Genomic DNA, 72,089 nt, shown 5'->3' with positions numbered 1-72,089 from the left:
AAGTGGTCTGGGTGCCAGGTCTCTCTAGTTTTAACCCTGCAGCTGAAAACATAGCAGTTTCAGAGAAACTGCTATGTTTCACTGAGGGTTAATCCAGCCTCTAGTGGCTATCTCATTGACAGCCGCTAGAGGATTTTCTGCGATTCTCACTGTGAAAATCACAGTGAGAAGACGCTGAACGTCCATAGGAAAGAATTGAGTAATGCTTTCCTATGGGCGGTTTGAATGCGCGCGTGGCTCTTGCCACGCATGTGCATTCGGAGCTGAGAGGCGGATGGGGACGGAGAGATCGCCAGCGTTAAGGGAGTCCGGCGCTGGAGAAAGGTAAGTGCTTAAGACACACACACACACACTCTCATGAACAGACGCACACATTTACTGACAGACACACACTCAGTGACAGACGCACACAAACATACTCAGTAACAGACACACACACTAACACACACACTCTAACACTAACACACACACTCACTAACACACTCACTAACACACACACTCACTAACACACACACTCACTAACACTAACACACACTCACTAACACTAACACACACTCACTCACTAACTAACACTAACACACTCACTAACACTAACACACACACTAACACACACTGACTAACACACACACACACACTCACTAACACACACTCACTAACACTAACACACTCACTAACACTAACACACACACTCACTAACACTAACACACATACTCACTAACACTAACACACACACACACACTCACTAACACACTCACTAACACTAACACACTCACTAACACACACACTCACTCACTAACACACTCACTAACACTAACACACACACTAACACACACTGACTAACACACACACACACTCACTAACACACACTCACTAACACACACACTCACTCACTCACTAACACTAACACACTCAAAGTTTTTTTTTTTATTTAATCCCCCCAGCCTCCTTACCTGTGGGAGAGCTGGGGGGATTCCCTGGGGTCCAGTGGTGTTGCTGGCCCTGCTGTCACCCGGCTGGCTGGCGGGCGCGCGAGGGAGCACTGTCCCCTGAGTGCTCCCTCTTCAGCTCCCTCGCGCGCCGCGCACTGATGCCGGAGCCGGAAGATGACGTCATCTTCCGGCTCCGGTTTCAGTGCGGTGCGCGAGGGAGCTGAAGAGGGAGCACCCAGGGGACAGTGCTCCCTCGCGCGCCCGCCAGCCAGCCGGGTGACAGCAGGGCCAGCCTCGGGGGGCCCGGAGGTGGCCGGCTCCTGGGCCCCCCAGCAGAAGAGGCTGGCCCTGTGGGAACATACCGGGGTCGCAGGGCGGCCGGGCCCCCTGGTGGGCCGGGCCCGGTCGCAGCCGCGACCCCTGTATGTACGCCACTGTAGTGAAGTCTCTAATACCTGCCATCTGGAAGCGCACAGACCCACCAACAAAGGAACAATGGTTATTTAAGATCAGGCTGCAGAGGGATTGATGGCCTTGATAATAGGCACCAACAAGAAACACACCAAAATGTGGTACCCCTGGCTGGAATATATAACTAGATGTGGAGAGGCCTGCACAGATGGCAATCTGGCGCTGTGGACCAGTATAGCTGACGAAGGGGATGTGGGGGCTGCGAGCTACCTCTGTGCTACCCTTAAAACCTGTTTCTACTTTCCTTCTACTGTAACTGTCTTCCTGATCAACTCCTAACTATTCCTGACGCAATTTTTATTTTTTCAGTTTAGGGTTAGTCTCTGAAAAATAGCAATGTAAGATAGCTTCCCTTGTACCAAAAGCCAGACTTTCACGCTTCTTTGGAGTGATTTCGATGATCGTTGCCAGAAAGTATCTCACCGCTCACAGAGGTATTAGGGTACAGGCAACCCGGAAGACACACTGGTATAAAAAGTGTTAAGAATTGGGGAAGGGGAGGGCAAAAAAACACGTGTGGAAGGGAGACTTGCATTAATACTGTCCTTTCTGAAGAATAGGGAACTACATGGTCAGACTGAAGAAGATAGCACTCATGAAGCGCCTAAAGTGTGTAAGCAACACTCTTCACAGACTAATATGAATAATATATACTAGCTAGAGAATATATGCATGTCTATATAGATTGATCTTATTTTTGGACGTAATCACAGACAGTGGTGGTGTGATTAGAGATGTATAAACAAAGTGATTTAACTCCTGAACAGCAGACAAATAAGTAGTAAAACTGCACAGGGATGATCTATATACCCAAACTGCTTCATTAAGCTAAAGTTGTTTTGAAGAGTAAATCTTTAACTCCCTCACTACCAAGTAGTTTGCAGAAAACCACCCCCAGAATATGACTATTTTTTGTTTAGGTGTGCCTTGATAGCACATTATTTAATGGAAACATAAATAAAAATTTTATCTAGACAGAAAAACATTTACCAATTCATTATTTTTTTTATTTATAAAATATTTTACCAGGAAAGATACATTGAGATTTCTCTCGTTTTAAAGTATGTCCTGGGTTAATTAATGAGGTAAACACTGGAAAACAGACTTGTAAATAAATACATTTTCTCAATGTGTAACATACTTTTTTGGTAAGATTTACGAGTTGTTATAACAAACTAGGCAACAATGTGCAATGTCAACCAGCAGTGGCTAAGGCCAGTAAGTTATTGTCATGTATAAAAAGGGACATTAATTCTAGGGATGAGAATATTATTTTGCCTCTTTATAAATCACTGGTAAGACCACATCTTGAATATGCTGCGCAATTTTGGGCACCTGTTCTAAACATGGATATTATGGCACTAGAAAATTAATAAAAGTAATCGAAAATGTTAGGTATAAAGACAGGTCAAAAAATGTAAAACTCTTTAGAAAAACAGCGCCTCAGAGGGGATATGATAACATTATACAAATATATCCGGGTCTAATACAAACCAGTGCCTGTAAATCTATTCACAAAAATAACTATACATAGAACATGAAGTCACCTGTTTAGACTGGAAGAAGGGAGATTTAGTCTAAGGCAAAGGAAATGTAATTTTTTACTGTAAGAACAAGTATGGGGAATTCTCTGCCTAAAGAAGTGGTTTTATCAGAGTCTGTACAGATATTTAAACCAGACGTATATACATAATTGAAAAACATAATATTCAAGGATATAATTTTAAAATTGTAGGGGGCGGAGCTTGCCAGCAAGCCTGATCGGACGCCATCTATATCAACTCCCGATAGCCCTGGGCTAATCTTATCAATACCGAATGATAACGACACCATTCGAGAGCAACACACCCCACAAGCGATACAGCACAGGCGCTGGAGCACATACATGCCTTTCTTTCATGCCCAGACGCAGGCAAAACAGAAGCGCCGGTCTGGGGGATACTAAGCAATGGCCCTCTCCGGCTGGGACTTACTACTCGGCGGATCAACGCTCGAAAGTGCAGCAACCACCCCAACCCAGTGCCTGCCTGATGGCGGGACGTCATCCTATGATGCAAATCCTCCCAAGACAAGGGGCTCCTCATGGCTGCAATGCGGGGCAAAACGCCACTCACTTTTGAGGGCGCACAGCTATCAGTATATCAAGACCTAACGAGATGCAATGGTGTAGATCCCTCTGGAATGTCACACTTCAACTGCATACAGCAAGACTGACGTATAGGTGGGGGACACCTCGATCCCTACTAGTGTCCCAAAATGGAACCGAGCACAGAATCCACTCTGCATCGGAGGCACCAAAACTCCTCGCCACATTGGGACTTTCGGCACCTCACCTCAACGCGACTCCTCAGGCATCACAACACAATTGGGACCCGGCAAACACAGTGCCTTTCGTGCCGGCAACGGGAAGAACAGACTCCCTCAACACCTGACTAAGACTGTTGATCATGAAGGCACTTGTACATAGTTACAGTTTACGCTCTGCTCTAGCAGTTTTCCTCTGTTCCACACCTCCCGCACACCTCTGGAAAATCACCCTATGCAACCCAACACATAAGGGCAGTGGGGTGGATAAGACCCTCCCAACACATACCTGAACATAAGGGCCCAGGGACCATGTCCTACCTTAACGCTAGCAAGCAATTCTACTTACCATCCTTTCCCCTCCCCACATTTCACATTATTCAGAGGGGTGACACCAGTCACAATTGTCAGGTGCAGCACCTCCGTGCTACCCCAAGCCATAAGCCTCGCTAAATCACCTGACAACACACTACGCTAGTCTAACCTTCTCCCACCTGAATATCTAAAGTTCCACATGTTATCTTGTGAACGCATTCCCATGTCAGTGAAGTACCTGATCTTGTAACTCCCTTGCACTACAAAAATAAAGAATTTAAAAAAAAAAAAAAAAGTTTCAATTGTAGTGTAATAGCTTTTTGTTCCAAGGACAAAACTGACTGCCAATCTTGGTTCAAGAAGGCATTTTTCCTAGTTTGATGCAAATTTTGAAGTGCTTCAAACTGTTTTTTTTCTTCTTTTAGATCAACAGCAAACAGCAAAAAACAGATGTGAGGAAGGCTAAACTTGGTGGACGATACCTCTGCTCTGAAGATTCAGCAGGACTTGGTTGCTTGGGAGTGCTGGGTGTTAATGCTGTTTTAAGGGGCCCAGTCTGAAATATAAGGTCTGAGGTTAGAAAAAAAAATTAAATAAAACACACTATTATGGGTGGGAAGACATGGGGCTATTGAGGTAATTAATTAGAGATGAAAAACTAAAAGGAGAGAACATTTGGGATAAAAAGATAGGAAGGATCAGATAGGTGAAAGTCATAAACCATGAACATAAGTTTACTAGATTATCAGTGAGAGTAGTATTCCTTTGAATTCCTTTAAAACAGTTAGATCTATGATACATGTAATATTGTGCAGACTATCAGCTATAAATAAAAAAAAAATCTAAAAATAAAAAGATACTGAGGTGTTATTGCACTAACTCATACAGGAATAAGACATGTCCTGTGAAAATGAAGTTCATGTATGTTAAAAAGCACAAATAAAAGTAAAACCACTAATTGGGGCTGCATATGTGATAAAGTGGCTAAACTAAACATCTCAACATACTGCACTTGGAATACTCTGGGTTGCCTATTTTAGAAAATGTTATGCCAAAATGGTTGAAGTGCTATTACCCAGGCTGCACATTCTCTCACAGGCAACATATGCCCAGAAAAGCACTTTGTCAAATTTCCTGGTATGAAGACTGAAGTGGGAAAGCCATATCTTTGACCCTGTAACTTTTCAAAACCCTATAAAACATGTACATGGGGGTACTGTGGTACTCGTGATATATCGCTGATCACAAATGTTTCAGAGCAGTAAAATGTATGACAATAATATCAACAGTGAAATTTCCTTTTTCTGTGAAAAAAAATAAAATTAATATGAACACTACCTTTAGCAAGGGACTGCTAACAAAAAAAGACTGGACGGGGGCGGAGCCAAGCGGCCATGCTGAGCGGTCGCACATGAGAAGAGCTCCGGGCAAAAAGGCTTGCAAACAGCAAAAATTGGGGCAAAAACCTACCAAACAGTCAGTTAGTAGACCTGGAGACGGGAGCTCTAAACTGCAGAGTCAAGCGCCAAGCATCCAGACCGAACACAGCGGCTTCTAACCGGGGATAGACCTGAGGCCTACCAGAGGCCTACTCAGACGAGCGAGGGAGGCGGCCGATCCCTACGCTGTCAGCAGCCACTCACCTGGAGGTCTCCCCGGAACACTCCCTCCCCCCCCCATGCCGGTGAGGGATATCCCGGCAACCAAAGCCTGAGACACAGCGACGAACCTACAGCGGTGACTATCCCACGCAGCCGAAACAGCACATGATGGTCGCCACGTGTAGCCCTCTAAGCAGCACTCCGCTACCCACTCTGGAGGAAAGATTAGATCGCCTGTTCGCTGCCTTTTGGGCCAAAATATGCCACCAAGGAGGCATAGAAGAGGAGACCCCAACGGCAGCAACCCAAGGAGAGGCCGGGCAGGGACCCACAGCTCCCGTCCGGAACAAGGGCAAAGTTAAAAAGGCGGGAAGGAGGAGGCGGATGACCCGACACAAACCGCGACACAGCAGACAACAACCAGCAGCGAGGCGTCCTACCCCCCAGCAGGGAATACTCCTGTGCAGCCATACTACATTCAGGAAGACCAACTCCCGCCATGTGGAGAATCCACATGAGAAACAACAAAGACCCACAGCGAAACACTACCGCACACCAACAGCTCCCCTGAGAACTCCCACCCAAGAGACCGACCTGCCTCGCACACCGACGACCAAAGCGGCTCCCACTCCTGAGCTCCGCGTGGAGAAGCAGGCAGCGGCCAAGATACTGGCGGGTATCAGATGAACGGAGGGGCTGTGCGGAACTCTTCATGGGGCTTCCCTACACCCCGATCCTACTACCCAAAGGAGATATAAAACAAGGAGTCATAACAGATAAGAGACACCTAGCTGTTGTGGAAGTACACCTTATGTTTAGTTTCTACATATTTGTTTCTGCTTCTTTGCCTATGATTTAACCTGACTCTCCTGTCAAGTACTGCAGTATAGGTAATTAGATATAACATGGAGGGTGGTCCTTTACCCAGTGGCCCAGGCTTTAGGGGTAATAATGACAAGCATTCTCTGATCTAACATAAACATGTTTCCCAGCCTAGACACATGGACCTAGCCTGTATACTTGACATTAACCCTCAGATGACTTTATTCTTACCTTGTGTAACACATTTAAAACTATATGGTATGCATCTCTATGTACAGTCAGACACGGGGACTAAGACGGTTAGCTCAGTTCCGTAGGGTGCTGCCTGGGCCTGACCGATACTCACACTGCGACCACTGGGTAACACCGATCTGTGAGCAAAAGCAAATATTCTCTCATGCTCTGATAAAACTCAGGACACTAACCTGTCCACCCATCTGTCTCACAACAAAAAAGAGAAAAGGGCTATATTTTTGTCTAACTACTGAGACATCACTACTTAGCCTATAACACTCTCGCTTTAACAGTCTTGACTAAAATTATAAAATTGTGCATGCAAATTGGTTTACCCCATTGTTCTAAATGTTACTAATTCGCTTGAGGATTGCCATTGGGGTACCTCACGCTTGTATGTTATTCTTAATATGCACTACAAAAATAAAGAATTTAAAAAAAAAAAAAAGACTGGACATACCCCATTTAAATATTCTAGGTTCTCTACTTGTGATTGATATGCTACATTGGGCGTAATTTTCATTCTTGGGCTGCTATACGGTCTCAAAGGCAACATAGGCCCTGCAAACCAATTTGGCAATTTTCAATGTGTAAAAATTTAAATGGACAAGCCCTATATTTGACCCTGTAATGTTCAAAAACACCATAAGACATGTACATGGTGGGTATCTTTGGAAATGTGTTTTATTGCAGTAAAACAGTATTATGACATTCACTGTTAAAATTCCATGCAGAACTTGGAAGATAAAATGTATTATTTCCGTGCACTTTTAGATTTTAGTCATATTAAATGATGTTTCATATATAAATGTTTAATGTGAAATGAAAGCCTTATTTCTTCTGAACATAATGATAAGTGTTGGTGTACTTATTCTGATAACAGATATAGGATACAGGTATAATAGAAATATAGCTCAAATTAAATGTTTTTGTTTTGGTCAGAACTTACAGTTGTCTCCATCCTTAAGTGGGTAAGAAAATAAATTATTAAAATATTTTTCTGTGTAAGCACAGTGGGATTCTTATGACCTTTTATTTGAAGATTACACTATTCATAGATACCCTGTAGATATTCCAAACTGTGACGTAATTGCAGCAAAACACTTTTGATATTTGTCGGATGAGTTTGAAATATTGGTTTCCATTGAGCTATAATTGACGTACAGGTTTCACTACAAATAGCAAAGTGAGTTAACTCTTTACATATAACTGAACTGGTCAACAGGTATTGAAATTAGTGCGAATAATATAAAAAACATTAAAGGTACACTAGGGTCACTAGAACTACTTATTGTAATGGTTCTGGTGTATTTAGTATTTCTCTGCAGTCTTTTAGCACTGTAAACACTGCCTTTTCAGAGAAAAGTGACTAGTAACACCTGTAGTAGCAGTCACTCACACAGCCACTAGAGGTGCTTCCTAGTCCAGTGCTGCACGGTGTGCAGCACAGGTGTTCAACATTTCTACACTCTGCAGGGAAATGCCGAACGCTCCCTATAGAGCTCCCTATTCAATGCATATCTATGAGGAAATGCTGACTGGCACAGTGCGGCATTATGAAGTACATGCGCTTAGCCTCCTTATCCTTTCCTATCAGTTCCAGGCCGTTGATATGTAAATCAGTCAACTTGTCTAGCCACAATGCGCTCCCCAGCCCCAGAGGCTGGCATCCGATTCCACCACAAAGACTGGAGATGGACCAAATATGGCCTCCCATTCCATGCCTGCATATCGAGGAGCCACCAACGAAGCTCTGTCTACCCTTAGAGGTGAGAGGCACTGTCTGGTCATACAAGAGGCCTGAACGCATGTATTGTGCTTTCAACCGTAAAATAGGCCGGTAATATGGAGGTCCAGGGTAGTTAGTCTGAATGAAAGCAGATAGGAGACCCGTGACTCGAACCAGAACACAAAGAGGGATGTGGTCCATTCACAATATTTTCCGAATCTCCTCCTGGATAGTAGAGATCTTCAGAGAGGCAGACGGGAAAGGCAGGAGATTGAGCCAATCTTAAAATCCTGAAACTGATATGACGTGGGTTCCAGCCAGTTCATTGAGATTCACTACAAAACCCAGAGACTCTAGAAAATGTATCACTGGATGGATTTGTTTTCTTCAGGGCCGGGAATAGGTTGCTGAAGAAGCCTCTAATGTCCTGTGAATATACTGCGTTTTTGGAAAAACAATGTCTGGACTTCCTCGCCTATAAGAGTGTACTTTGGAGACACAGAGGGGAAGCAGAGGATGCGGCTGATGTGGGGGCGAAGTAGACTCTGTGATTTAGCCCCATACTGTCTGTAGAATCACAGCGTCTGATGAAACCACTTCCCAATCCTGTAAGAAAAGGGACAACATGCCTGCAGTTAACGTAGTGGAAGAACAATGGAAACGTGAATCCAAGTCCTCAGCCTCTGCCCCGGGTCCTCATGACTTGTCTGCACCTCTGTAGAAGGACAAGGTCCATGATGAGAAAATCAGGAACAATGGAGAGGCTATCAGGGCAGGCATGGGGCTGGAAGTCCAAAATCAACTAGTGGCACAGCCTCTATGCCGACCTAACACCTCAACCTGGAGTAGCGCGTAATACCTGTCTCAGGGAGGGCTGAGCAGGGCCGCCATCAGGGGGTGACAACCATAACGGGTGTAGCGGCGGAACTGCAGCCGGTGCAGTTGCACCGGCGCCCGCACGCTGATGGGGCCCATTGGGTAGCCCATGCACTTAGGGCCACCCGATGGTCCCCATATCTTCAGACTGTGCTGACCTCTCTACTCCCCGACTTTGGAACAGACATCACCATGGGCGTCCGCTGGACTGTGATATGGGTGGCACTTACCCCCCACCTGGATTTTTCAATATGTGCTGGTAGGTATCTTTCGTTTTAGATTGAGAATACACCGCAATACCTGTGCCGGCCAGCAGGTGGCACTGTGTGTGGAGAGAGACAGGGATAGGAAGCTACATCTTATCCCTGCTACTCTCTCCTGACTGATTCCACTGGGGAGCAGCACAGTGTGCAGCCAGCAACTCCCAGACAGCAGAGGCATCCTACAAATCAGGTAAGTGAGGGATGGGAGGGCAGCCTACAGATCAGATAAGTGAGGCATGGGGGGGCAGCCTACAGATTAGGTAAGTGAAGGATGGGGCAAAATACAGATCAGGTAAGTGAAACTTGGGGGCAGCCTACAGATCAGGTAAGTGAACAGAAAAAGGAACAGAAATGAGCAGGAAGGGTCAGCAAGGAGCAGGAAGCGTCAGCAAGAAGCAGAAAGGGTCAACAAGGAGCAGGAATGGTCAGCAAGAAGCAGGAATGGCCAGCAAAGAGCAGGAAGGGTCTGCAAGAAGCAGGAATATCTGCAAGAAGAAGGAATTGTCTGCAAGAAGAAGGAATTGTCTGCAAGGAGCAGAAAGGGGTAGCAAGGAGCAGAAAGGTGTAGCAAGGAGCAGAAAGGGGCAGCAAGGAGCAGAAAGGGGCAGCAAGGAGCACAAAAGTAAAGTAGAAGGAGCAGAAAGGGGCATAAAGGAGCTGGAAAGGGCAGCACGGAGCAGAAAGGGCAAGAATCAGGAAGGTAAAGCAGAAGAAGGAGCAAAAGTAGCAGAAAGGGATCAGAAAGAGAAAGGAGCAGAAGGGTATAAAAGAAGCAGAAAAAAAGTAAAATATTTTTATGAACCGGGAACTAGCGATTGGCTTAGAGTGTCAGCTGACTACTCTAGCCAATCAGCTGCACCCATGCCTGACATCAATCTGCACTTTCTGACACTCCGTTTTAAAAGCCGAATACCACTGAGCGACCTGGAGGAAGCCTTTAGGGTTAAACCATTTGAGAGCGGTTTAACCCCTTAAAGGAAAGAATGCGCCCAGGGGTCTCCTGGCATAATAGCATTTTCATTTAGATGAAGTTGTTATTGTGACTAGAATGTTCCGTTCATTTGACACCATAGTTGTGAAAACGCTATTTAAGTGGCCTTATTTCCAGCGGCATGCTGATCTCTCTGTGGCTCGCCCTGCTTTGCCTACTTGCCTAATGGGTGTCCCGTTTTTTTAATTCCAAAATCTGGTCACCCTGGCTTTATGTGATAATGACTATGCCCCTCCCCTTCATTACACTGTCAAAAAGGGGTCAAGCATGGATGTCATTACAATTATGCCCCCTCATGGAAAAAGTCCTGCGGACGCCCATGGACATCACCACTTCCTCTATTCCTCTACATACTTCAAGGAACCATAACCCTCATCTATTCTGGAAAGGACTTCAATGCCCATCTTTCACAGTAAGCAAAATAAGTTCTCCAGTTCTTGGTATTATTAATTGGTTCGCACCTGAAGTTCTTGGGAAAGTCTGCCCTCTGGGATTCAGCTACTCATCTCCTAACGAGACCTATTCTTCAATTATTTTTTCCTTATTATTTGAACCTAAACGACTGTACATTTTCTAAGTAGAATTAGCTTTGTGTTATTTTTGCTGAAGTTAAAATAACTTTATTTTATGTTCCTAATTTAGGAGTTGCCTTATGTAATTTAATTTTGCCAAACGTTATTTAGATTAAAGCAATTACCTGCAAGATTATCTTTGCTCATGCATTATCATTTTAGAATCTTATAACAACAGAAGATTGCCAAAGCAAAATTGCTTTATTTCAATAAATATTATTTTCTTAAAGTGACAGTATCAAATCTCTTCCTTCACCTGTGGTTGAGTTCCAAATAACTTTTCCACAAGTATTACATTCAGAAAGACGAATGAATGGAGATTACAAAGAATAAACGAAAAACTAATTTTAATTCGGTCTTTTTTTGTTCAGGTCAATATCAGGTCAATATCACCCCCATATTAACATATGGGAGATTAAAATCTACTTATACTACAGGGCCGTTGAATGCTTCAATCTGATTGGTTGATGAATGTTCTAAGGTGTGCATTATTTTCAGGGAGATGCACGGCTAAAGTAGTTCCAGACAGGTCTTGACCGCATTACAGTTGCGTAAGAAATTAGTCCTACATACAAGAGCGTTTTAATGACAAAAACTTGACAAACGTCTTGAAATACATCATCTGAACAATGTTTCGAGGTGTGGTAACTGTAGAATAAGAGGAATAATTGACTCCATGCTGTTGAATTATTAGAAAAAATAATGCACACCCGAGGTGTAACGGCCACTCCGCTTCGCGTCGTGACCGCATTACCACCTCGGGTGTGCATTATTTTTCTAATAATTCAACGGCCTGTCGTCAATTATTCCTTACGTAATGCCCCTACATATCTACTAAACAGTGAGCAGCCTGTGGCCTCCTGCCTTAAAAAGCCTTCCAAAGGCCTGCAGAGCTATTTCAAATAATCACAATTTAAAATTTACTACTGAATTTCAAGACAATTACATTTATTTTCTGGATACATTTTGTGGAGGAAAACATCTAAATGTGTCTTTAAGAATACAGATGGTAATGTCCACAAAAAAAGTTAACACTATCAACTGAGAGGAATATCCAAAAGTCAAATCATTAGAGTTAGACAGAATTGTTTGGAAATACAAAACTTTAGAAACCAAGTAAATCAAAGAAAAAAAATAAATGAATGCAATAGCAAAGGTGGACAGATATTGACTAATAACTACAAACAAGAAACCTCGATAGGTTGCCCTTCGGTTAGTAACTACCAAGGTTTACAAATTTTCTATGCTCATTGTTGTGTCATTACAGATAGAACTTATAACATTTACATAGCCTGATTCTTTCCACAAGGCAAATACAGCAACAGCCCTCCATGAGTGAAGGTGGATTACAGTATTTACTCAAATCTAATGCGCACCTTTTTTGGAAAATAAAGTTTCCAGAATTTGAATGCGCATTGAATTTAACAATGCTTTACATTTTGGGCAATTTGGTCTGTTATTGGGCATCTGAGTTCTGCCTGTTGAGTAGGGGAAAGGTGTGAATCGTTTATCTTATTGAGATATGCATTGATTTCGGCTGCTAAGGCCTGATGTGTGTGGCTGCTGTTTTTCAAGTTGTACAGTTTGCATAGTATTAAGCAAATTCATTGCCAATATCTCTTGGCGATGTGAGTTTGATTCCATTCCGAGAGATGAGGTGTGCTATTTTATGGGAGGCTTGTCTTTCTTTCAGTCTATTAGCTAACAGTTTGCTAGCCTTGTTCCCTTGGGCGTAGTGCGTTTCTTTTAGCTTTCTGAGCTGGTAAGCCATTTTTTTTCTATGGCCTGTTGGTGTATACCACTAGTTAAGTGGACAATTTTGCCTCTCAGTGTTTGGGATGATGTCAGTTGGTTTCTGGCATTGAGATCATATAGTTCTTGTTGACATTTTTTTTTACTTGTGTTTGAGATAGTTTTCGTAGTTGAGATGCTCTCTGTAACAAAAGTCCTCGTACTACCGGTTTGTGTACTAGCCACACTGTGTCTGGGGTCACGTCAGGTGTCGTGTTTTCTATGAAGTAGAGTTGCAATGCCCTATCGACTTTGGTGGTAAACTCTGTGTTGTGTAATAGGGAATTATTGAGCCTCCAGGGGCTTTTATTCTTGAAATGATAGCGATCTTTCAGCTCTAGGGTGAGGGGCGCATGGTCCGACCAAGTTGTAGGTTTTATGTCACATTGAATCAGTTGGTTAAGGTGTGTGCCCTTTTAAAAAAAAAAAAAGCATAAATTCTAGAGCTGGTGTTGTGCATGGGTGAAAAGTATGTGTATGCTCTTTCTGAGGGGTTGGTGACTCTCCAGGTGTCATACATGTGGTGTTGCACGAGAGTTTCTGCAGTGCCTTTCCCTGGCATTTAAGTGGCCTGTATCTAGCACTAGTGTTCTATAGCGTGGTGTCAAAGTTTGGGTCAAGTACATGGTTGAAGTCTCCACATAAAACAGTGATACCCTGTTGGATGTTAGGCAGTTTGAGAAGGATTCTGTGGAGAAAATGTATTTGATTAGTATTGGGCACGTATAGATTTGCTATAGTGTATCATTGAAGGTGCTGACTATGATGACATATCTCCCGTTTGTGTCTATATCTTGGGAATGTCACGACAGTGACCCCTTCACACAGCGTGAAACCCAGAGGAAGACGTTTATCGGACCTTAGAGTGGCCGGACTAGCGTCTGAGAATAGTTAAAGGAATAGCCAGAGGTCGAGGGAATACAGAAGACGGACACACGATAATCCAAGCCAAACAATGGGAAACCAGAGAACAGAATAGTTGGAGAGAGAGCCAAGGGTCAAATACCAAAAAAAACAGTCAGGAGTAAAGAGCGCTAGGGGACTCAGATAAGAACCACACTAGGGCACCTGACAAGTGCCAAGGTAGCCCTTATATAGTGTGGGATCTTTAACCTTAAAGCCACGCCCCCAAAAGGTCCGCGAGCGTGGCCACGTTTGAATTTTGGAGGCACTATTCTTCTGACGTCAGCGCGCATGCGCCACGTCATAAATATGGGCGTGTTCCGAGCGGCCGGCGTCAGAAGGACTGAGCCACCTCCCGGAAGCATGGGAGGAGAACGCCGCGCGGGTCCGGTGGGGAAAGGTAAGTGATCGTTACAGTACCTCCCTCGAGAACCGCCCACTGGGCGGGCAGAACCAGACCCGCGAGAACGCCGCCTCTCAAACAGACGAACCAGGCGAGGGGCGTGAACATCAGAGGCATCCACCCACGAACGTTCCTCGGGACCGTACCCTTTCCAATCTAGGAGATATTGCAATTTACCCCGGGAAACACGGGAATCCAATATAGACTTAACTTCGTATTCATTTTGATCTTCTATGAGTGCGACAGGAGGAGTCGAGATATTCTGAGTGTAACGATTACATATTAAAGGTTTGAGGAGGGAAACATGAAAAGTGTTAGGAATCTTCATGGCATTCGGCAATCGCAGGCTATAACAGACCGGATTAATGCGTTTGAGTATTTGGAAAGGACCTATGAAACGGGGAGCGAATTTCATAGAGGGCACCTTTAACCTTATGTTATGAGTACTCAGCCATACTCTGTCACCTGCTACGAATGTATGAGCAGCTCTACGCCGTCTATCCGCATTATCTTTTTGTATCTGAGCCTTCTGAGTCAAAATATGTTTAACCCCTAACCAAGTCGCTTTCATATCGTTGATAGTGCTGTCAACACTAGGCACTCCTGTAGATGAAAAGGAACTCGGCAGAGTTGTAGGGTTAAAACCATAATTAATAAAAAAGGGACTATGTTGAGTAGATTCGTGCATCAGATTATTATGGGCGAATTCAGCCCATGGAAGCAGCTCCACCCAATCGTCTTGGTGCTCAGAAGTGAAACAACGGATATATTGTTCCAGGCATTGATTCATCCTTTCCGTAACACTGTTAGATTGGGGATGGTAGGAAGAAGAAAGGTTAAGGATAATACCTAGTTGGTCACAAAATGCCCTCCAGAACCGTGAAATGAATTTTGGCCCTCTGTCGGAAGTAATATCTTGAGGTATGCCATGCAAACGTACCACCTCTTTTATAAATAAAGAGGCCAGTTTGGAAGAAGAAGGCAATTTGATTAATGGGACCAGATGGGTCATTTTAGAGAATCTGGCGATTATAGTCAATATAACTCTATGATTCTTGGAGGGAGGCAGGTGCACTACAAACTCCATGGCAATACTTGACCAGGGTTTATCGGGAATGGGCAATGGCAAGAGGAGACCCAAAGGACGACCTTTGGGTGATTTAGTGGAAGCACAGATCCTACAAGCAAAAACGAACTCGCGAACGTCCTTCTTGTATGAAGGCCACCAGAATTGTTTTTCGAGTAAAGACTCAGTTTTGTGAATACCCGGATGCCCTGCCAATTTGGAGTTGTGTACAAGGGATAAGACCTTTTTTCTAAAAGCTAAGGGTACGTATAATTTTCCCCAGGGAACTTAATGAGGCACGATCCTGGAACTTGGATAATTCCTCCATTAACCCAGAAGAAATTTTGGCATGGACGGTGGCAACTATGTGGTTGGTTGGGATTAGGGAAGAAAAATGGGTTACGGGAGGTGATAAATGTTCATGTTGACGGGATAAGGCATCATCAGCCTTAGTGTTCTTTGGCCCTGGTCTGTAAGTTACAATGTAATTGAACCGTGTTAAAAATAAATTTAGAAAGAACCAACCTGACATGAGTATGGTGGTCTTTAATATTCTTGGAGTAGATTAGAATATCGTCTAAGTAGACAGTTACAAACATGTGTAAATATTCCCTTAAAACATCATTATTGAAGTCTTGAAAGACTGCTGGGGCATTACATAACCCGAAGGGCATGACCCGATACTCATAGTGACCATAACGAGTATTAAAAGCAGTCTTCCATTCGTGCCCTTTCTTAATTCTGACTAAATTGTATGCTCCCCGCAGATCCAATTTAGTAAATATTGTCGTCCCTTTCAATCTGTCGAAAAGTTCTGTAATCAATGGAATAGGATAAGCGTAGGATAAGCGTTACGTATAGTTATTTTGTTTAACCCCTTAAGGACACATGACATGTGTGACATGTCATGATTCCCTTTTATTCCAGAAGTTTGGTCCTTAAGGGGTTAAACCCCGATAATCGATACAGGGTCTTAAATCCCCCTCCTTCTTGGAAACAAAAAAAAACCCAGCACCATCTGGGTAGGAAGATTTAGTAATAAATCCCTTCCTTAAGTTTTCTGTGATGTATTCTTCTAATACTTTATTCACGGCCACAGAGAGAGGATAGACTGTGCCTCTAGGGGCATAGTGTCGGGTAATAAGTCAATGGGACAGTCATATGTCCGATGCGGAGGTAATTTTTCTGCTTCTCGTGTTTCAAAAACAGCTCTAAGATCCTAATATTGTTTGGGTATCGGAGTGGTTAAAGGTTCCATGGTAGGTACATTAAGTAAACCTACGTGTTTAATAGGAGTAATACACTTTCTGATACAAGATTCACCCCATTTTAAAATCTCTTTTTTCTCCCAGTCTATAGAAGGGTTATGTTTAGAGAGCCAAGGAAAGCCAAGGATAACGGGAAAAATGGGAGAAGTGACTTGTTGCAGGATTATAACCTCCCTATGCAGGGAACCTACGGACAATACCACTGGATGAGTCTCTTGTGTGATAAAAGGGATTGACAGTGGTCTACCATCTATGGCCTCAACGGCCAAGGGTGTTGATCTGCTTTGAAATGGGAGAGCATGTTCCTGACCGAATTTATGATCAACAAAATTCTCGGCCGCCCCAGAGTCTATCAAGGCAATGGTTGGTACCTTTTTTCCTTCCCACTCAATGACTATTGGTAGAAGAAACCTATGATCTTTCTTATCATTAAAGGAGGACATACACATTACACCCAAGGCCTGTCCTCCTTTAGGGCTTAGGTGCGGGAGTTTTCCGGATGGTTGGGACAGGTTGAACGAGGATGACCCTTTCTGCCACAATATAGGCATAGTCCCTCCCTACGACGGTATTGTCTTTTAAAATACAAATACAAATGGATAAAAAATTCCTAAAATCTTTTGGTGCTACAATCACCTTTGTGGGCCACACCACCACAAATAAAACAAGTGATAAAATAAAATACAAATAATGGTGAGAGCACTCAAAATACATGAATAACAATAACCAAATTTCAGTCAATCGATCTAAAGGAATAAACCAGAAAGAAAGACATAGGGTAATATAGTTAAAATAAAATAATTAAACATCAGGTGTTGGTCTCACTCACATATATAGAGCCACTATATAAGCTGGCTCAAACTTCAAGCCTTGAACAAATGGAAAGAAGGACTTCTTGCAGGAACTCCAATGCAATCTGTATCTGGTACCTCCAATTTCATTCAGGACGCAGAATGTAGGGGGTTACACCAAAATGTATTGAAAAAATAATGAATAAAACAGAATAAAATATATATGGTAAAAAGTCCCACATAAAGAAAGTCCAATCTCTCTCCAATCACTATACGCGTTTCGGCTCTCGCCTTCGTAACAAGGTCTTGGCAGCATTAGTCCTCCTCCCTGGGGGATCAAAAGTCCTCCTAAAAGCTGCGACAAATTCTGCATAGTTAAACACTATCGGGTTGTCGTTCTCCCATAAGGGATTCGCCCAAACTAATCAATCAACAAGGTGATTATGTAACCTATTTTTGCCCTATCCGTAGGATATGCTCACGGATGAAGCTCGAAATAAATACTAACTTGGTTCAAGAAACCCCGGCAACCTTTAGGATCACCCCCGTAATGGAGAGGGGAGGTTGTGTGATTGGGAGTACCCACAGCAACCATTTCCATAGGTTGTTCCTGAGGTCTATGGGCTGAGATTTGCTCCTCCGGTTGGAGATGGGCAGAACGTGCTAGCAAGGTTTGTACAGCAATAGCGAACTGGTCCATGCGATGGTCCAGTTCTTCAAACCGGTCATCAGGTAGCTGCCCAAGAGGGTTAACACCTGCAGGGTCCATGGCCCTAGTGTAATGTCACGACTGTGACCCCTTCACACAGCGTGAAACCCAGAGGAAGACGTTTACCGGACCTTAGAGTGGCCGGACTAGCGTCTGAGAATAGTTAAAGGAATAGACAGAGGTTGAGGGAATACAGAAGACGGGCACACGATAATCCAAGCCAAACAATGGGAAACCAGAGAACAGGATAGTCGGAGAGACAGCCAAGGGTCAAATACCAAAAAAGACAGTCAGGAGTAAAGAGCGCTAGGGGACTCAGATAAGAACCACACTAGGGCACCTGACAAGTGCCAAGGTAGCCCTTATATAGTGTGGGATCTTTAACCTTAAAGCCACGCCCCCAAAAGGTCCAGGAGCATGGCCACGTTTGAATTTTGGCGGCACTATTCTTCTGACGTCGGCGCTCATGCGCCCCATCATAAAAATGGGCGTGTTCCGAGCGGCTGGCGTCAGAAGGACCGAGCCGCCTCCTGGAAGCATTGGAGGAGAACGCCGCGCTGTGCGGGTCCGGCGGGGAAAGGTAAGTGATCGTTACAGGCAGTGCACCTGGAATGAGACAGTTTTATTGATTAAGATGGAGGTGCCCCGCGTATTCCCTGTTCCTGGCTATAATAACTGTTACCCCTCTTTTTTTTTGTTAAAATGAAGAAAAGTATAAGGGGATCTGTTCTATTTAACTAATATATGTATGGTACCTCTGGAGACCGAGTGTCTCACTGTACCCCCTGGGTAGGTGCAGCAATTTATGTTAATAGATTCAGGGTCTAAGGTACTTGCTGTTTCTTAAGTCCAGTGTGCAGACATAGTCCCAAAAAGACTCTCAATGGCTTCTCGCTTTCTTCCATTCAGGGAAGGTTTTCAGTTGCTCAGTCGCTTTCCCATGAGAGGCCCGCTGCTCGAGGCCCCTGTCTCGGAGGATCTGTTCAGCCTCTTCGGTGGTGCTTACCACAGTTGTCTTCCCCTCTTTTTGGATCAGCACCTTGACAGGGTAACCCCAGTGGTAAGGCAGATGATTCTCCCATAGCCGTGGTGTGATGTCTTGATAAGTCCTCAGTTTCTTTAGGGTAAATGTGGATATGTCGGCAAAGATGGAGATGCCTTTGTATTTCTCAGGCCATTCTTTTGTGGCTCTGCTCCCCCTACGAACCGCTTTATTTGCGTGGTAGGAATGCATTCTGAGTAGCATGTCTCTGGGGTGTTTGGTGGCAGAAAGGCCTCGCCGTCCGGTGAACTCTGTCCAAAAGCAGTAAATCTTGTGGCAGGTCTGGAGGCCCGTGACATACGCCTGCAGGTCTCTGGTGCCCACCGACTCCATCACTCCCCGGATGCGGAGGTTGTTGCGCCGGGCCCGGTCTTCGATATTCGCTAGCTTGGTGTCATAATTTTAAAAGTTTTTTTTTAAAGTTATTGTGCGCCTCTTCTTGTTCGGCCATTTTGTCTTCTATGGCTGATGTCCTTGTGCCAAGCTTGTGAAGGTCTTTTTGGAACTAGTGTATAGACGTTTGCAGGGTTTGGAGCATTTTTGCCAACATGTCATCAAGCATGTTTTGCATCACCGCTTGTGTGAGCGGGAATTCTGGGCTTGGCGGCCCCTTGGGTCCGTCCACTTCTTTGTCGGCGCCATCTTAGTCTGTCTCATGTGCCGCAGCAGTTTTGTTCTGTCCTGCCCGCGGGACAAAAAAGTGAGATTAGTTGTTTCAGTTCTTTTATTGTGGAACATGGCTCAGTTTTAGGCAGCACAGTGCGGAGCTGCCAGTGCATGCGACCTCTCGCTTTTGGATCCAGGACACGCCCCCCTTATTGCATTTATTTAAAACAAAAAAACAAGTAGGTTTAAATTATGTTTTACAAAAGCTCAGGGTTATTGGAGGTATGGGTTTGCCAAACCTTATCCATTATTATTATTATGCGACCAACACCGCAATGGCAATCAAATTTAATTTGGACAATGTCGTCCCCAGTGGCTTGAGATGGAGGCAATTAAAATGTCCCCTTAATTAATAACTAACTGTGGCTGCCTCCTTCGCAGCACCCATGATTGTCAGAGATGTTTCCCACTACTAAAATGACCCTTAAGGTATGGAATATTTTATTCAAGGAAATCCATCCTAATGCCGCCAGGTCCAGAGCTACGCCCCAGACTGCATGGCGTTATGCCTTGTCGACTTGGATGCTGAATATTGGCTTTCCCATTCGATTTCCCACATTAATGATTTGTAATCATCTAATAACTTGTTTTTACCATTTAATCAATTTAGAGAGAAATTCGGCCTAAGCGTTTTCGATGCCCCCATGCGTGAGAGATTGGTAACATCTATTAAAGAACATTTTGGTGTTTCATACCAGGATCCGAATTTAAAGAAATTGGAAATGTCAAAATTAGAAAAAGTCTATCACTTGGACCCTGGCAGAAAACATACCATTAAATATTCTATATGTTCCGATTCAAATACATATTAAGGTATGGATGTCAAATGTGTTAAGAACAGATGCTATTTTACTATTCTGTAACATGAGGACTTTGGCATGTGCTGTATAGGGAGATTGAGAGCAGTGTCCTTATATAGGGAGTTTCCTTTCATGGCCAGTGTTTAAATTAAAGTTATGACGGAATTTTGCCTATAAGTAACGGAGGACAAAGGACCACGTTCTCTTCTTCTACTATTCGCTCTCCTCTCCTGGTGTGTCCTGAATTGATGATACAAAGACGACTACTTAAAAAGGTCTCTCACTATCTGTAACGTCGCTACGAAATACCATCTGTTAAGTATATTATTGTTTGCATTTGAAGTAGAATAAATGCATATATTTTATAAAGAACGTCAGATTGTGTATTTGTACTTTTTGGTTAATATAGATGTATATTAACCTGGCAGGCCTTTAACCCATGAAGATATATACATTAAAGACTTATTTCAATCAACTTAGAAAACACAAATCAAGATATTACACTCTCTGTCACAATGTTTTTGCAGGGGAGATAGGTCCCAAATTGGACTATATGTTGAAATGGGAGAGTGAACTGGGTGGGGTATACACAATAGATGACTGGCACGACTTCCTTCTTACGTTGAAAGGCATTACACAATGTGTTAACCATCTGGAGCCTCGTTATAAATTAATCTACAGGTGGTACCCAACTCCATCTAAGCTTTTTAAATGACACCTTAGTTCCACAAATAAATGTTGGAGAAGCTGCGGCCTAATAGGGATTTTCGCTCATATTTTCTTGTCATGCCCTAGGATTGTCTAATATTGCCAAAATACCCTTCCATTAATTAATAGTATTACAGAATTCAACATTGTTTTATCTCCAAGTCTCTGTTTATTTAAAAACTTGCTGCTAATTTACTGCATTTTAAAAGAATTATGTGGGGTCACCTTCTGGTGTCAGCTACATCGGCAATGCCAAAGTATTATAAATCACCTGTTACACCTTCGGTGAATGAATTTATCTTAACGCTTCTTCATAACAGAAGTAATTTGCATTCCATCTGAAAAAAATGTCAATATGCATGTAAACTCGTATTATAGCCCCGTTTTTTTTTTTCACTTTTTTTTTAGTTCGTTTTTGTTTTTATTGTATTACTATTATTGTAATTGTTACATTATTCCACTACTTGTTATTATCAATATGTACAATTATTTTACGGTTTTAAAACAAGAACAATTTGAAAAGAAATATATATATATATATATATATATATATATATATATATATATATATATATATATATATATATAGTGCAGCTGTGATTCCAGTTGGCCTGAATTTTTTTTTTCCAGATAAACAATTTTAGCCTCAATTTTGACATTCAGATTTTTTACAATTTCGAGTTTGGTGGGTAACCCAGATATCTCTAAAAAAACAAACCCAACTGCTAAAAACCATGTCACAAACCCCCAGCTACACTATAGCTGCTCTGATAATAATAATGTGAGAGTGTGTGTGTGTGCCAGCCGGTTACCGTATGTAGGGCAGGGTATTGCGGAGTGAATAACACGTTATATAACACGCTGCCTGCCCGCTCCTTATAGGGAGAGCCCGCCCGCCCCCTCAGTGACAGCTGTGAGGGGATTACCGGGCACCGCTCGGGACCTGTTACCGGGGGGAGCGGCTCTAGCCCACACTCACAGTGTAACACGGTCTACACCCGGCGGGACACCGAGTCCCGCCAGCCCCGCCTCTCCCGTTTACCAACAGTGGCTGCGCGCGCACCCACAGCCCGTCAGCGGCAAGCTGCTCTGCAACGTGCTCATCCGGGCATTGCTGCCACACAGGGGGCGGGGCCGCCTGACAGGGGGGGCGGGGTAACTGCGTCACTGCCCAAACACATGTCTTCACTAAAACAGCCCGAATAACGGGACACGGCTATAACCCGCGCGGTCGGACTCTGTGGCGGTAATAAAGCCGGGAGCCGAGTGCGAGGCGGCCGGAGAAGAGCATTAAACCGAGCGCCCGAAACCACGGGGATACGTCATCGCAGCGAACACACTAGAGAAACGTGAGCGGTGCTGGACACGTGACAGGCCGCCGAGCCAATCGGAAGGCTGTGGGCGGGGCTAGGTGATGTGTCTGGCGGTGTGCTTGGAGAGCGGACTTGGAATGTTCAGTCGGAAGCCGCTTGGCTGCGGGTTAGTGAGGTTCTATTGACTCTGTGCACCCCCCCAATACTAACTTCCCTGTGAGTGGGACCTGCTCCCCCAAATACTGGATCCTTGGTTCCGAGCTCTGACGGCACAACATGATAGAGAAACCTCTGCTCTCCACTCACATCCAAGGAGACCCTTTATTGTATACCCCGTCTAAAGAGAGTCGTAGAGGATAAACCCTCTCCTGCTGCATTCTCTATCTATTACAACTGGGCACTATGAGCCTCAGTTGGACTTGATTTCTCAATTTTTGTTTTGCTTGTGAGTTCATTGACTTCATTTTTTTCCCTTTCTTTTACTACATTTTATTTTTGTGTGTTTTAATACAAAAAAAGAACAATGGGGGTGAATGCTGTCCACTGGTTCAGGAAGGGGCTGAGACTTCATGATAACCCAGCTTTGATGGAGAGTATAAATGGAGCAGACACCATCAGATGTGTCTATATTCTGGACCCATGGTTTGCTGGATCGTCAAATGTGGGCATCAACAGGTGGAGGCAAGTGAAATTCACATTTATTGTTATGGTGTTCAATATACTTTACAGGCATAGGCAACTTTCGGCACTCCAGATGTTTTGGACTACACCTCCCTTGATGCTTTGCCAGCATTATGGGTGTAGGAGCATTATTAACATCTGGAGTGTGGAAGGTTTCCTATCCCTATACTATTACTGCATTGGCTGAAGTAATTTGAGTCTCAACATTTGTAAACTAATGTAACAGCATAAAACACTTGTCCCTAGTGATTTTCCAAGAAACTATAAGTTTCTTGCAAAATCACATTTTCTAAACTGATTTGTAGAGTTTTGGCAACTAAATGAAAAATGTTTACAATGATACTGTGTCTTAACATGTACAAATGTTTCCTTATCAGCTCTCCACATTTTCTGGTTCAGTGAGAAACCACAATACATGATGTATAGAGAAAGACCCTACAGAAACTGCATATCCCTTAAAACAGTGGTTCCCAACCCTGTTCTCAAATACCCCCTAATAGTCCCGGAATGAGGTTTACCCAGTTGTGTCTAAGGTGTTTTTTTAGACACAAGTAATCCCTAAATCCTGGACTGGTAGGGGGTACTTGAGGACTTGGCTGGGAACCCCTGCAGAATGTTGCATATCTCACATGGTTAAAGATGGTATCTTAGGAGTTAGTCACCAAACAATGCATAATTGAGAATTACAAATTGCTAGCCCAGATAGCCGAGATAGAAAATTGACTTTTTTGTTAAATTCCCAGGCTCATAAGTATTTAATGCTTTAGTACATGGGTGGCCAAATGTAGGCTTCCAGCTGTTGTAGAACTACAACTTCCAAGGGGACTGCCCCCTTGTCACCTGCATTGATTATGTTGAATTAATGTTTGGCATCAAAATAACTTCAGATGAAAGTGCTATTACTTGCAGTGGCCGATCCACACTATGGTTCTATAACCAGTGCCCAAGGCAAACCTTACCCATCAGTGCAGCTCCTCGAGGCGAGTTGGCTGACGGGAGGCAGGGAGACCACTTTATGGTTAAAGGGACACTAGGCACCCAGACCACTTCCTCTAATTGAAATTGTCTGGGTGCACCTGTCCCTGCCCTCCTTAACCGGCAGTGTAAAACTTTGCAGGGAAACTGCAATGTTTACATTAAAGGGTTCAGACTGCCTCTAGTGGCTTCTAGAATTTCATGAAATTTGACTCTGGGAAATTTGGCTGGACATACTCATGCTTGCATGAGGATATCCAGCATGTTGAAAACTCAGACCTGAAAGCACTGTATAAATGCTGGTTGTTTTTTGTATTTTTTTTTTAAATATATAAATAGGGTGGGCCTAATGCGCGCGCACACAGTGACTTTAAAGCAGAACTATCACCTTTTCTGGAAAGTAACATTGACTCAAACTTTGACATGATCTTACTTTTGCTGACTTTTTTTCATGTGACGCTCCTTGTTCTTTTAAAATGTATTCTAAAAATTCAACAAGCGATGTCACAATCCAGTTCAATCCAATCACTGACAGGACACACAAATCAAAGAAGCGGGAGAACACAGATGTTCTTGGTTTTGTTTTTTCCATTAAGGGATCAGTATAGTGTTAGGAAAACAAATTTCTTTTCCTGACACTATATCATCCTTAGGACCCCCTCAACCTGTGGGTGCCCCTCTCTTGGCGCTGCAGGGGTTAAAACCCCTTCAGCCACTTACCTTAATCCAGCGCTGGGCTCTCTCGGCGCTGGTGACCTCTCCTCCCCCACCGACATCAGCTCCCAAGTGAAGCAGAATGTGTATGCGCCGCAAGAGCCGCGCGCACATTCAAATAGTCCATAGGAAAGCATTTCTCAATGCTTTCCTATGGACGTTCTGCACGCTGGATGCAAATTTCGCATTCAGCATCGCAGAAGCAGCCTCTAGCGGCTGTCAGGAAGACAGCCACTAGAGGTTGGATTAACCCCTAATGTAAACATAGCAGTTTCTCTGAAACGTAGTCAGCTTCCACCCTTGGAGGCTTTGTAGACCAGCACGGTAAACTTCATCTGGTGCTGGAGTAAGTTCATTTTTAATTTTAAAGCTTCTTAAGGGTTTATTTGCTAATGCCAAGTAGGGCATTGTAAACTAGTATATAAAAAATATATAATTTTAAAAAGGTTTATGTAAGATTTTTAATGAAGCATATTTGATGTGTGAATAATGCCTCTGTAGTCTCATTCCTCAAAAGGAGTTAAATCACTCTTTTAGATTCTGTGTATACATGTCTAGCCACACATCCCTTGGCTGTGATTCAAGTTGGTTATAATCATTTTTCTTAAATATGTTATATAGTTTTTGTTTGTTTTGTAGTTTTAGTTTTTCTTTATTGGTTTGGTGTGGTGTTTTGTTTTATCCCATAGTTTCATTTAAAGTATGCTCATCATCTACAGCAGACCACAAACTTAACAATGTATGTGTACTCTACTGGGATTTATTGGACAAATATAACACACATACAGTGTTCTTTACTAAAGTGAGAATTCAAAGTGAATTTAAAATTTAAGACCAGAGTAGCTGTGTGAAAACATAGTTGACTTAGAGAGGGTTTTATTTTAGCAATTTTGACCTCTAAATTCATGTTGAATTCTCACTTTAGTGAATAACCCTGATAATGTTTGAGAGTCACTACCTGACCTAAGCTGTGTTCACTTCTGAAGCTGTGAAGCATTCGGTAATGCCGAGCATGTGTAGTACACACTGGCCTTGCAGGACAACTCTCATTTAGAGGCTGACTCTGTGCAGTTATTACAACTTACTTCAACTCCTGTTGAAGTGGCTGCCTGTACGCGTGAATACAAGAGGGCCGCAACCTCTGAACTTAAGTCGTGTCTCCTGGGAGATGTACACGATCATTCCATGGCATGGGACAGCACTCTGGGTTTGACTGGAACTCTGTAACTCCCATGGCATCCCCAGACCTCTGACAGCCCATTTACCAATAGGGTGGTATTGAGGTGTGTGTATAGAGTTAGGCACCCTATTTAAACCGTGAACAACTGATCTGTCATTGCTCAGTTGTTCTGTGCTACGGTACATCCCTACAACTACCTGATTATTCTGCTTTCCTGGTTTGCTTGCCCTAATGCTTCTGAACCTTGATGCCTCAATATTTTACTTTTGGACTGTCTTACTCCCTGCTTGGATTTGTTTGCTTTGGACTTTTATTTTATTTGTCAACCTCTGCAAGTTCTGCACTTTGGGTTTCATACAATAACCTGACAGCAGTAGTTATTGTGACCTGTGAAGGATGACAAATTTACACCTCTTGACCAATCATGTCCATCTATGTGGTTTCAGCCTTATTTTTGTGCTGGTCACATGGTCAGCTAGCTTAGTGGCTCACAGGGTTTCAACAGTTAGGCCCATGTGTGCTGCTCTAGCCTTGTTTTTATGCTGCCCATGTGATCATTTAAGTGGTTCATACAGGCTACAATCTTCTGTAAATCGTACTGCAATCGGCAGAGTGGATAAGCTCTGAATAACTGAACAAAGGCAGCAAACCTAGGGTAAGGGGACTCCCTCAAAGACCCACAAAGAGGAAATACAAAAAAAAAAAAACAGAAATATAGGTTGCACCAAATAATAAAGTACACAATAATCAATAGAACCGCAAACAATGGTACTGGGAAACCATATACAATAGAAAACAATGCAAAATTGTAAATCTATAAAACTATAAATCCACACTTCATACTCTTACAATGAATCTACTCCTGGTTACTTTAAAGAACGGACATCACTTGGAGAGAACCCAAAATGCTACCATGCCTAGCACTACCTTTTTATTCTATTCTGACCATGAAAAAAGTTCATTATACTGATGGTTAAGTACAAGAACTGGCAAATATTTGTTCACAGTGCACACAAAATCCTCAATCTGTTCTAACCAAAAACAGATTTCCGCCCACAAACAGAATTCACAATAATCCTTCTATAGTTATGGGATATCAACTCAACACGTTTGCTATATAGTTGTATCTGTGTGGAAACTGGTGAACATAATCAATATTTTTAACAGTGAAGTGTCAAATTTGAAGATGTGATGTAAATATTGACAGAGGGGACAAACCTAATGCCATGGCAGCAATCTTGTGGCGGAGGGTTAACAGTTGCACAATTCAAGTGACATTATAGTACAAGAGGTAAGACCTTCTAAATTATGCAGACTGCAATAATGAAGTGTAAACATTTGATTTCACTTTACAAGAAGTGTTTTTAGGAAGGATGTGCACATATTACATGAAGGGAGGTGTGACTAGGGCTGTATTTAAAAAAAAAAAAAAAAAAAAGTGCACGAACTCTAAAATGACCGATAATTGAGCAGTGAGACCACAGGGGTATGATCTTTACACCAAAACTGCTTCATTAAGCTAAAGTTGTTTTGTGATTATAGCATACCTTTAATCTAAAGTCAGATTGAAAAAAATGTGGGTTTTGCCATAGAAGGGAGATAAACTGTTATGTTTTGGAAGGATTGATTTTTAACCAACATGGATTCGCTTAGAAGAGATGCCTTTAATAACCTGATCCTTGAGGAAAGACACGTTTATAGAAAGGTTAAGGAATATGAATGTCCTGCCTTTTGATATTAAACACCTGTTAAATGGTGGTAATCACTATTTACTGGTGAGAGAGCTCCGTGGCGAATACATCATCAGTAAAATCTGTTCAACACTTGGGTCACAGGTTCAAATCCCAGCAGGGTTGACTCCCAGCTCCTTCATCCTTCTGAAGTAGATAAAATGAGTTGGGCTTTAAGGTAGCATCCCCAGAATGTACCTTTCCTGGTTAAATACTTATTATTTTTTTTTTTTATATATACATGATCAGAATGGTGTAATACCTGCAGTCTGTAATTTAATGTACTAGGGACATCCTCTTACAATCAGTGACGTGTGTGTATGTGTATATGTCACCAACTCAATGCATATGTAAATTATGTTTGAGGCATGTTTGTACCTTCTAGTTTGGATTCCAATATTATTGAATGGGTAAGGCAGTGGCTAAGTGACAGGCAACATAGGGTTGTAGTCAATGGAGTATATTCAAAGCATGGTCTAGTCACTTGGACCCATTCTATTTAATATTTTTATTAGTGATATTGCAGAAGGTCTTGATGGTAAGGTCTTTTTGCTGATAATACTAAGCTATGTAACAGGGTTGATGTTCCAGGAAGGATAAGCCAAATGGAAAATTATTTAGGTAAACCAGAAAAATGGTCAGTTGTGGCAACTGACATTTAATGTGGGTAAGTGCAAGACAATGCATCTTGGATGTAAAAATATATTTGATAGTCCTAACCTCAACATCTGAGAAAAGGTATTTAGGGGTGATTATTTCTGAGGACTTAAAGGTAGGCAGACAATGTAATAGAGCAGCAGAGAATGCTTGGTTGTATAGGGAGAGGTATTAGTAGAAAGAGGGAAGTGCTCATGTAATTGTACAGAACACTGGTGAGACCTCACTTGGAGTATTGCACGCAGTACTGGAGACCGTATCTCCAGAAGGATATTGATACTTTAGAGAGAGATCAGAGAAGGGCTACTAAACAAGTTCATGGATTGCAGGAACTTACCAGGAAAGGTTAAAGGAACATGTATAGCTTGGAGGAAAGATGAGACAGGGGGGATATGATAGAAACATTTAAACACATAAAGGGAATCCACACAGTAAAGGAGGAAACTATATTTAAAAGAATAAAAACTACCACAACAAGAGAACATAGTCTTAAATTAGAGGGACAAAGGTTTAAAAATATCAGGAAGTATTACTTTACTGAAAGGGTAGTGGATGCATGGACTAGTCGTCCAGCTGAAGTGGTAGAGGTTAACACAGTAAAGGAGTTTAACCCCTTAAGGACACATGCCATGTGTGACATGTCATGATTCCCTTTTATTTGAGAAAGTTGGTCCTTAAGGGGTTAAAGGGACACTCCAGGCATCCAGACCACTTCTGCTCATTGGAGTGGTCTGGGTGCCAACTCCCACTACTCTTAACCCTGCAACTGTAATTATTGCAGGTTTTTATAAACTGCAATAATTACATTGCAGGGTTAACTCCACCTCTAGTGGCTGTCTACTAGACAGCCACTAGAGGTCACTTCCTGACACATAGCACAGATTATCTGTGCTAGAGCGTCGCCAGACGTCCTCACGCTGTGTGAGGACCTCCAGCGTCACTCAATTCCCCATAGGAAAGCATTGAAAATCTTTTTCAATGCTTTCCTATGGGGAGACCTAATGCGCGTGCATGCGCATTAGGTTACCTCAGCCGGCGGGCGTGATCAGTCTCACCCACCGGCTGACGTGATTACAAGGAGGAGCGACGTCGACCCGAAACTACCGCCGAGGGACATCGGCGGGGTCTCAGGTAAGTGACCTGAAGGGGTTTTCACCCCTTCAGCTACCTGAGGTGGGAGGGAGAGGGGACCTGCAGTGCCAGGAAAACTGATTGTTTTCCTGGCACTGGAGTTTCCCTTTAAGCATGCATAAGGCTCTCCTAGATATAAGATAAGGCCAGGGAATAATGAAAGTATTTAGAAAATTGGGCAGGCTAGATGGGCCGAATGGTTTTTATCTGCCGTCACATTCTATAGGAATTGCTTTACACAAAATAAAAATAAACTACAATGCAATTATCTTTTTTTATTTTTTTTTATATTTAAAATTCAGACCTTGCATCTGAATAAATACAATCAGACATGTCTATGGTTTTCACAGTTTCAAGGAGCTAGAGTAGGGTGGACCTGAACCCTCCAAGCTTGTGCTAAGCCTATGGAAGTTAGTCCATCAGTACAGTGGGTATCCATAGACTCTCTTCTCAATCTTTCCCTCATGTAGAGTTTCCAAATTCGAAGGGTGCTATAGACTAGGTCCCTCTAAAACTCAAGCGGAGGTGGGGTTCACCATTGAAAAAAAATATATAAATGCATCAGCAATGTGGCAATCTCAGTCAACTAATGGGCCACATAACTACCTCCTGGCCCACCCCTCACATGATCCGGCTGGTCAGTCTGAAACCTGTAGAATTGTATCTACAGTGAAAAAATATATGCCCACTATGCAGGGAAGATAAGCAGAGGTAGAACAGGTGTAGACTGTAGCCTCATCTTCCCACAGTGTTGCCCGTGGTGACACTTGTCAAGTGTTTGTTTATGTATTTGTACAATGTGTCATGTTGTCAGGAAAATGTAATCATTTTATAAAGTTGTAAGTCCACTCAAGCAGTTAAAATTCCATTGATAAGTGTAGTCTTTATGTCCACCATGCAGAGGGCTAGCACATAAAGATTAGATTGGACAAATAGTCCTAGTGTCAAATGTTTCTTGAGGATAGAAGTAATAATATTCTGATTGCCAGACTGTTCAAGACCTACTGCACTGAAAATAAGCATGGACCTTAGCTTGCTTAAAGAGCAGAATCAGTTAGATATAAACTTTCATAGCCAGTGCTGTGTAAGATGGTGGTCTGGCTGGGCACCCACTAAAGTACCGTAGGTCTGATTTGGATGACTTCCAGCTTTGTGGTTGAAGCTGATATGTGCTGAGATTTGTGGAACGAGAACTTATTTAAAACTAGGAGGGGGCATGAATATATTGCAAAAAAAAATTTCAGAAGTTTGTTTTTGTAAATTCCTTTTGAAGTTAAAGTTGGTGCATTATACAGATTTTTATAAACATTATCCATGAAATTGGAGAAAATGCACTGTAGTGGTCAAGCAGCCATTGATGCCCCTATAGGACTGTTACACTGATCCTGTCCTGTTGATCCATTCTCATTCTAGAATTGTACGCAATGCATTGACTGACAGACGAGGCCCGGAATTGTTTTTCTTTATAAAACAAAAAAAGAAAATAAAGTAAACATTCAAAGGTTTGCTGCAAATGTTGGTGACACAGGGTGGTAGGTGAGGACAACATGCTCTGCCCTTCTATCAGAACATAATTTGGTGTCCTATGGCAACTGCGCTTTAAGTAACATTAATATTGCCCTTTAGTTTTAGTTTGAGGTTCAGGCAACTGTCAATAAGATTGTTGAACATGTGCATTAGCCCCTCCTCCCCCGCCAACATTATTTGCCTTTTGTTTTTTCCTTGAAAAGAGGCTTAGTGCAAAGACACCTGTGCCCCGTAACATCAAATTGTATAAAAAGCCCGAGTGCCCTATTTGCTTTTAAAATCATTCTAGGAAATGTGTCTATGGAGATGTTGTGTAGCTAGTGTCAATATAGGGTGGGTAATCGGGTGCTAAAAAGGCAGATTAATATGTTGATACAAAACATTTCAGTGTCTCTTCTACTGCTAGAAGGTTCATCCACAGTACTTTGTAGGTCACCTGATGTTTTATGTTTCAGTTAAAGTCTCTATCTGTACTATCTCTGAGGGCCATACCATATGTTCTTGTTTTTGTTCTATCTCGAGCGTGTTTGGGGTTTGTTTTAGTGTTTTTGTTTTTTTTGGTTTACACTTTCCATGGGATGGAAAAAAAATATTGTTGCCTAGACCATTTTGTCAGTGGGTAAACTTACTTTACTTGGGTTGTTGAAAATTGATACATTTATTCGATAATTTTGGTTTTGCTTGGATAACCATTTCTAAAATGCCCCGAACTTGAACACACACGGCATTAATGATAAAAAAAAGTAAATTTAACACTCTAAATACATGGTTAATGTATATTCGTGTAGCTAATTGGTGTACTTTGTGGATTTTTCAGAGCTAGTTGAGGATTTATTGTACTGTAGCACATACTTTTTCTCCCGTTAATTTCATAAATGTAGTATCGTGCACAAAACATAAATATACTTTTTAAAGAAACAGGTGGGGGGAAATAACCCCCAGTATGGTTCAAAATAAGCCACTTAAGTTTATATTCTTATATATGATGTCTTGTAATAAAATATAAAATTTAAAAAAAAACACTTGAGCTAATGCTTCCTCATCCACCCATGCAACACACTGGGGGTGGGCTGACGGAGACATTTGTTAAGCACCAAACCATTTAAAAATGGTTTAACACCGAAATGGTGTTTGGGAGATTGCAGATACTATAACCACTTCAATGAAATTATGCGTTTACAGTGCCTATAGTGTCCCTTAATTTATTGAGTTGCTAAAATGCCCCAAATTTAGACATGAGCAATGTTGAAATTCCAAGATTGGAAAATGAAATGGCTGTGTATATAAACTAACCCTTAATGACACCAAATCCTTGAAAATTGGATTTCTGTACTCTGTAGAGGAAGCCAAGTAACTTATTTTATTTATTTATTTATTTATTTTCTTCACTTTATCACAGCTAGCAGCCCCAGGTTTACAAAATACTGCCCAAAAAGTAAATGAGAGAGAAGTTTGAACGTACCCCTTATCATTAAGGCCCAGAGAAGCAAGAAAAAAGGGTAGGTGATGGGGTCACATGACTGCTGCCCAATCCGAATAACTCACTGGTCAGTCTGGCGTGAATGGCATAGAAATTTAGAATTTGTTATATTTAAGTTGCATGTTCAACTTTCCTCTTCGGTTATTAAATACAGTGCTGATCTCTAGAACATGTATTTCTGGGATTGATTGAAAAAAAATGAAACACGCAAAATACAAATTTTCCATTATTGTATGCACTTTGGAACTTTTCACAGGTATGTACATTTTTATATTAAAAATGTTGAAAGTTGTGTGTAGCTTTTTTTTTTGACCACTAGAGGGATGCAGAGAGATTTCAATACTTAAATGTCATTTAATTTTGATAAAGCTTCCAAGTAATATTTCCAAGCACAATACTGTTTTGGAAGTTACAGCTTTGTGTGTGTGTGTGTATCGATCTATCTAAATACACCTGCCAAGAATGGGGTACATTGATGTTGTGGCAGGTTTATGCAATGTATGACCATATACTGTAACTAAACCCCCATTATTTTTTGCCTAGGTGAGGTGTTTTTAAATAAAACTATTAGTCTGTGAGACTTGAAATTGCTTTTCAGTGAATGATAACAAGTATGTGTGTGTGTTTCTTTCTTTTAATTTGTGAAGTATTTTGTAGCCCAGTGAATAACCCTTATTGTGTGTCTCTGACCTAAATAGAATCTTGAAGTTAACCGATATCCAATAGTTATGAACATAAGTTCATTCAGCTATATCCCGGGATGTGGCATTTGTATCGCCTTGTGCATATAGCTCCATAGGAATGCACTTGCCACATATGGGCATCAGGTCCCTAATGCTCTTCTACAAAGGGGCATGGGATAGAACCCATGTAGACACGTGGGATGGGGGGAGGGGGGGTTAATTAGGGTCATTAAAAACAAAAAATTTGTAATACTAAAACCTTTTAGTATTCCATTGTCACAAAGTGGTTTTGGTATATTTGAAGTTGTTATAGGCCGCTTCCCCCTCAGACAATTAACGGAGCAGGAGATGAAAATGTCTAATGTAAACACTCTGAGCTGCAAGATCTAATTAAAAAAAAAAAAAAAAATATATATATATATATATATATATATATATATATATTTTTATATATATATATATATATATATGTATGTGTGTGTTTTTGTTTTTTTTTCTCTTCACTCATGTAGGCTGCATGAGTTACAGCTAGGGGAGGTGTGGCATAGTATTGAGCAGTGAGACTGCAGGGGCATGTATACCATTGTGCACTGTACAAGAAAACTGCTTAATTAGCCCTTTCCTGACTGTGGACATATCTGGTATGTCCGACAAAAAAGGTCCTTAAGGACCGCGCACGTACCTGAAACGTCTGTGGCGAATTAGAGCACTGGCAGCTATTATTATTTTATTATTTATATAGCGCCGTCAGATTTCGTAGCGCTGTACAATGAGTGGACTAACAGACATGTAATTGTACCCAGACAACTGGACGTACAGAGAGGTGGAGGGTCCTGCTCAATGAGCTTACATTCTCGCTTCCAGACGGTCTGATGGTATTGCAGTGATGCTTTGATGTCGAAGCATCCTGCAATTCCCCCCCCCCCCCCTTACTGCCGGGCTACCGCTCTCTGGAGTGATCACTTCCGGCTTGCCCCATGTGACGCCCAGCAGTGAGGCAGAGCATTGGAAGTCATCAGGCAGGCTACTGTTGCTCTGCCGTGAAGATAAAAAAAAAAAGAATTTAATAATAAAAAAAATTAATCCTTCCCTCCATTCCCATGTACTTACCCGATCGCTACCGTTTCCCCGCCGGCGATCGGTGTTTTTCACTGGGGAGGTCTGACAGTCCCCCCTCGGCAAATTAGGACACCCAAGGGCCAGGTGATCGCTCTAAAAGAGGTGTCCATAGTGCTGCCAGAAGGGGATTGCCTGAACTGACAGGCAATACCCCTGCTGGTGAAAGAAGTAAAACAGTTTTCAAACACAGTTTTCAAATAATATTAAAAAATAAATAAAATTAATTTATATATATATATATATATATATATATATCTCTCACAATGGAAAATCCTTGCACACAGGCTATAAATTTAACAGGTACTTGCCGGGTGCTCACCCTGGGACTTTCAATATCCAACAAGAAATAGTAATGGTAGCACTCACGGTCTTCAGTTTAAAATATCTTCTTTATTTTGCAAGAATTAAAACATAGGCTCCAGGATCAACGTTTCAGTCCTCTCTCAGGACTTTCATCAGGATCCTGATGAAAGTCCTGAGAGAGGACTGAAACGTTGATCCTGGAGCTTGTTTTAATTCTTGCAAAATAAAGAAGAAATTTTAAACTGAAGACCGTGAGTGCTACTATTACTATTTCTTGAATTTTTTTTATTTTTTTTACCAGTAGAGCGCACTCAGGAGTCTTTCAAGGTAAATTTCATCTGTTGCTTTATTGAGCAATTACAAATTCACACAACGTTTCAGTCTGTAAAATACTTTTTTTAAGGTGGAGAGAGGGACCGCACCGGAGCATTATATGATGAAAATAATGGCATCTTAAGAGACCATTTAATGGCAAGAAAATTGTATATAATCTGTGTGGGTACAGTAAATGAGCAAGAGGAAAAACACAGCTAAACACAAACTCTGCAGAAATGTAAAAACAGCCCTGGTCCTTAATGGTAAGAAAACTGAAAAGCGGTCTGGTCACTAAGGAGTTAAAGGAACACTATATAGCGTTAGGAATACATGTTTGTATTCCTAAAGCTATAGTGTTGACCTACCTATTTAGTTGGTCTGCCCCCCATATGAGGGTTTGAAAGATACGTTTTACTTTGCTTATATCCTGTGGTGTACTGGTCTCTGCATAATAGTCTTGATGATCTCAGCCAATCCAGGCCACTGCACCCAGATGACTTCATTGAAATGATGTGTATGGATGTCTTTAGTGTCCCTTTTAAGCAACAGCTCTTTTGGTGCTTAGAATATACCTTTTAAATCTACTTGTGTGTTTTGTTTGTTACCTATTTAGCTTTACAATGATTTCTGCCTGTTGTTTGTATTCCATATAGAATCTGTTCATCACTGTTTTTTTTCCTCTCCTAATCCATAATGTAGTGGCTGTACTTGATTTTACGCTAAATATCCCCTTCCCAACATCTAGGTGCATCATGTGCTTGGTAAACTAATGTGCTTTTAGTATAAACCGCAAATTGGTTATTTATGGTCACCAGATACAGTGTTAACTCCTGACTGTTAAGTAGTTTTGCCAGCATAGAAAACAAAAACAAATTAGCTTTGATATATGCAGCCTTGCAATGTAAATTGAGCTTTGCTTGCAGCATCCATTATATTTGTTTTTACATGTGTTCGGTGTGACATATGAACATTACTAAAGAGGCTCTGTTACCTACAGGGTTCAAAAATATATATATATTTTTTCCCCACAGTTTTGGCAATAAGTGTGTGCATAATATGTGCAGCTTACGAAAAGTGATGCATTTATGTGTCTGGATTTATAGACTACATAATATGTGTAGGATTTCAGCTTATTTTTAAAGTTACAGGACACAAAATACAAGGAGTAAAAAATTTTTCAATGTGAAGCTATTTTAGAAGTTGGTATGTTTGTCTTGTAGGTTTAGTAGCCATCACAGAAAACAAAATTGCCAGTGAAAAGTATATATTTATATAAAGTAGATATCACAGACTATTTACCTAAGGTTAGTTTGACATTTTTAACGTAGCCATTTCATTGCCAATCTCTGCTAAATATTGGAGTTTTTTTTTTTTTTGTATTTTGTCAAATACACATATAACTAGGTTTTTGTACTGTGTATTTCGTAAAGCTGGTGTGTGCTATTCCTGCACAGAACCCCATATTGTGTTCGGCTACATCTGCGGAGTATAACAATACCCCAGGCTGTCAGAGTGATCACAGCTGCAGGGACAGCGCAATCTGGGGTTACCTTTAGTAAATGACGGAAATCTTCCGTCAAGGGTCCTTAACGCAAGGACAAGCTTGACGGACAATTTCCGTTTTTGGGCGAGAAGGGATTAAACCAGTATAGTTTAATTGTTTTACAGATACGTTGATCGGGTACCTGCTGTTAACATGCTCTGAACTATATTCTTCCTGACTCTAAGGCAACGCCCTCTGATTCCTTTACAAGGTGTACACTGCTGTGCCTTGCTTTATTGCAGTGTATGCTTTTTGTTTGTCATAACTTTTTTTTTAAAGTAAATTTTAATAAACGGGGGATACTGTCTTAAAACTGTCACATATGGATATGTGCAGTCAACCAGCCAACCATTTGTTATCAGGACTACCCATATTCTTAAAGGTATAATATAGGCATCAAAATAACAGCTTAATGAAGCCATTTTTGTTGTTGCATAGATCATGCCCCTGTGATTCCATTCATCGGTTCTCTGCCATTTAGGAGTTAAATCACTCTTGTTTCTGTCTATGCCACCCTAGTCAAAACTCCCCTGGCTGGGTTAACTTGCTTCAGAGGTTTTTATACCCTGGTCTGTAAATTGAACTTTAACCACACACAGAAAGATCCTGTGCGGTCATGAAGACTGTTAACAGCAGGAAAGAATAAATTCTAGATTAAACAGAATGTGAAGTGAAGGCAGTTTAAACATTAATGTCTTTACAGGAAGTGTTTTGGAAGGCTTTGCAAGTCACATGCAGGGAGGTGTGACTAGGACTGCATAAACAGTGATTATATCCTAAATTACAGAGAATTGAGCAGGGAGACTTCAGTAGCATGAACTACACACCGAAACTGCTTTATTCAGCTTAACTTGTTTTGATGCCTATAGTATGCCCTTTACTATTGTCCATGTTGCCTTAGTATACACAGGTACTGTACAGAAGTATAGTTCGCAAATGTATTTAATGTTTGTGTTTAACCCCCCAGCTTGAGAAACCCCCGAAACCTGAGAAGGCTGCAACCGCATTGTCAATGGCGGGTCATTAGTTCATTCAAATTTCAATACATGCATGATTTATGAAAAGGGTGTTCTGCTATGTTTTGTATACTTCTATATAATGTTAAAGCCTCTATTTCTTATTTTAAATGTTTATAATCGAGAACTAATTATGCCATCTATGTGGGGATTGCTACTGTAGCTGTATCCTTGAGGGCTTCGTTAAAATCCTTCCTTCCATGAGTTTCTGTTTCAAAAATGTATCTTGTAATTGAATTAATTGTTCAAGAACACAATTTTTAAGCCACTGGAAGAGCGAAAGGAACAGTGACCTAGGTCAATGTCTGAGCCAGGATTAGCCTGGCTGTATTCTGAATTCATTGTCCTTGCCTGTGGAACAGAGGAATGTTTCCTTACAGTGTAATAACAGATTTAAATTAAATGTTCTGTACTCGAGTACAAACTGTCTACACTTATTGTTCTATTTTGAGATAATGTATTTGTATGTCTAATACAATGACTGGGTAATCGACACTGATATCGGACTCAAAGCTTTAGTGTGGGTTACTGCAACAAAAATTGTATGCATTAGCATTGGTATAGGGTTTCTATTTATACAACAGAGTATATTCATTAATTAGTATTTTTTTTTTAAATGTTATTTATTTATTTTTGTTCAGCTAGGTTCTCATTGTTATTTAAAAATGCAGTAAACAATGTTTTCACTCTGGTGACTGCTGTAATTAGTTTTAGGAATCCGAAAATGTTTTCAATCGAGTATTTTTACACCGATGTCATGGCTGTGCCACTCTTCTTCCTGTATCTCGCTGGCCAGGAGTTGAATTGCTTCTGTTACATGATAAACACAAAATGGGTCTTCGTGTAAGATAGCACAAACATTTTTCCATCCATGAGAAGTTTTTTTTTTTTTTTGCCATTTAGTGCGAGTCATGTTAAACAAATGCTTGTGTGTGTGTGTGTGTGATTTTCCCATTTTTTTTTTCAGTTCTTTTTAATGAAACGCTCCAAACATAACCACTACAGCCCACAGCAGTGGCTACCTGGGGTGTCCTTGTACCCTTTAGTGGGTAGGTCAGACTTCCCGAAACTCCGGCCCTCCAGATGTTGCTGAACTACAACTCCCATGATTCTCAACCCATCTATTTAATTCATATAATCATGGGAGTTGTAGTTCAGCAACATCTGGAGGGCGGGAGTTCGTGGAAGCCTGGTGTAGGTAGTCAAACTGTTTAACAGTGGTTAAACAACTTACCTGAGTTTCAACAGGTTTAGGTAGTCTCCTCTTATGAAGCTGTGCAGTTGTGGCTCATTGACATGTAGCCATAACTGCTCAGGACTGGTTACACGCAGTTCTAATGTACTTCTGCTAAGTAGGTCACTGTACAGGGAGTAACCCTGTTCCTCTACTGGTTGCTAGAGTGATGACCTACTTTCAGATATTGTTGTTACATGTTATATAGTGTAAAAGGAAAACTGCACAAAACTGTGCCATGACTTGATAGAAATCTTGGCCTTGTTTCAAAGTGGCTATTTTTGTGCAATTTTAACAATTGGCTCAAATTAGTGGACTTTTTTTTTTGTCCTCAATCGTGCATGACTATATCAGGGAAACCCCTAACTGAAAAAGTATTGTTTTCTATTTTTAAAACTGGGACAGAATGGTTTTCCTAAAATGTATTTTTAGTTTTTCCATGGAATTTTATGGTTTCCTTTTGTTGTGTAAGTCAGGCTGCTGCTTCTTCCCCAATACATAGATTTCTAATTTATTGTGTGTGTATGTTAGGTTGACTACAAAGGACAAAGATAGTTGGTGCACTGGATTCTTGGTTGCCAACAGACTTATGTCTAATTTATTGTGAATTTTTGTCAGTTTATTATGTCAGCTTTTTTCATTTCTGGTGTCTTAAACCACCATTTATTAATATACACCATTTTTTTTTTTCCGGACACAAGACCGCCACATTCTTCCTTTAGTACATCCATATTCTTCAGGAGATAGATAGATAGATATAGATATATATTTATTTATTTATTTTTTATATATTTATTTATTTTTTATGCACAAGAAAAGACCATGATTTTCTAGCCCAGGAGCATTTTTCCATGGCTGAACTAATGAAGAGTGGGTCCTGGTACTAGAATTTATTTTTGGGTCACCCTATAGAGCAGGGGTGGTGGCCAAAAGGTATATCTTCAGTGACCATACAACTCCAGTGATGTGATTTTTTATTTTTTTTTGTCCATCATTGCAGGGTTATGTATGCAGTGTCTGTTTCAATATAGGTGTATATTTGTATGAAGTTTTGGCATTTGAATGTAGGTATGTGCTTGTGTGTAGTGTCTGTGTTTGGATGTAGGAGTCTTCTTGTTTTTATAGTGTCTTTCCGATTTGAAAAGGTTTATTTTTGTGTACTGTTGGAATCCGGGTTGGACTGGCCCACCAGGTTACTGGAAATTTTCCCGGTGGGCCGCGGCACCTGGGGCTGGCAGGAAGCCCTAATGTTCTATTTAAATAATTTTTCACTCGGACTGTGACTGCTTATGTCAGAGGGAATTCTGGGGGCTGGTGAGGCCACATTAAGGCTGCTGACGGCCGGAGGGAGCACGGAGTCACTCTTCCTGATTCCCTGCAGCACTTATGCCACGGCCCAGCCCCCATTCAGAAGCTCCACCTCCCGCACTCAAGCAGGGACCTTGCTGCAGGAGGAGGCCTGGAAATGGCCTCCCAGAGAAAACGTTATCTCCCACAGCCTCCAGTGCCTGATAGGGTTTATATACTGTGTGTGTGTGTGTGTCAGTGAGCTGTGTGAGGGGGGGGGGGGGGTATTGATGGTGTGATAGAGGGAGGGGAGTGATAATGTTGTAAGGAAAGGAGGGGGTGTGATGGTTAGGGATTATATATATATATATATATATATATATATATATATATATATATATATATATATATATATATATATATATATATATATATATATATATATATATATATATATATATTGTTGGTGGCCATAATGTCCGGTCTGCAGCGTTGCAGAATATGTATCTCAAGAGACCCAGCCAGAGCGTTGCCATGGTAACTTGCGGCAACGCTCTGATTGGCCAGATCTCGCGAGACACGTGGTCTGCAGCTCGGCGCTCTCTGGCCGGGCAGACTGGAGGGGCCTCGCACCCGGTGGCATACAGAGCAAGCCGCCGGGCCCCATCCTGGTGCCGGCTCCTCGGTCACTAACCGAGGACCCGACACAGTCTGCCCTAAGGTGATTTTAGGTGGCTGCGAGGCCTTAGGCGGCCGCCTAAATTCTCTAATTAGAGAGACGCCTCTAATCCCAGTCTAGCACTTGGTATTAAAACAGTGATTATATGCACATGGACTTATGGGGCTGGCATACTTCTCTCCCTTCTGTCTCCTCCTCGTTCTTTCTATCCCTGCAGCAATTATCAGGCAGGTTGAGCTCATTAACTGGGGAAAATGGACATGGAAGCACGGCAGAGAGGTGGAAGTTTGGGGAGGCAGAATTAAAACCTATTCGTAGTTTAGGTGCGGTTACAGCATTGTATGCTGGGGAATGACGTTGAATATGATTATAGTGAATGAGCATAGCATTTGGGGAAATTGAAACGAGGTGGGCAAAAGCAGAGAGGATAAGGTGGAGCACCAGTCATTGCTGAGAGCAAAGGGTCTGTTTGCAGGTGAACTGTTTTTTTTGCCAGGACAGAAGCCCAAAAACATGACTGTCTTGCAAAAATTGGGTTACCCATTAGTTTGCTTTACAAGCACTATAGTTTCCCTTTAACATATCAAAGTTGCTTACCTAGCACTGTAGTGCCCCCTGAGGGGATATGTGATTTGCCACGTCAGGATGTTGTGCTAGAAGGAGGTGAGTATACACAGAGTGCCAATGACAACATTGCCAAGGGCTGTGAAGCTAAACTATAGTTAATCTCTACTTTCCCTTATGCACTTTGGGGGGAAAAAAGGCATCATTTGAAAAAAAAAAATGTGGCGGAGACGTGCCTTAAAAAAAAAAAAAAAAACATTGTAAAAAATTGCCAGAGCAGCTTTAAATCACTGTTTCTGTTTATGCAGCTGTAGCCACGTTCCCCTTGCTTGTGACTCACACAACCTCCATGGCTCCACTTAAAAAAGTTAAATAACTCTCCTTATTTCCAGGGCTGCACGGATCTGGTATTTGCTGGCACCGCCCGCACTCTTCACCCTAGGCTGAGATCATCAGATTTGATGATCTCGGTCAAGCCAAAGCTTTCCCATAGCAATAGCATTGTGAGGGTGTTGCGAATGTTTGGCAAAATGCCACACTCCACCAATCCGCATATCCTTATAAATCGGTGCATCTCTATGGGGAACATTCAGCGCCTCCATGCAGAGCATGGCATAGTGTCCCTTTTAATTTTCCGCTCCTACAGCTTATTCTTTTTACAGTTCAATGAACATAACTTCTAATCACACAAAGGAGGCTCTAGCACACCATTAATAGAGCAGGAGATAAGAATCTAAATTAAAAATACACTGATTTAAGTCCAAAATTTCAGAGGATTAAGCAGTTTTACACAGGGGCATTATCTATACACCAAAACAACTTCATTAAGTTAGTTGCTTTAGTGCTTAGAGTCCCTTTAAGAAACCCCTTGAACTCTTAGAATCTCAGTACATAAGTCTTGTATTTATAAAACCATAGCATTCCTAATTGCTACAAAATATACATTCTCAAAATAAATGAGATTTATAGTCATTGGGATTTTTTTTGGGGGGGGGGGGGGGGCTGTGGAGATTGGTTTTGTTATGTATGGGTTTTTTTTTTGGTTTTTTTTAATTAATCTTTATATTTTAAATATACAGTTAGGTCTGGAAATATTTGGGCACTGCCAGGAGTCTTGTTTTTTTGGCCAAAGAGATTCAAGCTACAGTTAAATTATAACATATGGGCTCAACGTGGAAGAAGGTTTTTTTTAATTACAGCTCTTTACTATTGTAGCCCCCTCTTTTTCAAGTGAACGAAAGTAATTGGACAATGGACTCAAGCGGTTTCGTGGACAGGTGTTGGCTAGGCCTTCGTTATTTTTCATCAATATAGCAGGTAAAAGGTCTGGAGTTGATTCCAGGTGTGGCATTCTCATTTGGAATACTGCAAAAGCAATCCAGGAATTTATTAAGGCAAAGATATTGAATATTCTGTAATGGCCAAGTCAATCACCTGATCTCAACCCTATCAAGCATGCTTTTCACTTTAAGACAAAACAAACAATAACTGAAGACAGCGGCAGTAAAGGCCTGGTTAAGCATCACAAAGGAGGTAACCCATGTGTTCCAGACTCAACTCCTTGCGTTAAAGCTGAAAGTCTGAATTTCAATTGCATGTCCGTTTTTTCACTTTAAATTAATTTGGTGGCGAAACTTGTGGAGCCAAAATTATGAAAATGGTCTCCCTGTCCAAATATTTTCGGACCTAACTGTATTATCTTGACCAGAGGTAAATCTACCTCTTTTACAATCTACTAGATCAGATTAAAACAGACTATGGAGACATCTCTCATACAGATTTTTGAAGAGGTGATAACAAGCAGATCATTAAATCAGTGGTTTATCCAAATAAGGTACTGTTCTAATCCATAGTTCAGACAGAGCATAGTCATGCGATTAATAATCTGTACATGTTGTGCACTAGATTTTGACTCCGCAGACTGTGTGTTAAATGGGTTTGTAGGTCAGGATGTTTTTATATGCGATCTTGTTGGATCATATCTGATAAGCCTGTGTTATATATATTTATTTATTTTAACTTTCCCTTGATGTGGCCTACATTGCAAAGCAAAGGTTACCAGCTGGGGGTAAATCTGTCTATCATATTGCAGGCATGTCTTTACCCAAATGTTTGGTACCTTTCTCCAGGTTAGGAATTTCCAACACTGCAACTTTAAGCTTCTAGAAGTCAGTGGAACACAGGGCCTGTATGTACAATAAATCATATACTGTATTTAGTTGTTTTGAGAGCTGTTAATGGGTCTCTCAAGAAGCAGCTGAAGTTCTTTGAGTGAAGAGTGTTTCCTTTCATTTTGCGCTAATTGCAGATTTGAACAGAAATTGGCAAAATAGAGTCAGCGCTAGTTGTATCAAAAGAAAGAGAAAAAGGCAGCAATCCAAAATAAGGACTCCCTCACGTGTCCTTGGAAAAAAAAAAAGGCAGACAAAGGAATGGAACTGCGCCAATAAATAAATAAATTAAATTCCTGGTAGGGATAGTGATAATACAATAGAGTCCAGTGTAGCGGAACTTGGATCCTAGATTGGTCTCTGGACTTGTAGGGTTCTGCTCCTTACAGCTAACGATTGTATAGAAGAGTGCGATGAATGATGAGAAGGGTAGTCCAAGAGATAATGTAAATAGAAGAGATCTTACTCACTTTTTGTAGAGCTTAAACCAGCTCTGGTGTGAATAGCTTGCAGCGGTATGATCCCCGCTTATGGGATATGCGGTGAGTATCCTCTTCGGTACAGTAACAGACATCCAATGGGAAGATAAAACGAAAACAATAATGGTGCAGTATGTTCCAAAATCTGATAAAAAGTATTAAAATATAGTAGAACCACTCACATTTGATAGAGCTTATACTAGCTCTAGTGTAGTAGGCATACAGCGGTATGATCCCTGCCTCTGGGATATATGGTGTGCGTCCTTGGAGATGGCAACAGGAACTCGGAGAGAAGATAATAAAACCGCAATAGTGCTCTCAGTAAAACTATTTCTGGTATATAAAATATAATAAAATATACTCCCAATATATAGGGCAGACAATTGTGTTGGAGACACAAAGGAACTGTTGGATACCGTTCCTTTAGAAAGGGACATTCTCTGTTCTCACACAGATATGCTGCCTTCATTGGCATCAGAGCATCATATACTCTCCCAGCAAGTGTGAGGAACACCATATGGGTGTAATGGGGAGGATTTGATAGATGAAGAGAGGCGAATATTTAAAGCGTATTGCGTTTAAATTTTGCTGGCATAATGTATAGATTGAATGTAATGCACTTTAAAACTAGACTAACTTTTGTGTGCCACAGGAGTTACACTTCAAATACTTCTCTAGTCCATCTCCAAAAGAAAGCCGCTACTTTCCCTGAAGTCATAAATACAGCTGACTTGTGTTGTCAGGTGTATGTATGCAGGGCAATCTCTGCAACTGAAAGTTATATTTTCTCTTAGAAGCCTCTGCTTTGAACTACAGATCATGAAATAGAAAAGAAAAATAAGATGAGATATATTACATGTTTTAGAGTTACACAATACAACTTTCTCTTTACTATTGTGGTTTTTTTTTGGTTTTTTGTTTTTTATTCACCTCTTAGTCTCTCCACTCATTTGTGTTTGCAATTTTTTTATTTAGATTTCTGCTGCAGTGTCTAGAAGATCTTGATGCCAATTTGCGGAAATTGAACTCCCGTTTGTTTGTGATCCGTGGGCAACCTGCTGATGTCTTTCCTCGACTCTTTAAAGTATGTTTTTCAGTCCTTTTTAATTCCCATTAATTGACTTTTTGTTTTGTTTTTTCTTTAAAGTCCACAAATAAAATTAGTTTTCTATATTGTTTATCTTAAACAGATTAAGTGATCACGTCACTTCATCATGTGGTGTTTTGGTTTGTTTAATTTGAGCCTTGCTAATAGCCATTAAATTGAATGTTCTAAAGAAATTTTAAGTAGGTGCTCTATAAACAGCATAATATTTCCCAAGGCTAATATCTAAAGCTTGTCACTCGAGATTTTTTTAATTTTAATAATTCTATTTGTTCAAAGGACTAAAGTGGTACTAACACCAAATAATATCAAAGATTGGGGGCCCTTGCTTAGAGCCGTGGATAACGACAGGGCAATTTGCTAAATTAATTTTTACAAATTGAATCTGGATGGAAAGCGTGAGGCAAAAATAGAAATTTGCTAGAGTTAGAAATTTGCTAGAGTTAGAACATGGGTATTTTGTTCCAATTTTACCATTTGGATATATTTTTATTTTTTATTTTATTTTTGGATAAAAGTTTAGTTAATTACCTTGTGTAGTCTCTCCCTTTGTTAGTGTTTGCTGGTTGCATGCGATGTGTGTATGCATTGACCTTGTGTGTTGGCTATATGTAATGTTTGTGTGCTGCCTGTATGTTATATGCAATAAAGTAACAAGTAAAACTTACACTGCAAACATGAAGGGTGCATGGCACACTACTAACCAAGGGCAAAATTCTACTTATCAGGGCTAAATTTTCACTCGCCAATGGCTTATATAGGTTTATATGCATGTATGTGTGTCTTACTTGTATGTTTCACAAATATGTCCTTGTCTCTTAAATGCAGGAATGGAAGATTTCTAAATTGTCAATTGAATATGACTCTGAACCATTTGGAAAAGAGCGAGATGCAGCAATCAAGAAGCTTGCCAGTGAGGCAGGTGTGGAGGTCATTGTACGCATATCACATACATTATATGATCTTGACAAGTAAGTCTTCTCAGTCCGCATTGTTCTTGACTTGATCAATTTCTTGTTTTTTGTTGGAGGATCCAAAAGTTTCATAAGCTAAACATTGCATTTGCGAGAGATGAAATGTACTTATTTTTACTTCAGAAAAATGACCACCTCTCTTAATCACACATCATCTTTGTAGATAATTAATGCTTGTTTCTCGTGTGTGTTTTTTTGTTTGTTTGTTTGTTTTTGTTTTGTTTTTTTATCTAATTTTTTGTGCTTGTTTTTTTCCGCAGGATCATAGAGTTGAATGGAGGACAGCCACCTTTGACTTATAAGAGATTCCAGACTTTAATCAGTAAGATGGAGCCACTTGAGACTCCAGTAGAAACCATTACAGGGGAAGTAATGGAAAGCTGCACAACACCTGTGTCTGATGATCATGATGAGAAATATGGTGTTCCTTCACTGGAAGAACTAGGTATATTATTCTATATTGGTAACTAATTTGAACATTTTCAGTCTCTGATTTACTAGAGAAGAAAAATTACAAATTGTACACACTTGTACAGGGACATAGTAGATTTTACTGTGAATTAGTGTTTTGTCTCGATAAGCAAGGACTGTTTGTTTTCTCCTATTAAATTGTTTTAAATTCAAATTTAGCATGATTATTTAAACTAAAAAGGTACAACTTAACCACATGTCAATTTGACTACTCTGGAGCACTCTGCAATATCCCCCTTCACAGTGAAAATGTTGTTTGTCCGGATCAATTGGTCAAGGGGGGAAAAAAGCAAACACATTTTACTTATTATTTTATTTTATTTTTTTTACTTCAGATGAACCAAATTGTATCCATATGGTGTTTCAGACAAATCAAAACTTTCAGGAAGTGTGTAGATTAACCATCTGATATTTGTCCAGTGATTGCTAGTCATCCATCACAATAAAATAAACAAAGCCTATGGGAATCAATATGAAATCCATATTTTAAGGAAGGTATAAACCTCCCTTATGCTTTATCCTCCCACCCTCCATGCTTTGGTTGGGCTATGTATATTAAATTGTAGTGGGGTTGCCTAAGGGCAGGGTGCTGTCATCACACCCCCTCTCCTGGTTAATTTTTAGCACCCACATTTTGTTCATGCGTGGAGACTGGAGGGACTCTAGAACACTTCCATTTTTTTAATTTAATTTTTATTTGTCCACAATAGGGGTTACGGGGAGAGGCACAGGGAGATTCCAATACCCAATTGGCCCCATGGGCTTTTAAAAAAAAACCTTTTTTTATTTGTATTGAATTTTAATGTGGTGGCTAGCTTGCAAGGCTTGGCAAGACATCGCAAGATTAACTCCTGCATTGCTGGTTTTAGTTTTTTAAACGGTCTTCTGACTGCTAGTGCTGTAATTTGGCATATAGTTGTGATTTTAACTCTTTGACGGCAGTTGCATGTCCTCAAGACATGCTCAAGATTGATATTTTCTTTGCTATGTAGGAGTACAACCATTTTTTATTATATTCATATTTACAATGGAGTTTTAAGTCCCCTCACTTTGTTTTGTTTTTTTTTCCCTTCATATATATTTTATTTGTGTTTGTTTTTTGCGGCATGCTTCTTCTGTGATATTGTGTACATAAAGGTATATTATGGGAATTAGTATTTTCTTTAAACTTTTAACATACCTGCAGTTCAGTGTAATAGTAAATGTAAACACCACTCTTATTAGTTATAAGGTTTTAATTGAAAATGATCGATGGCTAACCATTAGAACTGCAGTTGTGAACTCCATTGTCCATGATGCAGAAACTCCATTTAAGGACACACCTGTTCACACCTTGTAGCCTAGTCCTTTTTATGTTTTATGTCCCAGAGCCGCTTCAGTTTGCCTTTTCCTACATTAAAGCACTGTTTTGAGTGCTTGATATCATACTCGTGTGAATATTGGACTATTCACAGAATATACAAAGTTAAATATATGGTTAGTGGCACATACTATCCACTTAGCCCCACATGTGGGAAATATATGTAATGCAAATTCTAATTATATAAATAAACTAGAAAATGCAAACACACGTACAGATTTAATGTCTGAATATTCCTAGTTTATTTTTCCCTCAAGTAATTTTTGGGGATTTTTTATTTTATTTATTTTTTTACTAGCCTATTTATTAGGAGTAAACTGATAAATTCGCAATATTTTTTTAAAATATTTACAATGGCACAATAATGCAGTTTTATGCACCTTAACTGAATATACATATGAACATATTTAACATTAGAGGTTAGGAATGAAGATGTATGAATTACAATTGATATTTTAATAAACTGTTTAACTCTTTGGTGCCACATTTACCAGCAATGGGATGCATGTTCGAAAAATCTCACTCCCGCTTTTGAGTTAATTAAAAACTCATGTAATTTTTATTTATTTTTTTCAATTCTAAATTAAGGTTAGATTATTTAGCCTAAATTGACTTTAACAAAAAAGTAAGTCAGAGTGGCAATGCAAAATTAAATTAAATGGAAAAGAAAGGAGAAAAATAACAATATAAAAAAATGGTACAGTTGAAAATGTATTCATGTATCAGTATGGAGGCATTTTCTTGAATTGAAAGATGAGAGATTTGCAGTTTCTATATGTGCAAACCATTTTAATACATTTTTCAATTGTTTCCTGGTAGAAATACAGCAAGGTACCTGAATCTGGAGCTTTTGGGTTCTCAACGACCTAAAATCTACTCATTTCATTTGTGTTTTTTTTTTTTTTTTTTTTTTTTTTTTTTTTTTTTAAATAAATGCTGAAATATTTAATAAATTCTCCAGTGAAGAAAATGTCTGCAAGCTAAAAGAACTGATTTTTATTTTCTAATCCAGTTTTTTTTGCCAGGATCTCCATTAGACAGGTTGCTCTTATGCCCTTAGGCTGCAGTCTGCCAACTTTTGGGTTACTTTGTAGCTTCAAGACATCAGAAACGTGAAAAAGGTGGTTGCATCACTTTCCGCTGGTGACAGCGTTCTGGTGATGTCAACTGCTCCAAACGTGGTCGGAGGAAAATAACACCGAAAACCCAGTGAGAAGGCGGCACAGGTGGGGTTATGTTTCTAAAGATTTGCCACATTTGGCAGGGCATAGCCTATATGTCTACATATTGCCTAAAATCATACAGCAAAGTGGACCTATGGGTTAAGCTCAGAGAGCAGTGAAGGGCTCTAAAAAGTTTATCTAACTTGTGTTATGTTTTCTACCAAACAAAACCAAATTCTTAACATAAAAGATGTGAGTAAAGTCTCATCTTAACCCTATTCAGGACTGGCATCATATGAACTTAAAATAATGGTCCCCAAACTTGCAGACTGTATCATAAGAAATATTGCAATAAATAAAGATTATAAATAAAAAGTTGCTAAATGAGCCTAACTAATTATTTAAGAAAAAGGTTGTAATTCATTTAACCTCCATTTCCACTCTGATTAATAGTGGGACATTAAAGACCTAAAGAACAGGAATGGCGCTTTCAACTTTAAGTCCTGAATAGAGTTAACTTTAATTGATTTTTTTTTTTTTTTTTTTTTTTGGTGTGTGTAATTTTACTTTTATTTTGTCTGTCATGAGTTCATTTATTAGATTTGGAGTAGATGCTTTGTACATCTTTTGTTAAAGAAAAACAATCTTACAGATAAATAAAAATAACCAAAACAACCAATCCTTTCACACCAGGAGTCAGATTTTGTCGGCGTGTGTCCCTTTGCCAGAAATGGAGCTTTGACCGATAACCCCAAGGAGTTAACGTATGAATTGACCAGAATCTGGACTAGTTCATGATCTGTTTAAGAACTGTTCATATGCATCATGTATTCATGCTGTGTTGTAAATGTTTATATAAATATATATGTGTGTGTGTATATATATATATATATATATATATATATATATAATTTATTAATTTTATTTTTTTTAAATGTTTTTTTTTTTTTTTTTTTTAAATCCTTTAGGTTTTGACACAGAAGGATTGCCATCTGCTGTGTGGCCTGGTGGAGAGACTGAAGCTCTTACTCGTTTAGAGAGACACTTGGAAAGAAAGGTAAACTTTTTTTTTTTTAATGAAGTTAATTCTTCAAAGCTTGACAGAATCTAGAAGCCATGGAGACATTAGCCCATCTCACATAAATTTCTTTGTATCTTTGTTTCCCCACTTAAAGGACAACTGTTGCCTCAAAACTATTTCTATATAATAATGCTTTTTTTCAAGTTTTGAAGAGGTGTTTCCTTTTTATGACACCTCCAAGCTATTTTAATATTCTAATCCATTCATCAAGTTTTGGAATCAAAGAGAATGTTGGTTGTCAAACACTGTACAACCCAAGGTGCATGTATATGGCTGAAGGACCCTCTCCTCTATCGGGATGATTCATTCTGCAGTTTGTTTGTTTGTTTTTTTCTTTTTTTTTTCTTTTATTAGATATACTACATTTTAAAAATATCTATTTCCTTTCAAAACATGTTGAATAGATTGTTATATTAAAATTTGAGGTGACCGTTTTCATTTAAATGAGAACTGCGAACACATTGAAAGTCACCATTGAAAATCACCTGTAACTTGTGTTAAACTTTTTTATACAATGCTCAGTTTCCTTTGAATTTTGTATTGGAAATGTATTAAATTATTTTACAATTCATTTTTAATCCAGTCACAAATCAAATAAGGAGAAATACAAACATTGTTTAATTTCTCCTATATTGTTAATAGGGAAACGTTTCTCCTTTTCCTAATATGTTACGAAAACTAGAGTGCTCAGGATAAAATGGATTCTGACACAAGAAGCTATATCTATTTATACTTACTGAATTTTATTTTTGCTGACTGAGCCACTTAAAGGGACACTATAGTCACCAGAACAACTACAGCTTAATGTAGTTCTGGTGTTTACTGCCTGTCACTGCAGGCATTTTTATGGAAACACTACCTTTTCATTTCTGCTTAGCGACTTCTTTAGTAACAGTTACTCAGATGGCCACTAGAGGTGCTTCCTGGGTCAGTGATGCACATTGTGCACCATTGACAGTCAGCGTCTCCACATTCTGCATGGAGGTGCTAAGTGTTCCTCGTAGAGATACATTGATTCAGTGCATCTCTAAGGAGATGCTGCTTGGCGCAGCACTGTGTTTTGCAGCACATGTGCATTAACCTCCTGGATTGACTGAGATCGTCAATCATTTTGATGACCTTCACCATAAAGGCAGAGTGGGGGCGGGCCAGCTGCGACAGACATGCACGGCACTGAAATAAAGGTGAGTAAAATCACCTTTCCCTTAGATGACAGGGGGGGCCGGAGACCTAAACATCACTTCTACAGCTATAGTGACAGGAATACATGTTTGTATTTTTGTCACTGTAGTGTATCGTTAAGCCTGTTTTTGTTTATCGTAATGTAAGTCAGATTTAATTGTGTTTGTGGTGAGATATATATATATAATTTTTTTTTTTTTTTCCTTGAATGTATTCCCAGTAATAATGTGTTTCCTAAATGGCTGCATTTGTCTGTTCTAGGCTTGGGTGGCCAATTTTGAAAGGCCTCGTATGAATGCAAATTCTCTTCTTGCGAGTACTACTGGTCTTAGTCCTTACCTGCGGTTTGGCTGTCTGTCCTGTCGTCTGTTCTACTTCAAATTAACAGATTTATACAAAAAGGTAATGTTTACAGGAACTTTAATTGTTTTACTTTCTTTTTTTATTTTTTTATTATAAGTATCCCTGCCCAGGTCAAAATTTGTATAGGTTAAAAAAATAGATCTTTGAGTTGGAACCATTATTGATTAGTTTGTAACAAACCCTGTTTATATAAGGCACATAATTCATCCCTCCTTATCCCTTGCCTGCCTGAGAATCCACAGTACTACAGATGGTTTGAGAGCTACCTGTTGGTTTGAATATAGTCTGTTCGAAGGCCAAATTTTTTTTTTTATTTTTTTTATAAAAAAAATAAAGCTGGCACATAGTCAATGATGTCCTGGATTTAGAGGGTGAATGGACAATTGCTGAATATTTTTACCTTTAAAGGACCACTCTAGTGCCAGGAAAACATACTCGTTTTCCTGGCACTAGAGTGCCCTGAGGGTGCCCCCACCCTCATGGCCCCCTTCCCACCCGGCTCTGGAAAGGGGAAAGGGGTTAAATCTTACCTTTTTCCAGCGCTGGGCGGAGAGATCTCCTCCTGCTCTCCTCCTCTTCTCCTCCCCGTCGGCTGAATGCGCACGCGCGGCAAGAGCTGCGCGCGCATTCAGCCGGTCACATAGGAAAGCATTCATAATGCTTTCCTATGGACGCTGGCGTGCTCTCACTGTGAAAATCACAGTGAGAAGCACGCAAGCGCCTCTAGCGGCCGTCAATGATACAGCCACTAGAGGACATAGGGGGAAGGCTTAACCCATTCATAAACATAGCAGTTTCTCTGAAACTGCTATGTTTATGAAAAAATGGGTTAACCCTAGAAGGACCTGGCACCCAGACCACCTCATTAAGCTGAAGTGGTCTGGGTGCCTAGAGTGGTCCTTTAATAATGGGGCATAGGAAGTTCTTTCTTTCCACAGAAATCCTAGCTACCTGTTGCTGTGAGCCTGTGCTCACAAAATTCGTATAGGTTTCTTTGCAATATACTGTCACAAGGCATCTTATTTAATGTAAATAATTTCATCTGCTTTCAATAATTAGCTCATGTAGTTGTTAACTTAGGGCATGAGGTGTCCCTCACTGTTAACTTGTATAACTTGTATCACTGCATGCTTATTAAAATCCATAGGCAAGCACATATTTGACATTATAATATTTCATATGCATGATCATAAATTCTCGTATAGAAAAATTTGGGAAGTCCGGAAGTGACTGAGCAATCACTGCTAGTTCCTGGTGTTGGTACAATAGAGAAGGCTAAACGGATTTCCTTTTGCAGGTTTTTCTCAAGGAATATCTAACGGAAGTTTATGTGATGATGACTGCTTGTTTTTCCATAATGATGATGACTGCTTGTTTTTCCATAAAATAATAGTTTGTTTGGGTTTTTCTTTTTTTTTTTTTTCTGTTTTCATTAGGTAAAGAAAAATAGCTCGCCTCCCCTCTCTCTGTATGGACAACTTCTGTGGCGTGAATTTTTCTACACTGCAGCGACAAATAACCCACGCTTTGATAAAATGGAGGGAAACCCCATATGTGTTCAGATTCCTTGGGATAGAAATGCAGAGGCGCTTGCCAAGTGGGCTGAGGGACGGACTGGTTTTCCCTGGATTGATGCCATCATGACACAACTTCGGCAAGAAGGTTGGATTCATCATCTGGCACGGCATGCTGTGGCCTGCTTTCTCACTAGAGGAGACTTGTGGATTAGCTGGGAAGAGGGAATGAAGGTAATTTATAGTTTGTTTCCCATCATGAATTGTTATTAACGGAGGGTAACCTACACGTCTAGTGGAACATATTGAAAATGTAGTTGACTTATATCCATTTTAATTTTTTTTTTTTATATATAAATCATTTTACATTTATAACAGTCTAATAACTGACAAATAAAATGAAATTACTTGTTACATTGTTTTCCAATTTCCAAACAGTTGAATATTACTACTACTACTAATGATAATTCAAGAGAACGTAAAAAAAAGAGTATCCCCTATGCGTGTGCTAACAAATTGTATTATGTATTTCCCATTAAGTGACCGTTATTTGCTAAAGTGAAGGTTTAAGATCAAAATAGCCAAACTGGAAAAACTCTGTCATCTATGCTTTCACGTCAGCCACTCTGGCCTTAAATTTAAAATTAACTGAATTTAGTTTAAATTCTCCCTTTATTAAATAACCTGCAAGTCTTCTATGGTTTCCCTACAAATATGATGCAACTTTGGTAAAATTGTATGTACATTTTTATTTTATATGCTGCAGAATCTCAACATGGAGTTAATTCACTAAACACTGAATGGTAGTGAATTGAAAAACCAAATTGTAAATCTTAGTTTGTAACATTCTCCAGCCTGGCAAATGTAGCCTAACTGTTGCTATTTGGTTTTCAGTTCACTGCAATTTAATGAATACACTTCTTTTATAATACTTGTTGCTCTTATTGTGTGGTTTTGTTGTTGTTTTTAGTCGTAGTAGTAGTTGCACAGGATCCAGTTTGGAAAACTTTTCAACATTTCCTGTTTTCATTGAACCCATCAATTTTATGACAACTGCATTAAAAAGTGACTGTTACTGCTGTACTCTTGTTTAATTTAATTTTCTATTCTGAAAACCACAGCCACATAATGCACATGTACTCTATCAATAGAGAATATGCTGGCTGACCGCTTTTGGTTTTGTACACCAGATGCATATTTTCTAGTGCTTTCTAATAAATGAGAATTAGAACCAAAATATGATTGAATGGTTGTCCATTTTACATATAAACGTGTGTGGTGATTTTCAAACATACAATTTAACCCAGTTAATCAAAAGTGGGCAGCTTGCTTAAACTACATGTTGACTTGGAAATCATGCCTTTCTCTGGTGTAAAAGGATGCGGTCTACAAAAAATGACATCAAGAAACGAGAATTAAAATGTAATGTAGCATTTATTTGAAGGTCCATGGATTAAAAATAAAACTAAAGCAAAAAAAATTACAATTTGACACCGGTGAAAGAGGTTACTCATTTGTGCACCACTGGCTCTTACAGATTCTTTGAGACTTGTCATTTTTTTGAACTTGAACCACATGCAGAATTTGGGCAAGAATAGCTGATTTGGAAAAATGCCAGCGTAGTCACATTTTAGCCTTTGTGTTTATTATTATTTTATTATTGGTATTATTATTGTTATTGTAAATGTGGTGGGGTGGGGGGGGTTATTCCCTCTTTTTTTATGGCAAAAACTAAATTATCCACAATGATTGTGACATTGCCTGAAACATAAAATCATGAAGTTAAAAAACAAAAGTAAATCCATTCCAATTTTTATTTATTTATTTCTTTTGGACAGGTATTTGAAGAGCTGTTGCTAGATGCTGATTGGAGTGTTAATGCCGGAAGTTGGATGTGGTTATCTTGTAGCTCATTTTTCCAGCAATTTTTTCACTGTTACTGTCCTGTTGGGTTTGGAAGAAGGACTGATCCTAATGGAGATTATATCAGGTAATTTAGCATGCCGTACTAGGTCTAGTCCATTGTGATCTGATCTTACAAGTCTTATAAATTCTCCCAGGTTTTGCTTTTTAACAAATAATTTGCTGCTGGGGGCTTGAGTTTAGCATTGAAACATAAAAACATTAAAAACTGTTTAGTGCTGAATGCAATGATGGCACAAGCGTACTCCCGATACTATAACCAGTTTGATGAATTGGAGCAGATACAATACCTACAGTATCCCTTTAAATTGTGCTTGGTTTCTGACTACACACAATTTGGTATATTGAAGTATTCTTAATACCTGGTATACTGAGCATAACACCGTTATCACCATTTAATATTTGTAAAATATAAGTGGAAGTGTTGCACTTCAAGTTTATTAACTTATATAATATTCAATAGTGATGAGCATTTCTGATGTAATCAGCCTTGTTGTGTATTGATATTGGTATGTATGCGTGTAATGCACGTGCATGTATTTGTATGTGAATCCAGATGTAATGTGTGAGTAGCTTGGTATGCCTGTATTCCTGCCATATGTAGTATGCGTACCCATGTACAATATTGTAGGCTCACACTTCAGGCAATATGCATTAAATTGGATCCATGTCAGATGTTAAATTGCTGCAGTGCTGGATTCTTATTGTGGCTTTTGTGTACCAGCATTGCATTCCGCTGCTCCAGGGACCAGTCTTAATGAGAATTACTCTATTTTATTTATTTTGTCTTACTTCTTTTCATGGTCTTTCCTTCCTATGTAAAAGACGTTACTTGCCAATTCTGAAAGGATTTCCTCCAAAGTATATCTACGACCCATGGAATGCGCCAGAGGCGGTCCAGAAGGTTGCAAAGTGCATAATTGGTGTTAATTATCCAAAACCCATGGTAAACCATGCTGAAGCAAGTCGTCTGAATATTGAAAGGATGAAGCAAATTTATCAGCAGCTTTCGCGATATAGGGGACTAGGTACGTTTTTTTTTGTTTGTTTTTAAATGTTACTTTACATAGCAGTGCTTAAATGGTTTAATGCAGTAGTAACAATGTTTATATGAAGTCCATGATACTTTGCCGTCATGTAGTTTTAAGGACAGCACTGGGTGTATTTTTCAAAGAGTTAAGCAGTGCTATACCATTCTTGGCACATGGGAACATTGATTCCTGTTTTTATTGAAATATATTTCTCTCCTTCTACTCCAACTTTTCATCACAGTATTCTCTCATTGTGATACATGATGGTATTCAAATCTAAAAACCTAGTCTTTAAGACATCAATAAAGTCTAGAAATCAATTGCAATACTATAAACAACTTTGTTTTTCAGGTCTCCTTGCATCAGTGCCTTCTAACCCAAATGGAAATGGTGGATTAATGAGCTATTCTCCTGGAGAAAGTATTCCTGGCTGCAACAATAATGGAGGTAGTTATTTAAAATTGTATGGCTCATTAAGCCTCCAGTTGGAGGTGGTAGCTTTTTTTTTTTTTTTTTTTTAAATATGCGTATTAATTCCAGAGTAACACAATGAGGGATTGTTGACACGTATTACAGAGTACTTTTCTTATGTTAAAGGATTTTGTTTCCCCAATTATTAGAACTTTTGAGTGTACTAATTTGTTGAGCTTACCAATCAGCCCACAAATGTGTGCATAGAAAGGTATTAACTTCAAGGGACATTTCAGGCAGGCTCGGTCTGGAGTTTTACATTGACCCTTTTCACTAAACATATTCTGTATTGCAAGTATTCTGGGTGGTACAAACTAGGCTTGTAAATATGAGTGATATTACCAAGTGCATTTAAAGGTAGTTGCTCCATTAAAACAATATTTAAGGAGGTACAAGCTAACTTTAGGAAGGTAGATGATTCTATCCCTTTTGGCAATTTTGCTGAATGCTTTTTATGGCGAGCATTCAGCATTTCTATGAGGAGTGTGGAGACATCGAACATCGGTCCTGCAAAGATTAAAGGACCACGCCAGGAAGCACATCTAGCATGTCTGAGTGACAGCCACTAGAATTGTCCCAATGAATCAATGAAAAGTCTGCCTTTTTTGTTCACATTACTGAAGCTGCAGGCACTGTCTCTTTGTATCAGAGCCATCATGGTAAGGCGGCACTGTCTCCTTCAGGAGACATCGTTGATGAAGGCTCGGACGGGTGGCAGTTAAGGGGAAATGGCACCGCCGTTTTTCTCTGCTTGTTACTCTTCAACTCCTGGTGCTTCAGCGCCAGGAGTCAACACATACGTGTGAGTGCAGCATTGAGGTCTACAGAGTATCCTCCAAAGACAGTCAATTCCCTGCAGCCATAACTGATGGGGATAGACACTTTGACTCCACCCAGAGTCTAAGAAAGTTAGGTGGAGGAGAAATACATTGACATAGTAGTTTTCCTGGTCTCTGTATATCTCTTGGGTTAGCATTTCAGTGAAATTATAGCACTGCATAATGAGTATTTCATAAAGATTCTATTTTTAAGAAATACAATATCTTTTCAGGGGGTGCTGACAGTGTTGCTTTAAGGTGTTTCGGTTCTGGTGTCAAGTGTCCCTTTGATGAAACTGAATGCTGTACAAAACAATTGAAACTAACTGTGTTTTTGTTTATTATAATAAAAGTATCTCAAAGTGGAGGAAACATGGGCGGTTCTGCTAGTACTCCCAGTACCAGTCAAGGAGACTCCCATCCTGGAACAGTAGGCATTCAAGGTACTGCAAATCATAGTTATTTTGCTAGTAGTGCTCTAAAGTCTTTAGGGGGGGTTTAAATATGTAAATTTCATTCCTTTTTCAGAACTCTGAAAAAAAAAAAAACTAATTCACTGTAAATGTTGAAATAGAAGTTAATTTTTATTTTTATTTTTTTTCTTCTAGGTTACTGGCAAGGGAGCAGTATTCTGCATTATAACCATGGAGATAGCCAGCAGTCTTATTTAATGCAAGGTAGTTAAATTTTATGCTAATACTATAATCTGTCTCCCACAGCTTGTGCTTGTAGTGAAGATGAGTTAACGTCACGTGTAAAATAGAAAGGTTTTTACATTATATACAATCCTGTATTCGTTCTGTGTATTTTTCTTTAAATGTTACTCACAGTAAATAAAAGTGAAAAACCAGCATTGAAGGGGGGGGTGGGGGGATTCAAAACATGCAACTTAGACAAAATAGCATCCCCATAGTTTGTAATGTTTGCCCAAATGGGCTAAAACAAGGTCACTTCATAAATGTTCATCCTGCAGAGTTATTGGAGCCAACATGTAGTCAGTACTTGCATTTGCCATAATGGCAAACTTAATCACAGATTTCAGATATTACACACTTGAATTTAAAGTTGGGTACAATTTCAGGTTTTGAGAGTCACTAGAATTTGTTTTTGTTCCTCAACCACCAATAGGAAGGAACAATCTTAATTCTGTGGTGTCTTCTGGCAAAAGACACAGCCAAGAAGAAGAGACGCAAAGTGTTGGGCCAAAAGTCCAGCGCCAAAGTAGCCATTAACTTGGTAAGCTTATATCTTGTCATGTGTTTCAAATGTTAAAATGCAAGTCACATGACTGATTTAGCTTTGACTGATGAACAGTACCCTGCCTTTTGCACTCGTTAATATAATCTTTGATTTGTACTGGTGACTTTTTTTTTTTAATGATATTGACCGTTTACAAACATACATGTATACCAACAGGTATGAGGGCATTAACAGTTGTAGATTTTCAAAGTGCACTCACATTTATTGAATGCCAACACAACTATGAGATTGTCAATATTTCATTCTGCATGTTAGTCAGTATGTAGACTAAAACATTGATGATTGCATATGCACAGATGATGCAACAAATTTGAAAGGACTTTGAAAATCTATTCTGCTATACATGTGGGCAGAATTGAGAGGAGGGAGTTTGTGGTTAAATGTGTGGCTTTTCCTTTTCTCCATTTTCACTGTAAGACTATATAGCTGTAAACTGTCAGGGTATAAAAAAAAAAAATGTTTTAAAAAATTATGTATGGATATATGATATATATTTTATGTGTGTGAGATCGATATTTAAAACGGTTTGGATATTAGAGGACACAAGTATAATGGTCTCTAAACCTCCTTAAAATTCATCCTCCACTAGAAAGCCCCTCAGCCAAGCTGTGGTTTGCATGTAACCTATTTATTTACAGAGTTTAAAATAGTGCAACTTTACTTAAGTGTCTGTATTTGGACAGTATACTTTTGCAGACATGCAATCTAACTAAGGCCATTCATACTTTGACAAATTGATATTGCGAATGCTGAAGTGGAACATGACCATAATAAGCAATCCGGTATTGGTACCCAGTATATCCTCTGGTTTTATTAAATGCCTTTACACATAGAGAACTTCACCATGGGCATGCTGTACAGGTTATATTGCTTAAATAAAAAAATTGTTGTACTAAGATTAGCTCATAAGTAAAAAAAAAAAAATGTAAAAAATCAAATAACATAGCATGCCTTTTTTTGTGCTGTATTCAAAAACACTGCTACTTAAATTGACTGTTCTGACTTGCTATTTTTGCTAAGATAAGAAAATGTAAAAAAAAAAAATATTTTAATGGTGTTTTTGTTTGTTTTTTGTTTTTTCAGGTAGTGGAAAACGCAAAGAAAACTGAACTGTTCCTTTTTCCAGTATTGAATTTTTTTATTAATGTAAATACTTGTGTGCGTGTGTATATATAAAGAGGGAAAGCATTTTCTGAAACTCTTGTCGACTGTAAGCAAATCCGTTTGTGAAACCTTAATTTATCGCTACATTTATATGGTTTTTAACTTTTTAAATATTTTTCAGTAAGCATTGTTTGTACATATTACTTGTAAGTATTTCCTGACTCTTGCTTACCAACGTGTAAATATAAATATCCAAACTAGATAGACTGCTTAATATATTTTTGATAAAATCTGAATTGAAAGAGAGAATATAGCATTTTGTTGTAAAATTCATATAGTTTCAATTCAAGTTTTTTTTTTTTTTTGTTTTTGTGTTTTATGAAGCTGCAAGTCCTGTTCATCAAAATGTGACACACTTTCTGGTTTGTTAAAATATCTATAAACAAAGGCTTAAACGTGTCTTTATGGTAAAAAAAAAAAATGAGGTTAAAGTGCAGGACAAGCATCTCCTGGTTTCATCCCTTGGTGCCATCCCTAAATAACTAGTCACACTTTTTAAACTGACCTGATTCTCCCACATTCTCTGGACTGGTCGTCCAACCACCCACCCCTTCTCCAATAACATTAATACAAATTTACTTCTACATTAGTGACCCAGTTCTGCTTTTGTTTGAACAAAATGCATTGCATGAGAGCATCAAATGACACTCTCAGCCAAGGAATTCCATCTAAATAAGAGACAAAATGAAAATGTTTTGCAAAACGAGAAATTTAACTTGAGATGTTCCTAATGACGCCGGCCCACATGTTCTCCACAGGACCTAAGTTAGTGGCAAACATTTGGAAAACCGTTTGGCTGCTTACTGTAGGTCAGTACTATAACTGCTACAGCAGACTGTGATTAAGATCTAACCAAGCTTTACCCATCACCAGAGCCTTTTTGACATGCAATTGGCTAGAATGTGGTGGCTGGTTGGGTTATTGGTATTGTCAGAGCGCACGTGCACAAAAAAAGGGGCAATGAAGTAAGCTCTGATTCCCTTTACCAACATAAATCTTTTCTGGATTGTGTGGTTGTTTTTTGTTTTTTTTTGTGTGTGTTTTAATACCCCTTGATAGAAGTGTATGCTTATTACAGTCTGGAACTGCTCTTATTAAACTGGGGAGAATAGGAATTTATTGGAGCACTATATTGCATGTGCTCTAGATTCTCCAGCATTGAATAAATCTTCTGGTTTTTTTCAGCTTTATTTAAAATGGGTATATGCAATCTCCAGTTGATGATAAACTGCAACAACCTCATGCTCCAGAGAATTAATGGTGATTAATTTTTCCATTTTTTTTTGTATCTAGACAACACAATTTTGATGACCAGGACACGCAAAGTCTATATATACGTTCTGTAAAATCTCATATTTGAGGAGGAGGAATGCTTTGTTTTAACCATTCCAGTACATAACTGTATTCATTATGAATGCCATAATAGGCTCTCCCCTCTAAAATACATAGGGATCATGAAGCATTGCTGTATATATTGCTTGCTTGCTATATGCTTTAATGTACCTGTTTTATCCTGTATGTACACACTTTGCCTTTTTTCAGTTTTTGAATAAAACCTAGAATTGTAAAACAAATATTTCTCTCTGGTATGCTTGTTACTTTTCCTTTACTGAAATTTAAAATATAAGATGGTGTTCATTAAAACATGACAACTATACATTTAAACCTGTTGATAAACATTACTCTATACAATACAGGGCTCTTCAGAAAGGCGGATCATATTGCCAAAACGCACGTTGAGCTTTTATGCCGATGCACTTTTATATTCACTATTCAGAATGGAGACCTGAGAAACATGACTTTTTTTTTTTTTTTTTTACCTCTATTGAACTTCTAAACTAGATACTAAGATTTAGATTTGGAATAGGGGGCTGCCTCGAAGCAGCAGGCAGGGAGATTTTGGTAGCTAGTTGGTATAAATGTGGTGGTTTACCTTTGTATGAAGTGGGTATTCCCTAATCTATATCTCAATCCTTCCTGTCTACCATATACCAGTAACCTGTGCCTGCTGCCTCTTTTTATAATTTTTTGCTATAAAGTTATGAATTATAGAAGGCATATCTTATATACTCTGTATGTAATATATTTTTGTGGTTCTCCATTATTAATAAAGCAACAGTTGTTTGATATTACCTTTGAATGATCTTTTAATTGGAGGTAATTTCAGTGAGGTCAGGTTATTTTTTTTATTTTTTATATAGGTCCCTGTCCTCATTTGTGTTTTGATTACACAATACAATGAGTATGTAATAAGAGACACTGGCCTGGCTTTATAAACAGAAATTAAAGTCACAAACCTGTATTCTTACCACTAGTGTGTTTTAATCACTCTATAGATTTAAGGCCCCTCTTAAAAAAAAAAAAAAAAAAAAAAAAAATTTGACTCCCCTTGATTCCAGTACAGATATTGACGCTGGCTTAGTTTCTCTTTGAAGCCTCCTTAGATTCTTTAACTGCAGAAAGTAAAGTGTTTTTTATTTTTATTTATTTACAATACTACAATACAATGAGAAGGAAACTTCTACATGTGTACCACTAGTTGTAACACAACCTGACACTTTACATGGAAATATATAACCTCAAAGGATCATTGTCCTATACATCAAGCAGTGTGTATATAATTTAATGCAAAAAATGTGACCAGGACTGACTGTTAACATTGGTGAAACCATCAAACAATTAAATGAAAGAATGAATATATATGGACTTTTTACTTTCTACTGAATAAAGCCCACCCCTTGGCAGGTACTATTGTAATGATCTGTTATTCACTTAAACAGTCAGCGGTTTTAATTTGTGGTTGATCAGTGTATAAATGGGCACTGTATTGTTTTTTTGTTTCAGGTGTGTTTTTTTTTTTTTTTACTTGATGAGAACACTCGGATGGGGAGCTGCATATGCCATTTTAGATCAAGTGGTGTATAGCCAAGTCAATTTTTTTTCAATAAAACACCTTGTACACTAAAAAAATAAACATTGTTTGAGGGACATGACAAAGAGTTCAAGTTGTTGTCTTTGGCTTCAAATTCCCCAGATCTCAAGCCAATTGAGCATCTGTGGGATGTTCTGAAACCTCAAAACCGATCTATGCAAGCCTTACCTAGCAACTTGCATGACTTAAAGAATTTCCTGCTAATGTCCTGTGATATCTGGCACCAGGACATGTTCAGAGGTCTTGTGCAGTCCATGCCTTAACTCAGAGCTGTTTTGGCAGCATGAGTGGGACCTACATGATATTGGGAAGATTGTTTTAGTATTGTGGCTGATCAGTGTATAACTCCACAGTGCTATCTCCCCTTATGTTTCCTCCAGTGGTGAATATCTACAGAACAGAAACAAACATCAGATGACAAATCCTTGTGCAACACAATATATCTTTATCAATAGAAATGTGATTCTTGCCACTCACATGATGCAGAGCAGTGTACAGGCTATGTGAACAGCGCTCAGAGGTGCACCCTACATGGGCTAAAATGCTCAAATCTTTGAGCAGGACATGGATAAATCAGCCAACTTTTGATGCAAGAGGTGAATAATTATTTGAAAAAATTAATATTTCAAAATATATGAAGGTATGGGACAGGCCACAGTGCAGACATCCCAAGTCACTGCCGCATATTTAATGATGCTCCCTGACACCTGCATACCATATGTAATACCCTAGAAATCACACACAGTCTGACATACAATGTATGCCAGATTGTGTGTTTGATTTCCAGGCTATTACATATGATAAATGTCCTCAATAACTGCCCCTTACTTTTTACTGATTGCTCGCCAGATGGGTATCGTTTCTGAACAGGGTCCCAGTTGGGTTTCGGCCATTTAAGAGCCTGACTGGGCCCTTGCAGTTTCTTTTCATGCATGCATTTGACCTCCCCATAGGGAAGCATTGAATCAATGCTTTTCTATGGGGAAAAATCTGACGCTGAATGTCCTCATGCAGAGCGTGAGGACGTCCAGCATCAGATAATGTATGTTTCAATTCAGGAAGCTCTCTAGTGGCCTTGCTGAAATGTAAACATTGCTGTTCTCTGGAAATGCCACGCTTAACATTGCAGCACTAGGTGCAAAAGGGACACAGCACCCAGACCACTTCAATGAGCTGTAGTGGTCTGGGTGCCTATAGTGTCCCTTTAAGCATTAGAGATTATACAGTTCTAATATAAAGAACGAATATTAAATACATTAGCGTTTTTTCAAAAATGTTTTTTTTTTTTAAGGCGAACCTAGAAGCTTAGTAGGCATGGTTAACTTAATAATTTAACAAATAATTTAAATATTTGAAATAAATACGTTTTATGTATTGCTGTATATTTGACTCCTCTATCAAGTTAACAATTTCTCCCATGGAGTTAACTATCAAATTAAAGCTGTCTGCCTGCAAATTTGCTCCAATTAATTTGTGCAGATTGGGTTAAACCAAGTTTTCAAGAAAATCGCTGCTAATTCTAATTAGCAATGTATTTTCGCATTCAGTTTTGTATTTCCATCATTTGACTCTGGATTTAAGCCATTCGTTTACACATGGGGAGACTGAAATCCAGACTAAATTCTCTGATTCGCAGGTTGCATTGCAACAACATATTTTTTGTAGTCCAGGTGCCCCTGGATGATACTGCATATTTAATTTCTTATGCTCACAAACATCATGAATTTGGACAGATGTTCTTATAACTGTTTTTGCACACAAAACCTTAATCTGCCTTGCTGTATTACATTTATAAGTGTATAATTGTATAATTCAGTTTTTGGGTTACACAGACTACAGCGTTGTGCGACAGAAGACTCCTGGAACCATAACCACACATACTCTAAACTGGTTAGGGTGCCTAGACTTCTCTTTTAAGATGTAAAATTGCAGCAACAATTTTTTTTTTTTTTTTTTTTTTTTTTAGTATTTTTGCTGTGCATAAGAATATTGAATAAATCTTGAATATTGAATAAAACTTGAATAAATATCAAGACACTATTAAAAATCGAAAACATAAAAAGTTTATTAGAGATAATTCAGACTACAAAAGTGGACGGGTGTATAGAAGGTTTAGTAAAAGAAGTACACGTACTGACTCAGACCAATACTCAACGTCAGAATATGAGACTTCTGACACAGATACTGAAGGGTCAAGTACAGGTCCAATACCTTCCAGTGCCATCCAAACCAAGGGTATACTAAAGAAAGGGGTGGCTTTTTTAGGCCAAACCCCCCGAGAGGGGGAAACACAACCTCAGTACAGACAAACAAGGTACAGGGGGAGGGCGCGCAAACGGTATTGAACAACAGCAATAAAGTCATCAATCTCTCCAATAAGGCACTTACTGAATCCCAGATTAAGGTCTTGGCTAAAGGGCTATCCTTTGTCCCTGTTCCTCCATTCAATAAGTTTGAATGGATTAAGGACATCCATCTATTTGGGAGGAGGTTGGCCCTGCATAAATTCTTTCTTTTAGAGAAGGAGAAGCGAGCCAGAGATTTGGGCTTCAATGTAAGGGAATACCAATGCCTTAGTGAACTGGTATCCCTATTGGAGGAGAACGATGACTCATCCCTCTTGCCATATACTGATCTACGACATAAAAGCAAGTTCACGCCGAACATAAAGGACTTTAAGAACATTGACATGTTCGTAGAATCAACCTGTAACCTGATAAATGAGCTCAAATTGGATTCCCTCCAACCCCGACCACATAGCAACCTCTCCAGAAAAGAATGGCAGGCTTTATGTGAATTACAGAGTGACGATGACATCATCATTAAGCCAGCAGACAAGGGGGGCAATATTGTGGTTATGAATAAGGCACAATATATACAATTAACCCTCAATATACTGAAAGACAGCACCACGTATAAACTATTGAGTACAGACCCCTCAGTCAAATTTTTGTTGACCTTAAAGAACCTTTTGGATGAAGCATTTGACAACAAGGTCCTGGGCAAAGATGAATATACATTCATCTATACAAAAAGCCCGACTGTGTCCACATTCTACTGCTTACCAAAGGTACATAAACAATATAAGATCTTAACAGCCAGACCCATTGTGTCCGGCTCGAATAATTTAACCTGTAAAGCGAGTATCTATCTAGATAAGATCCTTCGCCCATTTGTAGAAAAATTACCCTCCTACTTAAGGGACACGAAGGACACCTTGAAGTGTCTAGCCTCCACCAATCTACCTAAAGAGGCCATCCTGTGTAGCCTCGATGTGGAGGCATTATACTCGTCAATTCCACACTCTCTTGGGCTGAGACACATCAAAGATTACCTGGAAACACGAGGACCTGCCCACCAATGTCACACCTCATTTGTACTGGACTTGCTACAATTCGTCCTAACCCACAATTTCTTTTTGTTTGATGGCCAGTATTACCACCAGGTGCAGGGCACAGCTATGGGTACATCTTGTGCCCCATCATACGCTAACCTGCACCTGGGATGGTGGGAGGAACATGTGGTATTCACCAACAGTAACAGCAAGTACACCAACCACATATTCTTGTGGAAGAGGTTTATAGATGACATTTTGGTGGTATGGACTGGCACAAAGGAGGATTTTACGTCCTTTGTGGAGAGCCTAAATTCCAATGATCTTAATTTAAAATTTACGATGGAAGTAGGCGGTTCGTCCATCAACTTCCTTGACTGTACCTTTAGCACCTCCCACCAACAAACCTTTGAGTCAACTCTGTTCAGAAAACCCACCTCAACTAACACTATGCTGAGGTGGGAGAGTCACCACCCGACTCCTTTAAAAAGAGGCATCCCCATTGGCCAGTACCTCCGCCTGAGGAGGAACTGCTCTAGTGAAGATGACTTTATTCTTCAAGCCAAGTCATTGAGAATGAGGTTTAAAGAAAGAGGATACCCTAATCGCTGTTTAAAACAAGCATACCAAAGAGCGCTGTACAGCGACAGAACAGAACTACTCAGGGATAAACCTATTCCCAACGAACAAGCCCCCACTAGATGCATAGTGAACTATGACTCAGGATGGGACCAAGCAAAAAGGATAATGAGTAGGTTTTGGCCACTCCTTTCTCAGGACCCCCACCTTAAAGGGACTGTAACCCCATATGTATCCCTCACAGCCCGTAGAGGTAAAAATCTAAAAGAATCACTAGTACCAAGTCACTTCTCCACCACAAAACCTGGCCGGAATTGGTTATCTGTACAAGGCACGTACAAATGTGGCAGATGCGTAGCATGTAGGTACATACTAAAGGATTCTAAGCATCTCACGGACTCTGGTGACAGGGTGGTCTGTGATGTCAAACAGTTTTTCAACTGCAGCACCAAAGGGGTGGTCTACCTTCTAGTGTGTACATGTGGCCTCAGATACGTGGGCAAAACGATTCGGCCCTTTAAAAGACGTATCATGGAGCATGTACACTCAACTAGAAACCAAAGGGACACCCCTATAGCAAGACATATAAGAGACCGACACGGTGGAGATCCAGGAGGGGTCAGGTTCGCTGGGATTGAAAAAGTGACCATTGGTCGCAGAGGTGGGGACTTGGATCACACTGTCCTAAAAAGAGAGTGTTATTGGATCTTTAGATTCAAATCATTGGCCCCTAATGGATTAAATGAAGGGTTCACCTTTACCCCCTTCATCGATTAGAAATAACACAGGGAAACCATATATATTCTTCATTTTTTGTACATATGTATATATCATTTACCTAGTCTGTACACACTTTATTTTGTTCACTTAATATCAGTCCAAGCATCGTGGGTTATTTTGTACCCCAATTACCCAGATGGAGCCACATTACAAGGAATTATATCCATCCAATGGCTTATATCTACAGTTCCTCCAATATGGGACCAATATAACATCGATACTATGGTGTTATTTCCATTGATATAATCTATAGCTGTAATGTGCAAAGATCCATGCCCATGTCATGACTCAGATTGAGTAAAACCCCTTTAAATGGGGGACTCTACCGAAACTTTTATGTCATTTCTCGTGGACAGTTTGTTATTCTACAACCATCAAGTAACTGGAGTCTCTATGCGTGGATACATTGTGTAATGCTTCATTTTTTCCATGTCTGTGCGATACAGGCACACACATGGTTAATTGACACACTGCAGCCGATCCACCAGACGTACACCAGCAGGAGGAGGAGTTGTCAGTAGGGGCGGGGCCTCATCCGCGATCAACCAATCCCGGCGTGATCGCGATGTACACACTCCCAGTATGAATCAAACTGAAGGGGCTACTTAAGGAGCCCGCGATGCCATGACTCACTGTTTAAGCCTCAGACGAAGGCGCGTTTTGTAGCGCCGAAACACGTGTTAGGTAGCAGAAAGGGGGGACAAGCTTTGTCCAAACACCAACCAGTTTAGAATCTCGTTACTTCAGCAAGCTAGTTTAGCAATCATAGGATCCTGTGCAGTTCATTAGGGGATCGGGGGTTAGTAGGGGCAGAGGTGACTACGGGGGTCTCTATCGTTGGTCAGATTGTGCTATCTACTTTGCTAGCCGGTCTTTTTTGGCTATCAACTAGACCCTGTATATATTCACCTGTTTTTTCCTCACTCTGTTTGTCCGTCCCCTGGTGACAGCACCACTATGGATACTATGCAATCTGCAACAATGTATCTGTGTATTTACTAGCTACTGGCTCTGTGAAAGCCTTCCTATCGTTACCTCCTGCTACAAGTGTGTATTATATATTATTCTTGCCATTAGCAAGCACTCTCTATATTAGCAGGTTGTATGTGGAGCGGTTACAGGAATGGCTACTCTAATTTGATATTGAAGTTCATTTTTTGCATTTCCAGCTGGGATTGCCTAGATGAGACGCACTATACTGGTTGGGGGGATTTATAGCTCTATCCAGCTCTATATATCCTTTAGGTGGAACCTTTAGTTTATCTACCCCCATTTGGACATTTGTCCCCCCCCCATTTTTAAGTTTACTCTTGTTTTCTTGTTCTTACTCCCTATCGGAGTTTTTTATCACAGCAAATATTAAAGGTTATGTTTTATAACTTCATTGTACATATGTATATAGTTATGCACTAGGGGGCGTCCTTTCTCACTTGACCAGTTCAAGTATGTTTTTTTACAGACAGGCATGAGGTACCCCAACGGCATTCCTCAGGCTTTCATATCACGTTTTACATCGGGGTTATTTAGGAGCATATGCACAATTTTAGATTATAGGTAAAGTACAACATTAGTAGTAATTCTAGAAACATTTTGTTATGTATATTGCAGTAGATTAGGTTCTCGTTTAGGCTGGTTACATGCTGTTCTACTCGTCTGTGACATTAGTATGCTTTGTGGTTATTTCTAAATATACATGTTGAACAAATGAATTTTGAATATGTTACGTTGAGTACAAGTGTGTTGGAGAGAGTCCAGGTATGTTTTAAGCTTTACAGTCCCACTGTGTGTAAGACCAATTCAGCTGCATCTCTCCTTTAGGCCGGTCATCCGATCCCTGTGCTCAGCTGGGTGTAGGAGCAGTTGAAAAGCCTCAGCTGGTCGGCTTTGCAGCCCTTCGTAGGCATGGTGCTTTCCCCTCGCGCTGTCAGTCGCTCAGTGCTGGGCGCCGGTTCGTCTGGTGAGTAGCGTTTGTTCCTGGTTGGGAGTTTTATTCAGGCAGAGTCCAGTAGTTGGTGTCCTGTGAGCCCCAAACGTGTCGGACCCAGACCGCCAGGGTCGGGTAACAGAAGGGCAGAGTCCGCCGGGGTAAGCAGTAGAGAGTCCAGAAAAGTCTGTCGCTGGGTGCCGCCTGCGTCCCCTCGCTAGAACTGCCGCTTTGCAGTTTTTGTGTACGGCGGGTATGCATGCAGGCGCACTGTGGGAGCACGTCGTTGGGAGACAGAGTCCCTGTTCTCTGTGGTAAGTAGTCGCTGTCAGCGGTTCCGTCATGCTACCTTCCCTATTTGCCTTTGATGTTGCTCGGTGAAGGGGCAATTGAGATCCCTCATGATGGTCTGCATTATAAAATATGGGGGTCGTGGGCTTCTCCGCCTCCCTGGGGCTCTGTCCAGAGGTCCCTTTCGTTGCTGAGGACTCGGTGCGATAACAGCCTATCTTTTTTTCCACGGGGCACATGGCGTCCGCCATTTTGTGTTTTGCGCCCAGGTCCTCAAGCTGAGTGGTAATGTCGCTGGGCCTGGATTGTTTAGCCGCTGGGTGAGGACCGGGATCACCCCCCCGGTCCATAGGGGCGGAAACAGGGCCGGTTCCGTCCGGAGCTGGGTCTCTGGCCGAGTGCTGTCTGGCAGGATAGTGGGGCAGCGGCCGTCCGCCCCACTCACCGCCGGCGAAGGCCTCAACCGGGCTGTCGACGACCTTCCCTCCAGGGGACTGAAACTCATGGAGCCGGCCTCGCCCTGGATCCAGCATCTGCTCGGCGCTGAGTACCGTTACTGTCGGTCCATAAATAATGTATTGTTAGCATTTAGTTGCTTTAAAGGCTGGTTAATAGCAGGAGCTGATCTTACATGCAACCTTCCAGCTCGTCGGTCCGGCCCCATCCCCGCAGCAACTATTTTTTAATACCAAATTCAGTATGCAAAAATGCAAGCTAATTATTTAGGATAGAAGCTATAAGATGCATCAAGATCATACATGTCTCTTTAAACACTCTGGACATCATAATCATCTCTCTGAAGTGATGATGAATGCTGGAATGTCCTGGCACCATCCTTCGGTTCACTAATATTCTGGTTTAGTTGAGAACTTGGGTCCCCGTTTCCAATCATGCTCAGCCTTCCTTGTTAACCTGAGCAGTGATAGACTCAGGCTGAAAATGCTCATGCAATTCTCTCAGCCAGGGATCCTAATTCACAGTTAAACTATAAGTAAATGGTTTAACTGTGAAATGAGGAATGTGCCTGGACCCTTCAGACATCAGAACCAGGAATCAAGTGCTTATAATGCCTGGGGTTTTTCTTTAAAATATATCAGCAGGTACAGAAAGAATAGAGAAAATATATGACCAACTTACCGTAATTTTCTGTTCCTAGCTATTTCTCATGGCATCATCACTTATGGGTAGCTCCTCCATTTAGTTGTCACAGGACAGGAATAATTAGAATAATTAGACTGATAGGTATAAAAAGTCTCTCCTCCCCTTACACCACATTCAAATTCTAAAGCTGATAAAATTAAAGAATAGGCTGGAACTCTGATGCTGGCATTTGAAATAGCCAGGAAAAGAAAATTACGGTAAGTTGGTCATACATTTTCTCTATTCCTGGTTAATCATGGCAGCATCACTTATGTGTAATATCCAAGCTAACAGAAAATAGGGTGGAAATAAAAACCGTGAAAAAAACACTATACAGAAAACACATGCTGGCAAAGTAATTTAATATTAGCGGGATAATGACACCGTAGACAGAACACTTTTCCCAAAGGAGGGGGAAGAGGAGGCCACGTCCAGTTTGTAGTGTTTTTTGTTTTTTTTAATGAAAATTTGCAAGTGTACAACACAATTTTTTAACTACGTGTTACAGAAAGCAATGGATAACATTGAATAACGATTTTCACAATTATGTATTTACACAAACAGTTAATTAAGGTTTTGGTCTTTAGTCTTGCTGTTTGTTTCATAGTTGGGGCTGTCGCCCCTGTATGACACTATTCAATTCACTAAGAGATGTTGTCAAGTAGCGAGTGCATATCACTGTATTGGTGTATGAGGGGGATTCTGGGTACCTGGGGTGTGGGTTATGAAAGGGGGGTGGGGAGAAGAGTTGGGCATCAGCAACTTGGGCCGGTGTTTAACAGAGTCCTGTTATCTATGATGAGTGGTTTTTGAGTTACTCACACCAGGGTTGCCAAGTGTCTGTATAAACTTGGTATTTTTCTGTTATGGAATAGCATGTTTCTTCTAGACCTCGTATCGTTTCAACTCTTTGGATCCATTTGCGGATAGAGGGCGGGTTTGGTTGTTTCCATAGTGTGGGGATGAGGTGATTTGCAGCAGAAGTGTAATAGCAGGGCTGCCTTCCTTTTAGGTATTGTTTGGGGTGGTATAAGGAACAAGAGAGTTTCTGGCGTAAATGGGATGTGTGTGTTTAATACTGTTTGTATTAGACCGTGTATTCGTTTCCAGTAATTATTGATGACCGTGCACATCCACCAGATATGTGTGGTGTTACCTTCAGGAGCATGGCAACAGAGATTGCTGATTGTAGAA

At 40.1% G+C, this 72,089-nt stretch overlaps 1 protein-coding gene across 3 annotated transcripts; it reads left to right on the top strand.

Annotated features, from left to right (window-relative positions):
• The first annotated feature begins 22,480 nt into the window (after positions 1 to 22,480).
• On the top strand, positions 22,481 to 61,489 carry CRY1 (cryptochrome circadian regulator 1). 3 transcript variants are annotated; one of them, XM_063447786.1, is made up of 14 exons: positions 22,481 to 23,248; positions 45,011 to 45,119; positions 45,969 to 46,111; positions 46,375 to 46,559; positions 50,077 to 50,165; positions 51,633 to 51,773; positions 53,171 to 53,482; positions 55,087 to 55,238; positions 55,997 to 56,199; positions 56,554 to 56,649; positions 57,845 to 57,934; positions 58,100 to 58,168; positions 58,620 to 58,727; positions 59,835 to 61,489. In XM_063447786.1, exons 1-13 carry the CDS (start codon positions 23,091 to 23,093, stop codon positions 58,721 to 58,723), a joined length of 1,851 nt encoding a protein of 616 aa, XP_063303856.1. In that variant the 5' UTR covers positions 22,481 to 23,090; the 3' UTR covers positions 58,724 to 58,727; positions 59,835 to 61,489. The 3 variants fall into 3 exon arrangements, with proteins under 3 accessions (XP_063303856.1, XP_063303857.1, XP_063303855.1); XM_063447785.1 differs by having other exon boundaries at positions 22,482 to 23,248; positions 58,100 to 58,171; XM_063447787.1 differs by lacking the exon at positions 58,620 to 58,727.
• Positions 61,490 to 72,089: the final 10,600 nt, after the last annotated feature.

This window comes from Pelobates fuscus, chromosome 3 (assembly GCF_036172605.1).
Source record: "Pelobates fuscus isolate aPelFus1 chromosome 3, aPelFus1.pri, whole genome shotgun sequence".
Lineage (NCBI taxonomy): Eukaryota > Metazoa > Chordata > Amphibia > Anura > Pelobatidae > Pelobates > Pelobates fuscus.
Note: the sequence above shows the minus strand (reverse complement) of the source record. Positions and strands in the feature narration are given on the sequence as shown.

What these genes read in the sequence shown, in the direction of transcription:
- CRY1 (XM_063447785.1), top strand. Translation starts at nt 23,091, where the DNA reads ATGGGGGTGAATGCTGTCCACTGGTTCAGGAAGGGGCTGAGACTTCAT. An exon ending in TCTTTCCTCGACTCTTTAAA is followed by an intron (nt 45,120 to 45,968) that starts GTATGTTTTTCA and finishes TCTTAAATGCAG; the next exon opens with GAATGGAAGATTTCTAAATT. An exon ending in ACATTATATGATCTTGACAA is followed by an intron (nt 46,112 to 46,374) that starts GTAAGTCTTCTC and finishes TTTTTTCCGCAG; the next exon opens with GATCATAGAGTTGAATGGAG.